The following is a 59,764-nucleotide window of genomic DNA, read 5'->3' on the forward strand; positions in this document are numbered from 1 at the left end:
GAATTTTAAAAATGAAAAATTAGAGGCAAAATTATGAGAAAACATCCAAATAATTTTTAAAGGCATAAACTTTGACCCAGAAATTTCACTTCTGATAGTCTACTTTAGGAAATAATTCAAAATACATGCTCACCTCCAATAGCCCTAGAACATCAGTTCACCTTTTTGCTTTTAGCTCAAAGTTCCTTCAGTTTATAATTATATATTTGTGTAAACATTTGATTAATGACTCCTTCCCCTTGAAGTCCAGGACCATGTTTGCTCACCATTGTATCCCCAGTCACTAGCACATGGCTGGTACCCAATAAAAATAAATAAACATGCAGTGAATGGATGAGTAGGTAAGCAGACAGTTAGATACACAGATAGGTAAAATCTTAGTCCATTTGGACTACTATAACAAAATACCATAAACTGAGTAGCTTATAAACAACAAACGTTATTTCTTACAGTTCTAGAGACTAGGAAGTCTAAGATCATGGTGCCAGGAGATTTGGTTTTGAGTGAGAGCCCACCTAGATGGCCATCTTTTCAATGTAACCTCACATGGTGGAAAAGTAGCAAGGGAGCTCTTTTACAAAGGCACTAATCTCATTCACGTGGGCTCTGCCCTCACGACCTGTTCACCTCCCAAAGGATCCACCACCTAATACCATCACCTTGGGGATAAGGATTTCAACACATGAATTTTGAGGGACACAAACATTCGATCAAATGAAGGAAGGAAGAAAAAAAGAAGGAAGGAAGGAAGGAAGGAAGGAAGGAAGGAAGGAAGGAAGGAAGGAAGGAAGGGATGAGAGAGAGAGATAGACACAGAGAGAGAGAGAATCACATCCCTGTCTGGAACCTTGTTAAATATGTAATTGATTGGTTCTTATAGCCCTTCTGGTCGAAGATAAATATAGGGGAGAAACTCTAGTCTAGCCCCTAAGCACATACATTTGACACTAAGGACAAAAGAACCATAAGCAATAAAAAGCTGCTTCCCTCAGTACATGTTGGGGCCTAAAATAATTTGCTCTGTGAGCCCTCTAACAGATATTAACACAAAAAGAGAGAGTCCTTCATCCCCATTCCCTCATTCGACCACAAAGCATCACACCCTGAGGGCTATGAGCCACGGCCTGTGGAAAAAAACTGGACTCTGGAGCACCTTCTGACTGGAGTTAGACAAATCATCAGCAAGCTGGTAGGGTTTGGGCAACATCCGCAGCAGCTACCACACCATGCCAAGGACAGACGGAAGCACCCAGTGGAGCGGCACAAGGTCGTGAAATAGTGCCAAGACCTGGAAACACTCCCTGGGGAGTCACAGGAATGCTTAGGCGAACTGTCCTGGGGCTTGCGTGCCTCCCCTGAACAGAAGGGGACTAGAGCAGAGCCACCCATGATATATGTGTTCACCAAAAGAATGTGTAAAATATTTCTATGAAGAAAATCCATACTTTTATTCCCATCCCACGTATAAGGAAATAACAGTTTTGAGAAGTCGTGTATCAGCCACATAGAAAATCCACCTTTGCACTAGGATCATGTAAAACACCTCCTCTTCTTTTTGTCAAAGACACTGTTTATCCAGATAACAAGTGAGACATAAACTAAAAGACTCTTTGTCGTGCGGGGGACCCTGCTCGCTGCGCCATTTGTCGTGCGGGGCGGCCTGCGGGGTCTCTGGTCCCAATCCCCACATAGGAACGCAAGACATGGTGAGGCCAAAAAGGAACACCCACGGAGCCATAGATGGGGGAGTCATACTGCTATATTCTCGCTGGCAGCACTATAGTCTCACTGGAGGCTGGATCCACACTGTCCACAACCCACTGTCCTAACTGCAATCTGCGCTTGCCAGCCACCATCCTCTTGCTAGCCCCCATTTTGCTGCTAGCGTAGCTACAGCAGTTATGTTAGTGGCCAATGGCTCACTGGTTACAGCTGACGGCCAACTAGTCACAGCTGATGGCCGTGCAATTACAGTTGATGGCCATTTACTACCCGAGCCAGCACCTTTCTATGTGAGGCCGAGAGCCTGGAAACTGCACTCCTGGCTCTGTCCCCACACTCTTCTTTTCAAATAATAAATAAATTAAACAGCATGCCAGACAAGATTTTCTTAATTAAAAGCAAAATGAGCATAGGAAGCATTGCACTGAATAATCCAAGGAGAAATTTCTTTATCTTATGTTATTCTCCATTTGAATTTGAGCTGTATAATCTAAGTTATCCATTACCCAGGTATTTTGGTTATGTTTGTTTTTAATAAAGCGTTAACACCTTTCATTTTTCGTTTATCTGATGTTTCAGAATATAGTTGAAACCGCCTAGAAGTGAAAGCAGACACTTAAAGCACTGATGTATGGTGGATATTTCTATTTCTCTTCCTCAGATTACCCTTGCCAGGCTCACATCTTCAACCCCCCATTTCAATACAGCCTTACTTCTCTCCAACTAATCCCCACCTCTCCTCACCTTCAAAGCTACACTTCCCAAAAGCATTGTGCACACTCTTTTCCTTCTTTTCTCACCCCTCATTCACTCCTTAACCCACTCCAACTGGCTTCCACTCCCACCAAAACCACCCTCCATTAGATAATAATTATCTCCATTTCCAACAGGCATCATTTCTCTGAAGAATTTTATATTGCACACCACTTCTCTTCCTCTTGCTTCTCTGACTCCCCCTTTTTACCTCTCTGGCCACGCCTTTCCTAGCTCAGCTCCACACCTCTCTTCATCTACCAGCCTTTAAATGTTCGACTAAGCGCTTCTCGGCCTTTTGGCTAAGATCAAGTGTAAATGTTGGACTTCCTCAACAATCAGTCATGGGTGCCCTTCTCCTCCTACCCTATGCCAGGGATTGCACACCCAGATGCCTCAGGAGCTAGGCAGGTAACCTAACACAGCAAAGCAGACTGGGAAACACCCTCATGAAGGGAAAATCTGTCATGGAAAGGGGAAACCCAGCTAATTTATTGTAACATGCAGGAAGCAACAGAAATGTTGCCCCTAGCTTCAATTACATGTAAACACCAACTTTCAATTATTTACCTTGAATGTAGGTAAACTTCTCTGCAAAACTCCAGATACATACCAGTACATTCAAATGCCTACCCAACATTTTCACTTGGATGTTTTGAGAGGATTTCACACTAAACATGTCCAAAACAGAATAAATGACCTCCTGACGTGGTTCTCCTGGGAGAGCAGACTCATTTTATTATCTGCAATAAGTGACATCATTATGGCTACTGAGAGCTAGGTGTTAAGTATAGTTGAACATCTTTCACCCAATTGTTAACAACATATTTTCAGAGTATTCAAAGTACCTGTTTTCAGAATATTTACATACAGCTGACCCTTGAATGACACGGGGGTTAGGGACACCGATGCCCACACAATCAAAAATCCACATATAACTTTTTTTAAATTTAATTTTGTTTTATTTTTAATTTTTTTATATTAGTTTCAGGTGTACAAAACAACATAATGATTAGACATTTACATCCCTCACAAAGTGATAACACCCGAAGTCTACTACCCATCTGACATCGGACACATATAACTTTTGACTTCCCAAACACTTAACTACTAATAGCCAACTGTTGACCGGAAGCCTTATTGATAATGTGAACAGTAGATTAACATATATTTTGTATGCTCTACTTGTTATATACTGTATTCTTACAATAAATTAAGCTAGAGGAAAGAAAATGTTATTAAGGAAAGCATAAGGAAGAGAAAATACATTTATAGTATTGTACATATTTATTGAAAGAAAATCTGTATATAAGTGGACCCACACAGTTCAAATCCATGTTGTCCAAAGGTCAACTGTATATGATCTATGTATATGAATATGTGTGTAAATATAAACATACATTTCAGCCTTTTGTGTATATGTTTATATATCATTTACATATATGTGAAATATATACATGTGTGTATTATAGCAATTGTTCTGGCAGAATATAGTAAAGAATTATGCTAGAAAATGTTGGTAAGACTTGGAATTGACTCCAAAGAGAGTATATTACATGACAGTCACAGTGAGGAAGACTTTCACTCAATGTAAGACAGTATTTTAGCTGAAGGGCTGATCTGGACATCTGCTTTCAGGCACACATCTCTGTTTTTATGTGTTTGTTTTTTTGTGTGTGTTTTTTTTGCTTTTTTAAAATTAAAGTTTATTGGGGTGACAATTGTTAGTAAAATTACATAGATTTCAGGTGTACAATTCTGTAATACATTATCTATATCTCACATTGTGTGTTCACGACCCAGAGTCAGTTCTCTTTCTATCACCATATATTAGACCCCGTTTACCCTCTTCTAAAGCCCCTCTCCCCCCCTTACCCTCTGGTAACCCCTAAACTATTGTCTATGTCTATGAGTTTTTGTTCCTTCATCTGTTTGTCTTGTTCTTTTGTAGTTTTCAGTTTTATGTACCATAAATCAGTGAAATCATATGGTTCTCTACTTTTTCTTTGTCGTTAATTTTTGACAGCTTCAATACAATGTGCCTTGGTGAAGGCCTGTTGGGGTTGAGGTAATTAGGTGTTCTATTTGCTTCTTGGATTCAAGGATCCAGTTTTTCCCACAAGTTTGGGAAGTTCTCATCAACTATTTGTTTGAATATACTCTCTGTTCCCTTCTCTCTTTCTTCTCCTTCTGGTATGCCCATTATTCTTATATTGCTCTTTCTGATGGAATCAGAAAGTTCTTATAGAGTTCTTTCATTTCTTTTACGTCTCAAGTCTCTTTCTTCTTCCATCTGTGTCATTTCCAGATTTCTGTCTTCGATGTCATTGATTCTTTCCTCCACATGGTCAACTCTCCTACCTAAGCTGGCTATTTCATTCCTCATTTCTTTATTGAGTTCTTAAATTCCAGAAATTCTATTTGGTTCTTTTTAAAATTTCAATCTCTTGGTAAAATGTTCATTTTGTTTTTTGATTGTTTCCCTGAGTTCATTTAACAACCTGTCTGTGTTTTCTTGCATCCCATTGAGTTTTTTAAGAACTGCAATCTTGAATTCTCTGCCATTTAAATCACATTTTCCATGTCTTTTAGTTCATTTTCTGGAGACTTTTCATTTTCTTTCTGAGCTATTTTGTTACCTTGGTTATTCATGGCTATCAATGATTTATTATTTCTTTTCCTAGACAATATAGGAGTGGGTTCTGCAACAGGTTGATAGAAAGAGGTCTTTCTTTTGTTTTCCAGTTAAGTGTTGGTAGAATCTTTCATTTTCTCTCTGACTGTAGCCTTTTATTCTCTCTCACACTCTAGTGTTATATTTTCTCTCCACTATTCTGGCTTCTCACACAATGGGGGGATTCCCTGGAATGTGAGCTTCTCCTCTGTGAACAGTTTGCCTGGGTCATAGGGCCCCGCCTCCGTGGAGGGATGTGGAGAACTTCTGAAGTTCCAAAGCTCTTCCTGCACCAGATTCAGAGCCCGGGTGTTTCAGCAATTCTGTTTACTCCTGCAGGGATCCACGCAGATAGGCGTAGTGAGTTGTGAGAAGTGGCCCAGAGCAATGACGACAACCACCACCACAGTCAGTCCTGCTTCCATGGCTTCTGCCGGAAGTAGTTGGTCTGTGAGTCTGTGTCTGCAGACCACAGTTCTCAGAACTGCAAATATTCTGTTCTTTGATCAGAAAGACATTGCTACTGTTCCACTCCTAGCACTGGGCAGGTGGGCGAGCTCTGGTACGATAAGGAGAGGGCAGCTAGTCTCAGTGCCTAAGGTTTCCATTCTCTGCTCAGCAGTGAGGGCTTAAACCTCCATTTTCAGCCTTCTTCCCTCAGTCTTTGCTCCAAGGTCTCTGCCATGAGCTCTGGGTTCAGCTGTATTATATGCTGTTCCCTCAGCCCTGTAGGCCATAAGCGGAGCCCTAGTAGTCTGAGTTCTTCCCTCTCCCGCAGCTGCGGTAGTTCCTGGATACAACGAGCTCAGAGCACCAAGCTAGGTCTGCGTCCTGCGCCCACGCATCGCGTCTCCGCACTGCTCGCTTCCCACCTACCCCATTTCTGCAATTTGCCACCTTTAGATGATTTCAGTAGTGGGCCTCTTAGTCTTGCCTGTCTGCTACACAGGGAGTCCTTTGTGGAGTTATAGTTGTTCAATTTGTTGTAAATTTCAGGGAAGATTTCAAGAGGCTCACCTCATGCTGCCATTTTATGATGTCATCTCTGCCAGATTTCTCTTGAGGAAGGAAAGACTTATTCCCCCAGTTGCAGGAGAAGATGGTCTTCAGCTTTTAACCCTCTTTGAGGATTGCCAGAGCTGAAGAAAACTGCCTTGATGTAATGACTGGCCAACAAGGGGGTATAAAATCCCAGCCCTCTATCCAAAACTCATGAGAACTCTGATGCGCCATTGCAGTCCACAGCTTGTGTGGGTTCAGCTGAAGCTTTCACCAGGACTGCATGACAGCCTGACTTCTCCCTCTGCCCAATTCTGCCTCCTTCCCTCCTTTTCGCAGGTGTTGATACCAAGGGCACTTACTAATAAATGCCCTGTACCCTAATTTCCCACTCTGTGTCTGCTTCCTGAGGAACCCAGCCTGGGACACTTGCCACATATAGAATAGCCTGCATCCTAAAGAGTATGGGCCTATCACTGGAAATATGGGACAATTATTTGTTATGTTACAGAAAAGATGCATATATTGGCTATCCTCTACTGTTCCTTTCAAATATATGATTTTATGATTCTAAGTTTTGTACAGTGGAAATCATATAATTAATCTACTTTATGTACAGAGTATTTTACAGATGATACATATTATCTCATTCAAGCCTCATAAAAACCAGATGAAGTAGAGAGAATACTAGCCCCATTTTACAGAAGAAATTGAGGATCGAAAACATTATTTAGCCCAAGGTCACATATTTATTAAATAAAGGATCTAGTGCTTGAACTGAGTTCTTTTCAGTTCTCAATCTACAACCAACGTTCCTTACACTGTATCAATTTTGAGAAGGGACTATGGGTTTCCATCAAAATACTGTATAACCAAAAATCATATTAAAATTTTAATTTGCTGTGCCATTGCCAGTATTTCAATGAGTATCTTTTTAAATTATTGAAAATGCAGCTGTATTTCCATTTGCTAAGTGTAAGTAATTCCATCCAAGAATTTTGATGGGATCTTTGAGACTTACGGGAGTCCTTATTATGTCATTTGGTTCCACATGAGGCTCTGCCTTTCGTTCAGTTGTATAGGCATGTCCTATGATATAGCTGGCAGTACACATTTCACAGCCTCTAGACTGCTAGGACCAAAGCCAGACGTCCTTGAGTAAAATTTTGCATGTTTCATAAGAACATTACAATAGCAGATGTGGGAAGCTTTGTACAAAATATTTCTGAAATTAAAAGTTAGCATGTAGACTCTATTCTAGCATCCATTAGGCTAGACAAAGCAAAACTAGCTCTTTGTGTTGTTGAAACTTAAGGTTGTGTGTAGAAAAAAAAAAATAAACAAAGGCCTGACAAATGCCATTATGATGTTGAGCGTTACACTAGATTCTCAGAATGGTTAAAGCACTTGACTACACTCTGAGGAGAGGCAATAGCATGTTTCTTTAGCTCCAGAATATGTTCTTTTAAACAACAGGATAACCCAAATTAACCTTACAAGAGCAAAACTGAGGGCAGAAGTTTTCATGGAATCTGACCCGACCATATTAGCCTTTTAATTAACGAAGACTAGTTCTTCTAACATGTTTTGTTGTCAGAAAAAATTTTTACCCCAGAAGTAGAAATGACAGTTTCAGACTTGATTATATGGAACTCTCTTGGGGGATCCCACAAGAAGAAGAGCGGGTACCCATGTTAAGCGATGACAGGGCTATATATACCCACTTCTACTTCAATTTTGTATTGGACCTTCCTATAAACTTTCACTTAAAACATGTTACACAAGTTTAGTGGGGGGCGTTTGAAACCACTCCAGTAGTGACACAAAGCTGTGGTTTCAGAACTGGTGTGCCTCCCAGGAGCTGCAAGCAGGACAGAGCCATCACCTCCTTGCTGGGAGACCTTGGAAGTCCAGCTTTCAGTCTGGCCCCAAGAGAAATTACTAAGTCCACATTGAGGGCTTTACATGTATTATTTTAAGTAATCCTAGCTACAACTTTGTGAGTTTAATATTATTACCTCCTTTATGCAAATGAAAAAAGTAAAGCTCACTCTTCCTAGGTTCACTTGACTTATAAATTTAGAGCTAGTACTGAAGCTTCTAAGAATCTGAGCTCTTAACTGATGTTTAACACTGCTTTTACTAAGACCTTTAAAATGAAAAACATCCCATTTAAAATCATCTGAAAGTTCCACACATTGTATAAAAGCAATCTGTAAGTTATGTTAAAACTGAGCAATAACTCTAGCTGAACAGAATTTTTGGGATCCTTAAAACTCTGTAAATGGCAACCTGTATCATAGATAGAAGGATACTGTCTGAAGCTCTGCTCTAAGCAGTGATTCGCCCACTGTGGACAAAGTCAAAGAAGATAGCCTAATTAACATGATTTTGAGTTTTCTTGAAAAGCAAAAGACAATGAATATTTTAAAGGGCCAAGTAGTATAACCAGGTAAAAGAGTAATGGGGATAATCAAAATGCACACTTCTAACTTTCCAGGCAAACGAGTCCAGATGCCTAGGAGAGAAGCAAGTCAGATATTAGTTACCAATAGTATTCTAAATTCATTTAATGCAAACAATTTGTCAAAGTAATATAATCTGGATATGTATAGCTTACAACCTCTTGAGGAAACCAGGCAGAAAATCCAGGAGGACTTTCCCAAAAATAAATCAAAGCTTTACCAATGATATTCATTACTGAAATGTGGGACAGAAGTACGAGGCCAAAGAGAAGGCAGAACTATGAAATGGTTTGTCAGGAGCCAGAGTCATTGTAAATAGATCTGACATTGGGAATTCAAAAACTATTACAGAAACATATGGCTTAAAATATTCCAGGGATCTAAAATTTCAACTAAAGCAGGTAAATGCTCTGTACAACACAAAATATTTCTGTAGGTGGCCTAAAAAAATGAGGTATGATCATACTACTAATTCCTTCCATTTCCACAAGCCACCACACCTCTGTAGCCTACTGTTGAGCAGAGGTTGCAGTAATTACAACTCATTGTCAGTTACCTACCCGCCCCTAAAGTCGCTGAAAACCATGACACGATTATTAGAAATACAAGAAAGAACAGAACTGATGTGTATAAGAGAGAAAGTGTTATAAACAAAAGACTAGCCCAGATTTTTAGAGAAGTGAAACTACTCAGTATAACACGATAACGGTGTATACACGTCATTATACGCTTGTCAAAACTCACAGAAGGTACATCACCGAGAATGAGCCCTAATGTAAACTATGGACTCTGGGTGACAATGATGTATCAGTGTAGGTTCAGCGATTGTAACAAGTGCACCACTCTGGTGGAGGATACCCACAGTGGGGGAGGCTGAGCATGGGGTGGGGGCGGGGATATATGGAAACTCTTTGTACTCTCCACTGAATTTTTTTTGCTATGAGCCTAAAACTGCTCTAAAACTTAGTCTCTGATAAAACAAAAGACTAGCCCATGGGTCACTGACAAACCCACAGAGTCCACAGACAACACCTTAAAGGGTGAGCAATACCAAACCGAGCTCCACCCTGCTGCATTCTAGTTATTTTCTGTTATGCTAAAATAATCACCACATATTTCCACCTGCCCACTCCTCCTACTCTCACATTGTTTTCATTGAGTTGTCTACTTTTTTTTCATTTATTTCTTCGTTCATTAAATATTTATTGAGAGCTTACGAAGAGGGGGTAGGACTCCATCTGTAATTCTCTGGGGTTAACCCTAAGAAGCCAGAAAATAGTGTTCATTAACTCTAACAAGGTTGCATTGCCAAGTTTTGCTCCTCTGGCCACTGTGTCACTGGTTAAAAGGAGTTGTCTACTTTTGAAAACATATTATGAGTGTGTCCATTTCAAAAGGAAATGTCTAAGAATAACAACTTAGTAAAATCCATTATTGAAATTTTCATTGCAAATTTAAAAGTTATTAAGTTTACCCTACAAAACTCTGTCTATAATTACTTCCCTTTTGTAGTAAAAATTAGCATAGCAAGCAGTAATTTTAGCATTTCTAGAAAAAGCTCAAAGCTATGTGATGGGTACATACATGAAGGATCATTATATTGTTATATACTTCTGTATCTGTTTGAGAAAGTGAAAGTATATACTCGCTTAATGTACGAATAAGTCTATATAAGGTTATTTGATTGCTATCAGATCATGTTATAGAAAAATATTTTATATTCAATAGTACCATTGTCATGTAGGGTGGCCTGTGGGGTCTCTGGTCCTGCTCCCCACATAAGAACGCAGGACGGATATGGTGAGGCCAAAAAGAAACACCCACAGAGCCATTAGTAGGGGAGTCATATCACTACAATCTCACTGGTGGCTGGATTGGAGACACAGGAGGCAGGAGCCACAGAATCCGCAATCCACACTCCGCCACACTCCGCTGTGCTAACTGCAATCTGCTCCTGCACGCTCAGCCACCGTCTTCTTGCTAGCCCCCACTTTCTGCTAGCGTAGCCACAGCAGTTATGTTAGTGGCCAGTGGCTCACTGGTTACAGCTGATGGCCATCCAATCACAGTTGATGGCCATTTACTACCTGAGCCAGTACCTTTCCATGTGAGGGCGAGATCCTGGAAACTGCACTCCTGGCTCTGTCCCCACAACCATCATCTGAAAATAAAACATAGTATTTAAGCATACGAATTCATAAATCAGACTTCCTGAAGTTGCAGTCCATCTACTCCACTTCTTAGCTGTTGTAACCTTGGAAAAGTTATTTATTCTGCTTAAGCTCCGATCTCCCCACCTGGCAATGGAGGTAATATTATCATAGGGTCATTGTAAAATTAAATGACATAAAATGTGTAAAGTCAGCACAGCGTCGGGCTAATAATAGGTGCTCAATAAATATTAGCCATTTTTAACATTCCAAAGTTCTCTACTAATAGTATTGCTCTAAAACTAAAGAATAATAGTAATCAAGAGTTCTACTATGCAGATGGGAAAAGAGATTTCAGAGAGTGGCAATTCAGAGATTAAGAAACTATTCTCAGGTGGGGCTGAGAGAGAAGGTGAAGGGATTAGAAAGCACAATTGGTAACCACAAGATTGCCATGGGAATACGAAAGACAGTTTGGGGACTATAATCCATAATGTTGTAAAGACTTTGTAGGGTATCCGATGGACACCTGTCTTATTAGGGAGACCGCTTCATGGACGGTGTAGGTGCCTGACCACTGCAGTGCACACCTGAAGCCGAAGCTGAATAATAATGAATGAATGTCAACTATAATTTTATATATATATATATATATATATATATATATATATATATATATATATATATATATGGCCACAGGATGTGAAATACAGCGTAGGGAATAGAGTCAGTGGAATTGTAACAGCTGTATACGATGTCAAAGGTGTAGTACATTGGGGTAGAGGAATTATCACTTTGTGAGGGGTGTAAATGTCTATTACATTGGTTTATACACCTGAAACTAATAAAAAAGAAAATTCATGGTGAGTTCCAAAAAAAGAAACTATTCTCTATTCTAGTGTATTCCTAGATTAAATATTTAGAAATTATAATTTACAAAAATAAAAGAAATTATATAATCCTATCATGACCTTTTCATCCTAATTAAATAACCTGAAAAAAAGTTTTGCCATTGAGTTAATCAATCAGTTTTCAAGACTGCCCTGGCTTTTACTTCCCAGTAGGCCTTCCCACACGCCCTCTGCACAGGCGTATACTCTCATGCTTAGCCAGGAACACGTGAGTTATGTGTGCCTTCTCCTGTCTCTCCTGAGTACATACATGGAGAGAGAGCTTATCAGAGCCCTCTGCACCTCTCATTTCACATACCTCCCTGTTAAGACCAGGCTAATCTGCTGGTCACTACTTGCCCCAACCAAGTCTGCAGCCTCAGGCTACCTGAGCCATTGGTCTTACCCATTTATTTTTCAACAAAATTGGTACTTTTACTGACAACACCACTAGATGTGAGGGGTTTCCACACTCTGCTCCAAGCCAAATGAGCTCCCCCTGACAGAAAAGCTGCTGGTTCTGCTGTTCTGCAGTGCCCTGTACATTTCTGCTCAGATCCAGGTTGGGGTGAGGGTAGCTGGGTAAAGCCCCAGGCGAAAATACCATAGACTTCCACTGTTCTCATCTGACATCCAGTGTTTTTTCATGAATAATTGCTTCTCAATGTGTTGTATGGCTTTGGTTGATTTCAAGAGTCCTGAAATAGTTGTTCTTGACAATATTGTCCAGTTTTATTGTTGCATAATGCTTTATCAGAAAACATAATCAGAAATATCAATTTCATGAAAAACAAACAAAAGGCAACAGGGCTATTCTAGATTAAAGGAGATGAAAGAAACATGCCAACCAAATGCAATATGTGGTTCTTGATTGGATCCTGTATTTAAAAAATTAAACAGCTATAAAAAATTGGGGGGAACAATTGAGAATATTTTTAATTAAAATTCTTGGGTATGATAATACTGCAGTGTTAAAGGAGAATGTCCTTGTTCTGGGAACAAACACACTTATGTACTTAGGGGTGAAGTGTCATGATATCTCCAACTTTCCCACAGTTCAGAGAAAAAGAGTGTATAGACATAGGGAAAGAAAATGTGGTGAAATGTTATTAGTTATTGAATCTAGGTGAACGATACATAGTTGTTCATATGCTGTTTTTGCTACTTTTCTCTAGGTTTAAAATTTTTTGAAATAAAAAGTTTTAAATAAATGATATATAATTATACAAAAAAAGAAAATAATCAGAACATACAATGTTTCATCACAAAAGATAAATAGTAAGGTGTATCTAACTGGTAGCTACGTATTATTATTAACATTTTGTTTTGTGGATCACAACAAATATATACAAAATTAAATGATCAGCTAATCTCAGTAAAATATTAGCCCTTTTCTATAGAATGTTTATATGTTTTCTATATTAAGTTTATATGAGGGCCCTTTTCTATAACATTTCTGTACAATATTTCTATATAATTTGTATGTGTTTATATTATCTGTTCCCACATGTTTATATCTTTCTATCTAATGTTATATGTTACATGTTCATCTAATTTCAATAAAATATTGGCCCTTTTCTATATAATGCTTATATTCCTTAATAGTTAAATTATTCAAGCTCCTCAAGAAGCAAGAATTCTGAAAGCTGGTAATAAACAATAATTCATTATTCTGAAACTCTCATTTCACAACAAATGTTTTCTAAAGGATGATTAGAATTTTTTTTTCTAAGCAGGATTTTAGAAAAGTACTTTTAGTAAGAGTGAATGATGGCTGGATAAGATAAAAAGGTCTCTATGAACATAATTATAAAAAAAACAGGTTGAGGCTCCAAAAATAAATATATTTGGCTATAGAACCCAGAGTTATCAAAAATATTTGTGGTCCACTGAAGAGACTCTCTCCTAGACAATACTGGTAAAAAGGTACTCACCGGGACTAAGTACAGTACACTCAGGGTGCACTAAACTGTAGCTCAGCCAGTCCTTTTATTTTCTGTGCCATTATCTGTCCTGATCACAGCCACACTAATCACAAGATGATCCCGCAGAATAATTAAGGCAGGCTTACATAATGGATCACCTGGACTCAACCCCATTCATTGTGAACATCTGACATAGTTACAAGCTACAGCTTTTTAAAAAAAATTATAGGATATAACTTTATTAGAACCTGAGCACAATTAGCTGAAAGGCAACTGGAAAATGTAATAAGTGTGATATTATGTTATGAACTGCTGTCATGTAATATTTCTGATCTTTGAATAAAGTAATATAATTTACATGAATGCGTTCTCATAATAATCTGCCAATAAATTGGATGACCTTAATAAAAAAAAAGGAACAACCTGTGAGGAAAAACAAAAGAGAGTGTACCATTCCTTACTGCTGTAGAAGGAAGTGAAGAAAGAAGTCAAAAGTTCCAACATCTTCACAGGAACCAAGAAAAAAAGGTAATGTATTTTAAAGTTTATATTGCACCTACATTCTCAATACAGCAAAATTGGTATTTAAAAGGTTATTGGTTTTGTTTGTTTTTAAGTAAATATAATGCAAGTTTCAGAATGAGAGAACAGATGCAGAGCAATGGAGAGAAAACGTTCTTTCGTGGAGAAAGAAAACCCCAGCACATTGCAATGAGGCCCTCTGCTGCCGCTTTTTAATATTACACCAAACAGCCTCATTTCCAGGGGTGTCTCAACGTCGTTGCAGAAAAGTCTGAGCAGAAATGAACAGGGCGCTGCAGAACAAGAAACTCAGCAGCTTCCCTGCCAGAGGGGTCTCACTTGGTTTGGAGCATAGTGTGGAAAAACCTCACATCCAGTGCTGTTGTCAATAAAAGTACCGATTTACTTAAACAAAGCTTTAAGGAAAAAATGACTTAAATCCTTTAACAAAGTTTAGTCATTGCCAAAATTTTTAAAAATTAAAGTGATTGATTCTGAGTAATGTTATTCTGAACATAGTGTCTCAGCCACATAAACCGCAGCTGAATCCCTTAGTGACAGTATTATTTATTTAAGAGCAGATTTTTACTGTTTATTTTGTATGCTATTTAAACATTTCCAAAAGGAGATTATATCCATGCCAAATAGCTTCAATGATGACAATAGTCCACCCAATGCTATAGCCAAAAAAATATTTCTGTTTTCATTATAAAGAAGCTGTTGTGTCTCAAAAGGCCTTTCCTGATAAAATATCTCCATTTCTTGAGAAAAGTTACCAAGAAGCCCAGAAAATTAACTCAAAAACTCATAGGGGACTAAAATCAATGCCCTTTAACCATTATTTTTGAATTGACAGGACCACAGATAGACTTCCTGGAAAGTGACTAAAGCCTCTGTTGGTGCTGGGAATGACCAGGAGTTATGAAATATTCTAGGTGGGGAGGAGAAGCCAGGTGACAACAGGAAGCATTTCTATGTAAGTGTTTCTGGTCCATTACCTCAAGATAGCTTAGAAAAATACCAGGAAAGGAAGCTAAACCTCCAATGCTCAAGTAAATTATCATGATTTGTTTTCCTATGCTAAATATGTCATACCTGTTTTTATATCTGTAGTTTTACTTTCTTTTCATAAAGAGAGCCCAAAAAGGTCTGTAAGCTCAAGACCCACAAAACCTGAATCTGCCTATGGGCTGTACAGTTCACCCAACGCAGTCCACCCAGAAAATATTGTTTACTTTTAATGGGATCACCTTATATAAATAGGGGGGAAAATGGTTTTGAAAGACTAAGTAGTAGCTCAAAAAGGCATTGGTGAAATACTGTATACAATTTTATAAGAGAAAGAAAGAGAATTAATATCTGCCTAACAGTGAAGCCACCTAATGTTCAGAAACCTCTAGCTCAGGGGTGTCAAAACTGCGGCCCACAGGCCAACTGTGGTCCGCAATCCATTGTTAATTGGCCCGTAGCAAATTCCAAAAATATATTTAGTTTACTTAAATAAACCAGGTGAGGCAATACGTACTTCACCTCGAGTGAGTGGCTCGGCTGTTTGTGTATTTTACCGCATATGGCCCTTGGTGAAAAATGTTGAAAAAAGTTTGGACACCCCTGCTCTAGCTCTTGGTATTGATGTGGTGGTTATCAGTACTGGCAACGGAGTCGGGCAATGCTGGATTTCAATTCCAAATCCGTCTCTCTATAGCTGTGTCACATTTGGCAAGTCAGTTGTGCCTTACAAATGGGAGGCCACCCATACTTCAAATTAGCTCCTTCTCTCGCCCCAGGTTCTTGCAGATCAAAAAATTGGGGAATAGAACATTTGATGTGAGAAAGTATGGACAGATGGAAGTACCAGCTGTCAAAGCTGCACCTCGTTCTCCTACCCCTCTCCGTTGTTCCCCAAATTCAATGTCACCGCCCCATTAGCACAGTACTTGGTTCCTATCCCATCTCCTTACCATACCTCATAAAACAAAACATTCTTGGGGTGTTTTATTTGTGATGTGAATTCCCATGAGAACATTGAAAGGGGAAAATATCTTTAAAATTATACAGCTTTTCATGCTAGAGCTTGTCTCAATTCTTCTGAGTTAATGTTCAGAAACACTTAAATCTGGTTTCCCTCTGTATTTTGGTTAAATCTTACTTGAGTTTTTTTAGGCAGAGTTTTGCCAGGACTTATGTGTGGAATCCTGTTTATACTTAAAGGATTCCATAGGGGGAAAAACACCTTAAAAAATAGCTTTAAAAAAAAGGCATTCAAATTTAACTAGCAGTTAAAAAGAAAGGCTTGACTAATCTCAGTAAGGCAGTAACCATAAAGATGGCAGAGGAAAAGCCCAAGAAATGGCACCTTGATTCTCAATAAACCAGGTAGAGATGATGGCTAGGGAAACAGGTGAGCCAACAGGCCAGAAAATGAGAAAATCTTTATTATTCAAGCCCCTAGGACTCCCATTTCTTCAAGATGAAGTTGAAAGAACATAGGCATCAGAGTTATGCAAGCCTAGGCAGCTTTGAATTCCAGCTCAGCCACAATCTCTGCACAGCCTTAGGCCAGTACCACAATTCAAGACTTACATTCCTTACCCAGTAAATGAGAAGAAATAACAATTACCTCACAGGATTGCAGTGCCTATTAAATAAACGAAGGTGAGTGGAGCACCTAACATAGCATTTGGACAACAACAGCTTCTCAAAAATTCTCATTCTTGGCCCTTTGCCATTAACTCTTCTTCTCCACATGCCGTGAACCAATCTTCAATAATCCATATGTAACTTCCCAGGTTGGGAACCTCCCACAGAGTTACAAAAGGGAGTGTAATCTACCACATAAAGACAGAAGACAATAAAACAGTTTATGTTTTAAAGGTAACAGTTTGTTTTAGTATGCACATATTTATATGTAGATACTTTTTTCTTAGTATATTTACAGCTTTACCTTGGACACAAAAAATAGCACATATCCAAAATATGTAAAAATAAAATCACACAGTTTCCAAATAAAGTCACATCAGTTCTGTAGTTATCTGACTTCCAACTTTAAAATCCCTAGGAACTAAAAAAGAAGGGGAGAGGGCCCTCACCCATAAAGAGGTCATACTGAGTAATTCCAAGGAACAGTAGAAATCCTGTACTGAACCTAAGTTCTAACTGCCAGGTTTTTAACTCCTGGCTACAGTTCCCATCTACAACTTAGAAACTTAGTTTAGGCACAGGAGCATCATAGGATTTAAAACACTTTGTCCCTCAATATGTAAAATGTTAATGAAAAATCCAGGAAAGTCATAATTTATTATAAACAAACTAGAAAACAAAACGAAATTTGCAAAATGGCAGGGAGACCTTTGTAACCAAAAATGGAAAAGAAGGAAGGATTGCTACTTTATTAATCTGTAAGTTGAATGGGCCTTCCTAGGTCCTTCACACTCATTCCCTTCTTCAGACATCTGCTACATCCATGATTCCCTACAGCCATTATGACACCTACTATAAGGATGGAACAACCAAGTGTGGTATTATTTTTCCAATCAAAGATGATAAAAAAAAGTTTGGAAAGAACAGTTTTCACCCCAGTCCACCGGTATCAGCTCCATTACCCACAACACGTGCACACATAAAAACTTGTTCATATTCACCCTGAGAAACACTTCCAAAGGCATCCTACTGCACTTTTTTTGAACACGTTTGTTGATTATTGTTCTGATAATTGACTCAAAAATTCTAGAGAGATCCACTCAAGATGGTGGAGTAGTAAATGCTATACTGGCCTCCTTCTACAACCACATCAAAATTACAACTAAACCGCAGAACAACCATCACTGAGAATCGCCTGAAGTCTAGCTGAAATGAAACCCTACTACAAAAGGCATACAGAAGAAGCCATCTTGAGAATGTTAGGGGGGCAGAGACTTGGAACCTGCTGGTCCAACACCCAAGTGTGACCATTATAACTCAGGAGGGATATCTTGGCTGTGGAGGTCCCCCTCCCAGGAGTGAGGAGTCTCAGCCCCATAAGTTCCCCAGCCCAGGATTCCAGTCCAGGGAGAGAAGTCCCCATACCTTCTGGCTGGGAAAACCAGTGGAGATTGTGGCTAAGTGAGACAAGGGATACTGGGGTCTCAGGTGCTCCTCTTAAAGGGCCCACACAGACTTACTCACTGATGGACTCACTCTGAGCTCCAGCACTGGGGCAGCAGCTCGAAAGGCACTAGGGACATACGGAGATGAACTGAATTGTCGGGCCGCGGGGCAAAAGCTGCAGGGGCAGCTTTCTCCTGAATGGAGGAGTTGGTGAAAGCCATTGTTTCTCTGTTGCGTCCTCCCTCTTCCTGGCATGCAGACACAGGCAGCTGCCATACCTGAGTCTCCATCAATCTGACTAACACCGTTCATTTGCCCTGATTCCCTGAGACCCCGCCCCACCCAAATTTTGGGACCACAAAAGCCTCTTCCAGTGGCTTTTCTGTATAAATAATTTGTCTTGACTCATGCTAGGGAATTTCCTAAAATCTCTCAAACGTTCACAAAACCCAAAGAAGCAACAGTGGGCTTAGCACGTTCCATACCTCTGGCTGAGCAGCCCTAAGCCTGCAGGAGTGACAGGTGGCTGTGGTTCACAGCTTGGCCTCTCGAGGCACCTCCAAGCCCAGAGCGGGTGGTGGCCATATACAGTTTGCTTTGTGGCTCTTTCCAGGTAGCCCTGGGCAGGGCACAGGCTGTGGCTGAACTTGGCCTGCAGTGGGGTCTCTCCCAGGAGGCTCCAGGACAGGCACACCTAATGGGCAGCTTTGGACCCAGCTGGAACATCACCTAGCTGCCTCTGGGGACAAGACACCCAAAGAGCAGACTGGACAGACACCAGAGCTCTGCTAAACCAAATCCTGCTTAATAGGGTCAGCCCCTACACAACACTTCCTCCACTGTAGTCATGACCAGGCCTAACAATCAGCCCAAGGGTCAATCCATCCCATTAACATGCAAACAGCAACCAAGGCTCAACTACAACAGGAAGGCATGCACAACCCACACAAGGGACACACCTGGAGCACCCAGCTCAGGTGACAAGGGAGATTACACCACTGGGTCCCACAGCACACTTACTACACAAGACCACTCTACTAAGACCAGGACATATAGTGGCCCTACCTAATACATAGAAACAAACACAGGCGGTAGCGAAAATGAAGAGACAAAGAAACATGTCCCAAATAAAAGAACAGAACAAAGCAGCAGAAAAAGAAATAAACAAAATGGAAACAAGCAATCTACCAGATGCAGAGTTCAAAACACTGGTTATAAGGATGCTCAGTGATCTCAGTGAAAACTTCAACAAAGAGACAGGAAACATAAAAATGGAGCTAGAAAACATAAAAAAAGAACCAGTCAAAAATGAAGATAAAATAACTGACATGAAGAATACATTAGAGGGAATCAACGGTAGATAAGATGAAGCAGAGGACTGAATCAGCGATTTAGATGAAGTACATAAAATACCCAATCAGAACCACAAAAAGAAAAGATAGTCTAAGGGGCCTCTCGGATAATATCAAGCATACCAACATTCATATCACAGGTGTAACAGAAGGAGAAGAGAGTGCAAGGAGTTAAAAACCTATTTGAAGAAATAATGATGGAAAACTTCCCTAATCTGGTGAAGTGAATAGACATACAAGCCCAGGAAGCTCAGAGTCCCAAACAAGATGAACCCAAAGAGGCCCACACCAAAACACATCCTGATTAAAGTGCCAAAAGTTAAAGACAAAGAAAGAATCTTAAAAGAAACAAGAAAAAAGCAGTTAGTTACCTACAAGGGAGCTCCAATAAGATTGTCAGCTGATATCTCAACAGAAACTTTGCAGGCCAGAAAGGATTGGCACAAAATGTTCAAAGTGATGAAAAGCAGGTACCTACAACCAAGATTACCCAGCAAAGCTATCATTTAGAATTGAAGGACAGATAAAGAACTTCACAGACAAGAAGAAGCTAAAGGAGTTCATTGCCGCCAAACCAATATTACAGGGAATATTAAAGGGATTGCTTTAAGATTACAAAGAAACATAAAAAACAAGAATAAAATGGCAATATGGACATACCTATTAACAATTACTTTCATGTAAATGGATTAAATGCTCCAATCAAAAGATAGGGTGACTAAATGGATAAGAAAACAAAACCCTTACATATGTTGCCTACAAGAGACCCACTTAAAATCAAAAGACACACACAGACTGAAAGTAAAGAATGGGCAAAAGATATTTCATGAAAATGGAAACAATAACAACAAAAAATCCGGGGTAGCAATACTTTTTTTTTAATATAATTATTTTATTCCTTTCCCCTCCTCCCTTCTTCCACCTCTCCCCCCGACTCCGGTTCAAGGCATTGTTTTTCAGTCTGATTGTGTAGTGCACAGCTCCCTGGCCCATGCTGGTATTATGAGCCTTGCACTCCCCCTGGCTGAGGTAGTCAGTCGCCGGTCATCAGTTGGCAGCTCACAGCAGCTCACGGCAGTTCTCCCCAGCTGCCGGCCACTCACACTGGCCACTGGCCACTCATGCTGGCCACCGACTGCTCCTGGCAGTACACGGTAGCCACAGCAGCACACAGCAGCTCACGCCAACTTCTAGCTGCTCACAGCAGCCCAGCCCAGGGAGAGCTGTTGTTCACAACCTTAGCTGTAGAGGGCGCAGCTCACTGGCCCATGTGAGAATCCAACTGGCCACCTCCGTGTTAGGAGCCCGGCGCTCCAACCACGTGAGTCACTGGCCTGTCCCGGGTAGCAATACTTATACCAGAGAAAATAGACTTTAAAACAAAGGCTATAACAAGACACAAAGAAGTTCCCAGTAATCCTACTTCTGGGTATTTAACCCAAAATGCTGCTTTGAGGGGACATGTGCATGCATATGTTCATTGCAGCATTGTTTACCATGACCAAGTTGTGGACACAGCCTAGGTGTCCATCAATGGATGAATGGATAGAGGAGGTGGTACATATGTACAATGGAATATTGCTTGGCCATGGAAGAAAATGGATTCTTGCTATCTGTGGTGGCATGGATGGATCTGGGGAGTATTTTGCTGAGTGGAGTATGTCAGACAGAGAAAGACAGATGCAATGTGATTTTGCTTCTATGTGGAATCTAAAGAATGAAATGAACAAACAAACAAAACAGAAACAAACTCACAGATACAGAGAATATTTTGATTTTTGTCAGATGGAGGGAGGTTGGGGAGGTGGGTGAAAAAGGGGAAGGGATTAAGAAGTACAAATTGATAGTTACAAAATAGTCTCGGTGATGTAAAGTACAGCATAGTGAATATAGCCAATAATATGGGAATAAATGTGTATACTGTCAGGTGGGTACTAGACTAGTTAGGGGGATCACAAATTATATAAATGTTTACTGTTATTCTGTACATCTGAAATTAATATAAAATATTGAATGACAACTTAATTGAAAAATTAAAGAGGGGGAGAAAATGTGAAGGGGAATAAAAGGTTCAAATTTCCAGGTATAAAAAATAAGTCATGGGGATGTGATGTCATTGTGACAGCGTGTTACAGTATCAAATGGTTGCTGGATTTATTATGGTGATTACTTCTTTAGGTATATAAATGTTGAATAAGTATGGTGTACTCCTGAAACTAATATAATGTTGCATGTTAGCTATATTTTAATAAAAATATTTTTAAAAATCTAAATAAGAGTAATTTTACCTATAAATTTCATCTTTACCTCTAAAATCCCATATGGTCAATTTCAGTTATCCCTGTTACAGAAAAAGAGAAGTACTACAACACAGAAAAATTTATCAATTCAAACACAACAAATTTCCTCTACCCTTACTAACATTTAACTTTAGACATGTTCTGATACATAGACACCTATCTGGCCAGAACTGTAGTTCTCTATACTTGGGGAAATAGTTCCAGAAATAAATAGTGAAGAGAAAAGGCCACAGTTATGTTTCAGCAGTTAACTTATACCTTCTTTTATTCATTCAACATTTCTTTATTAAGCACCTATGACATGCCAAATAATGTTCTAGTCGCTAGTAGGTTGTATTCATGAACAAATAGATGAAAACTCCTACTGTTATGGAATCTATACCCTAGAAGGGGCAAATAAATAAAATAAATAAGTAAATAAAGTTACTTAGAAGATGGTAATTGTTTTGGTGAAAAATAACACAGGAGTATTGTAAGCAGTTACAAATTCAAACAGAGTAATCAGAGAATCCCTCATTTAGAAAATGCTATTTGAGCAAAGACATGGAGTTGAAAGACCATTCAACAAGTGCAAAAGCTCTGAAGCAGCGACACACCAAGAGTATCTGAGATATGGCAAGAGGGCCAGTGAAGCTGGAGGATGAAGCAGTAGAAGATGAGGTGAGAGACCTGGAGGAGCAGCAGAGGAGACTTCATTGCGAATGCGATGAAAAACTATTACAGGGTTTTAGGCAGAGGAGTGGCATGACCTGACTCAGGTTTCAATGAATCGCTCGGACTTCTCTGGAAAGGAGACTGAAAGAAGGGTGAGAAGGTTGGAAGCAGAAAACCCAATTTGGTCTCTACCACAATAATCTTAAGTACTCAGGTGATCAAGGTTAAGATCACACTATGAAAGGACAAGAAGTTATTGGATTCTGGGTATATTTGAAAGGGGGAGCCAACAGGGGTTTTTTCTATATGTAAAAAAAAAGAGAGAAGGGCTGTCGGATGGCTCAGTTGGTTAGAGCACAAGATCTGAGCAACAGGGTTGCCAGTTTGATTCCCACACGGGCCAGTTAGCTGCACCCCCAGCAACTAAGATTGAGCTGAGCTGCCGCTGAGCTGCTGATGGGCAGCGGGATGGCTCAGTTGGTTAGAGTGCGTGCTCTTAACAATAAGGTTGCAGGTTCTACTCCAGCATGGGATGGTGGACTGCAGCCCCCACAACTAAACTGAAAACGGCAACTGGACTTAGAGCTGAGCTGCTGTTGCCACTCAGCAGCCTACCTGTCTGTCCCCTCGTACCTGCCCCTAAAGAAAGGAGAGTCTGTGAGATGGATCCTTTCAGGGACTTTGCTTCACCTTTGTGCTTACACCTTATGTCTCCCTGTTTGGCCCCAAAGGATGGCTGGTTAGTCAATGACGGGTAAGATTCCTCAAGGAAGGAACAACATAAGCCAGGCACAGTCACATGGGGGCCAACTGGAGAACTCATGGGGTTGATAAAGATGGGCACAGACCCCCATCTTCCCCGGCTAAGGAGAGCTTCTGCCTCTGTGGCTACATTCCTTGCCACATCCTGTTTGGGAAGAAGAGATTCAATGATATGATAACATCAGTTCTCCATCTATTCATATGCATAAAGGTTTTGTCCCTTGGGGAGGTACATTCATCCTGAGACTTATGGTTCCGTCTGCTTGCAGGCAAGGGTGAGTGGTTTGAACCAGTTTCCTAGTATAATGTGTGAGATTCACAGATCTTGAGATTAACAAGCTTTACTTCCTCATTTGTTAATCAATAAAAGCTATGTGTTGGTCCTATTTGGGTCTCAGTCCTTGAGGCTGGAGTCCCTTTGCCCCACTTGCACTCTATTCTTGGCTACTGTATTTCTTAACCCTGAGCCACCCTCCTTGCTTCCCACAACTTTTGTCGTGCAGGACGCAACAAGCTGTGCCCTCCACAACTAAGATTGAAGGACAACAACTTGACTTGTAGCTGATGGGTCCTGGGAAAAAGACACTGTTCCTCAATAAAGTCCTGGAAAAACATACAGGTCCCCTTCCACAATAAAATCTTTGAGAGACAGAGAGAGAGAGAGAGAGGGCAAAGAGAACTTTTTGATGTTTGGAGGAAGTTACAATAAACTGAGATGGGCCTGTTTGGGGCAGGGCAAGAGTTCAATTTGCACATGTTAAGTTTGAGATGCCTGTGAGATGTGGATGCCTAAGGAGAGACGCCTAACGGGAAAAGGTACAGTGTGCCTAACGGAGAGCAGTCAATTCTGCTGACTCTTCCTTTAAAGCTATGTGGTTTTAATGTACTTCCAAGGGGTCCTCTGATGGTCTCCTTTGCCCTTCAGCCATCCTAAATACTTCTCCCTTTTGTAGAGGATTAAGATAGCACAGATACTTCCACTGCTGATTCCATCTACGATTCAAGATTTCCTCCATGTTTTGTTTAGGTAACTATTCATCAGTACTGTGAAAGCTAAAGCATGGTAAATAACAAACAGAAAAATCTTAAAGATACTGAACTGTCCTGGAAATAATTTGGAATTTTAAAATCACATGCAAAAAAAATCTCTTGAAGTACATTGGGAAACCAGTTATGGCAGAAAAACTGCAACTATTAAGACCACTGTCCAGTGTGAGATATTTGCATAATTGGTATTTGATAATATCAAATTGTTCCCTCTATTTATTATTGAACTAATGCATTTCAGCTGTTGTATCTTGAGGTTTACAAATCATCAGGAGCTTGGGATATTCGTGGTCATGTGAAAAGCCAAAAAAAAAAAAAAAAAAAAAGGCAATGTCATTTTTCAAATTAAAAACCAATCTAATCTTGTTAGGAACAAACATAAATGTGATGAGCAAAGAAGCAAGCCAACCTAGCGTTGCCTGTAGATCTATAAAGTTTCTACCAGCGCCAAACTTGAAAAAGGAGCTATGGAAGAACACTGTTTAGATGACAATTCTAGCATTTATGTGAGTAAAGATTTATTCTAACTCTCAGTAACACTGTGGATCCTGCCTGCAAGTAATGTACATTCTAAATACGAGTGAAAATATGTGTATGTTGACGGAATTCTTGAGCACTGTCACCCCATCTAAAGACTAGAAAAAGGCCAGCTTCTCTGTACCTATTAACACTCCTTGATAAATGATAGGAAGCTACTTCTTTTTAGGTTTCTAGTAGATTCCTTCAACTCCTTTGCTCCTTTATTTGAGGAAACCCATCTGCGCAAGATTACCCACCCTTTCCATTGTGCAGTAATACCACTTAAGGCAGAACTAATTACCAGATGATGCAGTTTTTATAATTAGTCTCATGTCTTAAAAGGTAAATCTTGGAGTCTGAACAATGTGTTGCAGATTCCCAAATGATTATTATTTCCAGACAACCCCACTATTTGTGGTTAATGAGTCTATGTTTTATTCCTTCAAAATAAATGAGAATCATGACTGCCATTTTAATAGCCCTATAGTGGGGTACAGTGGCTAAGAGCGCCATTCCAGGCCTAGCTCTGCCTCTTTTGAGCTGGGGACCTTTGATAAAGTTACTTAACCTCTCTATGTCCCAGTTTCATTGTCTGTAAACTGATGACAGTAATAGGACCTGCCAAATGGCTATTGTGTGGATCAAATGATAAATGACACTTCTCATTGTGACTCACAAATAACAAATTCTGAATAAAAAGGCCCACCTCTAATATTTGTGGAATCTGGAAAGGTATATAAATGAAGTCTCTTATATTGGCAAAGAGAACCAAAGCGAGACTCTGGTCAAGGTGGTAAAGATGGATTTTACTCAAAAACTATTACAATTGGGGTAAAGAGACTTCAGTATGTAACTGAGCTCAATTCTGAGTACAAGTTGGGTAAGCAGGCATTTATAGCCAAAAACCAGAATAAGGAGATCAGCAGATGGAAAATTACTAAGAGGAGAGAGACTTCAAGGGTAGGGGAATTCTTGCTCAAACAACTTAACCTGATTCTTGCTGAAGGGAGGCCAGCATTATCATATATAAAGGGTGGGAGATTTTCCATAAACTGACTTAATAAGATTCTTGCTAAAACTGGGCTATGCAGGCCCAGCAAGGACTGGGGCACAAGAAGAAGGCTGAGGAGCCTAAAGTGTGGTCAAGAAGAGTTTTTGTCAACACCACAGGTCCAAATATTTAAAAGATATAAAACCAAGTCAATAAACTATTAAATGGACCATTTATTATTTTATCTATTGTATTTATTATCTATTTATACAGTCTTATAATGACCTAGGACTCCTTCCAGTTCCTCACTAGAATATTGGCAGTTAGGGGAAAGCCAGAACGCTTCTCCTCAGGCAACAACTGCCCTCAGGTACCCCTGGGCCCAGGTGTGTGCACACTAGCAGGGCAAACCACACTCAGGAGGATGGAGACTGGGAAGAGACCGAAAGAGGCCCCAGAGGCAGGCTCAAGAACATTTGGGCAAGGAATTCCAGGGTCACAGTTACCCACATGTCCCCTTGGCCTTATGAACTCCTTAATCCATGGAAAAGAGGGTTAAAGCAGGTCTCAAAAGCATGGTGACCACAGAAAGACCTCTCCAGGTATTATTCTGAATGAGTAAATTATTACTATCTGCTATAGAGTAACGAAGTTGTTTTAACAGCTAAAACAAAATAATCTGATAGTATGAGGTTGAATAAAATGTTTCCTACTACCCATTTAGATTTTTCTGTCCAAAACAAAAAGGTAACCATAGTATTATTTTCAAAATGACTTCATACACACACACACACACACACACACACACACACACACACATATATATTAGGGTGTGGGTATAAAAATTCATACTCATAGTACATATATGTGTACTATTACTATGTGTAGATATGGATATATATGTATCGATATGTTATATATATAAATATATATACTATGTGTAAATAAATATATGTATATATAATATATGTATGTATATATATGTGTACATATACATACATATATATATATATATATATATATATATATATAGAGAGAGAGAGAGAGAGAGAGAGAGAGAGAATTGAATTGTATCCCCCACCAAAATTTATATATTGAAGCCTTAACTCCCAATGTGCTTGTATTTGGAGATAGGGCCTTTAAAGAGGTACATTAAGGTTAATTAGATGATAAGGGTGGGACACTAATCCATTGTATTGGTGTCCTCATAGGAAGAGGAAGAGACTCCAGGGGAGATGAACAGAAAAAAGGCCAATTGAGGACATAATGAGAAGACAGCCATTTGCAAGTCAAAGACAAAGTTCTCTGGAGAAACCAAACCCATCAACATTTTCATCTTGGATTTTTAACCTCCTTCTAGCTCCAATTAAAAGAAATAGGGTAGCTGAATGGATAAGAAAAGAAGACCTGTACATAGTCATATGCTGTCTATCAAAGACCCACTTTAGATCAAAACACACAGAGACTGAAAGTAAGGGATGGAGAAAGATATTTCATTCAAATGGAAACGAAAGGAAAACTGGTATAGCAGTACTTATACCAGACAAAACAGACTTTAAAACAATGGCTATAATAAAACATAAAGTAGGACATTTAATAATGATAAAGGGACCAACCCAATAAAAGAATATAATCTTTTTAAAAATTTATGCAACCAACATAGGAGCACCTAAATACATATAGCAAATATTAATCGACATAAAGGGAGAGATTGAGAGTAATACAGTCATAGTAGGGGAATTTAACACCCCGTTGACACCAATGGACATATCTTCCAGAGAGAAAATCAACAAGGAAACAGCAACCTTAAATGACACACTAGACCAGATGGATTTAATTAATATATTTAGAGCATTTCATCCCAAAGCAGCAGAATATACATTCTTTTCAAGTACACATGAAACATTTTTCAAGACAGACCATATGTTAGGCTACAAAACAAGTCTCAATAAATTCAAGATGACTGAAATCATATCAAGCATCTTCTCTGACCACAATGTTATGAAACTAGAAATCAATTACCAAAAACAAACAAATAAACAAACCTAAAAAACACATGGAAACAAAATAACATGCTACTAAACAATAAGTGGATTAACAAAGAGATCAAATAAGAAATCAAAAGATACCTTTGAGATAATTGAAAACAAAAACACAATGATCCAAAATCTGTGGGACACAGCCAAAGCAGCCCTAAAAGAAAATCATAGCAATACAGGCCTACCTCTAGAAACAAGAAAAATTTCAAATAAACAATCTAACCATACATTTGAACCAGAAAAGAAACAGCAAACAATCTCAAAGTGAGTAGATGGAAGGAAATAATAAAGACAGAGAGGAAATAAATGAAACAGAATCTAAAAATATAATGTAAAAAAATATAAAAAAAACAAGAGCTGGTTCGTAGAAAAGATAAACAAAGCTGATAAAACTTTAACAAGACTCATCATAAAAATAAAGAGAAAAAGGACCCAAATAAATAAAATCAGAAATGAAAGAGGAGGAATGACAACTGACACCACAGAAATACAAAGGATTATATGAAAAACACTATGAATAATTATATTCCAACAAATTGGACAATCTGGAAGAAATGGATAAATTCCTAGAAATATATCTTCCAAGACTGAATCAAGAAGAAACAGAAAATCTGAACAAACTGATTATTACTAACAAAATTGAATCAGTAATCAAAAGATTCCCAACAAACAAAAGTCCTGGATCAGATGGCTTCACAAGTGAATTTTACCAAACATTCAAAGAAGAATTAACATCTGTCTTTTCAAGCTATTCCAAAAAATTCAAGAAGATGGAAAGCTCCTGACCTCATTTTACAAGGCCATCCTTACCCTGATTCTAAAGTGAGACAAAGACATTAAAAAAACAAAAACTATAGGCTGATATTCCTGATGAACATAGACACATACATTCTCAACAAAATATTAGCAAACTGAATTCAGCATTACATTAAAATCAAGCGGGATTTATTCCAGGGATGCAAGGTTGGTTCGACATCTGCAAATCAATTAATGTGGTACACCACATAAATAAAATGAAAAATAAAAATTATATGAACATATCAATAGATGCAGAAAAAACATTTGACAAAATCCAGTGTCCATTTATGATAAAAACTCTCAGCAAAATGGAAATAAAAAGAACATACCTAAACATAATAAAGGCCAGATAAGACAAACCCACAGCTAACATCATACTCAATGGTGAAAAGCTTTTTCCTTAAGATCAGTAACAAGACAAGGTTTTCCATTTGTACTACTTTTACTTAACATAGTATTGGAAATCCTACCAGCAGCAATCACACCAGGAAAAGAAATAAAAGGCATCCAAATTAGAAAGGAAGAAGTAAAACTGTCATTACTTGCAGATGACATGATACTATACAGAGAGAACCCTAAAGATTCCACCAAAAAACTATTGCAACTGATAAATGAATTCAGTAAAGTAGCAGGATACAAAATTAATATTCAGAAATCAGTTGCATTTTTATACACCAATAATGAATTATCAGAAAGAGAAATTAAGAAAACAACCCCATTTACAGTTGCAACAAAAAAAAACCTAGAAATAAATTTAATTGAGGAGGTAAAAACCTGTACTCAGAAAATTATAAGATATTGAAGAATAAAATTAAAGAACATACTAACAAATGGAAGCATATACTGTGCTCATGGATCGGAAGAGTTAACATCATTAAAATGTCCATACTACCCAAAGCAATCTATAGATTCCCTGCAATCCTTATCAAAATAGCAATGGCATTTTTCACAGAACTAGAACAAATAATCCTAAAATTTATATGGAAACACAAAAGACCCTAACTAGCCACCGCAATCTTGAGAAAAAAGAACAAAGTTGGAGGTATCACACTACTTGATATCCAACTAAATTACAAGGCTATAGTAATCAAAACAACATGGTACTGGCATAAAAACAGATACATACCGTGTTTCCCCAAAAATAAAACTTAACAGGAAAATAAGCACTAGCATGATTTTTCACGATGCTTGTAATATAAAATAAGCCTTAATGCATCTTTTGGAGCAAAAATTAATATAAGACCCTGTCTTACTTTTGGGGAAATATAATAGGGCTTATTTTATATTATGAGCATCCTGAAAAATCATGCTAGGACTTATTTTCTGGTTAGGTCTTATTTTGGGGGAAACACGGTAGATCAGTGGAACAGAATAGAGCCTGGAAATAAACCTATACCTACAAGGTGAATTAATCTATGACAAAGGCGGTAAGACTATACAGTGGGGTAAAGACAATTTATTGAATAAATGCTGTTGGGAAAACTGGACAGATACATGCAGAAAAATGAAACTAGACCACCTTCTTCCACCATGTACAAGAACAAACTCAAAATGAATTAAAGACATAAGGGTAAGACCCAAAACCACAAAACTCCTAGAAGAAAACATAGGCAGCAAACTCTATGACATTACCCTTAGTAATAATTTTTCTGCTCTATCTCGTCAGGCAAGGGGAAAAAAAGAAAAAATAAACAAGTGGAACTACATTAAACTGAAAAGATTTTGCACAGCAAAGGAAAGCATCAAAAAAATGAACAGACATCCTACTGAATGGGAGGCGGTATTCACCAATGATACATCAGATAAGGACTTAATATCCAAATTATAAGGAACTCATATAACTCAACACCAAAAAAACAAAAAAACAAAACAGCCCAATTAACAAATGGGCAGAGGACCTGAATAGACATTTCTCCAAAGAGAACATACAGATGGCCAATAAACATATGAAGAGATGCTCAACATCACTAATCATCAGAGACATGCAAATTAAAACCACAATGAGATATCACCTCAATCCTGCCAGAATGGCCATCATCAGTAAATCAACAAACAAGTGTTGGGAAGGATGTGGAGAAAAGGGAACCCTTGTGCACTGTTGGTGGAACTGCAAATTGGCGCAGCCACTATGGAAAACAGTATGGAAGATCCTCAAAAAATTAAAAATAGAACTACCTTATGGCCCAGAAATTTCACTTCTGGGTATTTATCCAAAGAAATCCAAAACACTATATTCATTGCAACATTATTTACAGCAGTCAAGATATGCAAGCTACCTAAGTATCCATCAACAGACAACTGGATAAAAATATGGTACATATATACAATGTAATATTACTGGGCCATAAAAAAGAATGAAATCTTACCATTTGCAACAACATAGATGGACGTGGAAGATATTATGCAAAGTGAAATAAGTCAGGCAGAGAAAAGCAAATACCATATAAACTCACTTATATGTGAAATCTATTGAACAAAATAAATGAACTAACAAAACAGATCACAGATACAGAGAACAAAACTGATGGTTGCCCGATGGGAGGGTGCTTGGGGGTTGGGTGAAAAAAGTGAAGCGATTAAGAAATACAAACTGGTAGTTATGAAATAGTCAAGGGGATGTAAAGTACAGCATAGGGACTATGGTCAATAATATTGTAATAACTATGTGTAGTGCCAGGTGGGTACTTAAATAATTGGAGGTACAGGGGGGAATCAGTTTGTAAATTATATAAATATCTAACCACTATGCTATACACTGAATACTAATATAAAATAATATTGAATGTCAACTGTAATTGAAAAAAAAAAAAAGTCTGGTTACATGACTATCCTCTGTGAGATACACCCTGTCAAAGTTTTCTGTTTTTTTTTTAAAGATAGTCATGTTTGAAAAAGCAGATTTTGTACTATAGCACAATTCCTAGGAACAATTTTATTATAAGAGTAAAAGGGAGAAAACTGTGTGGTATGATATTTTCACTTGATAAAAATGCTTTCTAGGTTTCATTGTTCCAATTTATTAGCTAAGTAGTACATTAAATGCTTCCATATGACAGTGACTTCATTTCTGTGAATAAACTAACCTAAATACATGCCAAGTGAGATTGCTCAGTTAAACCCATGAATGTCAGATTAGAAAATATAATTAAACTCTAGCCACAAAGAGTACAAAGTAGGAATAAAAGATGCTGCATAGAGTCCAGGTCCAATAGAAATGCAGTTAATTTCCAAATCCTCTTTAAACACTTAAAAAATAGAAAAGCAGCAATGTGCTCCTGAGGAAGTCCATCAACTAAAAGGTTTTTTCCACATTTAGATGTTTATTGCCTTTCAAGCTTACTCTGTCTAAACAAGTAGTTATTTTGAACAGCGTGTCTCAAAAACTCTTGTCAGAATTTTCACCAAAAAATGGCTAAATACGTAAATTATCCTATATGTATGAGTCAGTCAAAATCTAAAAATGGTTATTAACAGAATATTGAGACCCTGATTTATAGTCTTCTTATGACATTTATATTAACATGACATCTTCCACTTGAAACTCAGAAGAATACTAAGTGAGCTACAAAAGCTAAACTTCAGACTATGACCGATTTACAAGGTCAACAAAATGACTTGCAGATTAATCATCAGGAAAATAATTTTACATCACAGTCTATGCAGTTCAGATTATCAAGGTTCCTTTTATTAACTCAAACCTGATCTGAACTAACATGAGGACATTTATAGTCTTTGTTTGCCTACTTATTGTGAACTATTAATAAGTAGTGTTAACACCATGAAGAGGAAGCATTCTAAATTCCAAACAATCTGGCCCCAAAGGTTCTGAATGAGGCCTAGGACCTGTACCATTATTTTATAATATTGGAAATGTTGATCCGTTTCTTCATTGTGTGCAGATTTTAGAAACTAGATATTTTTTAAATTAAAGTTTATTGGGGTGACAATTATTAGTAAAGTTACATAGATTTCAGGTGTACAATTCTGTATTACATCATCTATAAATCCCATTGTGTGCTCACCACCCAGAGTCAGTTCTCCTTCCATCACCATATATTTGATCCCCTTTACCCTCATCTACCACCCCCCTCCCCCCTTACCAGCTGGTTAGAAACTAGATTTAACATCAGTGTTAGAAATAAAACAGAAAGTTCCATAAGTGATCCAATTAGCTATTTTCTCACCTCCCTCATTACTAAGTATTGCTTATAATTGACCAGCTACTTTGAATAGACCACCATGCGAGGCATTAGGGCATGAAGATGGATAAGGTATGACCCCTGTGGTTTAGATATTCACAAACTGGGACATGCATGTTTTTAAAATCCACCAAATCTGTTAGTAAAGTTTTAGAATTTCCAAGGAAAGAATGGTTGCTTAAGCCTTTAATCTCCTGGGGGCTATTTAAAGGGAGTTTTGTGCTGGATTTGGAAGAATATGGTAAGACTTACACAGAAGAGTGCATTCTAAAATAAGGGAAATGGCATAAACACAAGAATTTGGAATGTTTATGGTCAGTTCCTAGAACAATGAGATAACCAATTTAGCTAGAATGGAAGAGGTATCGTCCATTTTTTGCCACCACTCAACTGGAAACTTGAATTACAACTGATAAATAAGAGAGCATCTGCCCTCAGAGAAATATAATCTAGTAAAGATAGGTACACAAAGAATTGTCCTAAAATTTTATAGGTGTTATGATAATGTGACATGAGGATACAAAGGAAGAAATAGTCAAATCTGTGTGGGTGGCTAAGGAAAGGCTTCTTAGTGAAAATAGTGACTGAGTTGGGTCATAGAAAGTACATTAGTGCACAAAGCCAGAGGTTGTTCTAAAATGTTATCTTAAAGGGATCAATATCGTAAACTTAAAGCTCTTAAACAAGAAAATTCCACAATCTCTTTTAATACCCATTCCAACAGTCAATAGGCTGCACTCCTATAAGGTTCTCTTTACTCACCATCTTAATGCCTTTCTTTTTACAAAACTCAACATGGAATATTTTATCACTTTCAGTTTAAGTTTCCCAAGTTCCTATTAACGTTTTCTGTGTGGAACAATTAAAGTAAAAAGGTATATTGCTTAAATCCCAATACAGACAACTTTAATTCTGTAAATCTGACAAAAAAACAAAACAAAACAAGAAACCTGATTTAGCCTCAGGCTGGCAATCTATCTTTGTTGGCTTCCTTGGGCTGCTATACAAATATGGAGAACACTACAGCTTTGAGGAAAAGGATTAACTAAAATCCAGGGGCTTAAAATATTCCCCAATCCAAACATAAACACACCAGAATGTTTATCTATTAATCACTCTAAGTACCCCTCACAGGCTATTTTACGTCTCACTTTAGTTTACTCTTTATAATCCTTTCTCTTCAACATTTTCAGGAACCCTATTAAATAATAGCAAAGGTTTTCTTGCGTGTGTATGGAATTTCTGTCTTGCCATTGGCAGAATACAAACCTGCATAAATCCCTGTATAAGCTTAAGGGAATCTTTTTGCCTAAGAGCAAATCTCCCCAACCTTTTCCTTGATAAACTTAATGTATTTTTTTTAAATGCATGACCGATGAGTTCCCAGGTTTCTTAGGACACTCACATTCCTGGTTCTCATGAGCACAAAGACTTTCCCAAACTTTCCAAGGCAAATGTCATATTCTTTGTTCACATTACCATGTGAATAGATCCATTCTACAAAATACAGAATTATATCGTAGTTAATCCTTCAAGACAGAAGCCCCACTTTTCATTCTTACGTCTACAATACAATTTCTGGTACGCAGGACATCAGACAATTAAGTTCACAAACCCATCCCAGAAAAAGTGCTACATAGCTCATTGCTGAATATCACTATGGTCACCATCAAAGGACTCCCCTTGGGAAGCTATGCACCGATGCCAGCGTCTAGTCCACCCTTCAAAGAAATTTTGGAACTCTTTTTTGTAGAGGTATCCACACTAGGGCTCCAAAACATAGACGATGTCACACTGAAACACATAACATCATTTCCAAAAATCTACTCAACATCACTTGTGATCAAAATGTGCATGATGTATTTGGAGCAATTGGAGGAAATCAGTGGTGTGCTGGAATTAATTTTTATAGGCTTTTGAGAGTTTACTGCTAAATTTTCAGAAATTTTATATGCCAGACGTTAAACATAACCTCTATTAAAAATTACACTATATGAACTTGCAATTCACTAAATTATGTTAAAACAAAAGTAATATTTAAAACTCATCAGTTCCTAAATATATGATTACATTTTTCTATTACTTTGCTTTTGAGATTATTAATTTCTATTGTAATTATATGGTGTAAATACTATATAATGACGTGCTACTGCGCATCTCTTCCCAACTCTGTGTTCAGTGATGTCATGTTGATAACTTGAAATCAATCATGGTGAGAGTATTTCCATCATGAAAACTGGCAAACACTACAAATCAGGAATTGATTTGGTGCTAAAGTTGAAAAATATTTAATAAATATAAATTTGTTCAGGTGAGATATCATTTAACAGTAGATCACATATCAGATAATAAATTTATTGAGAAAGAGTTAATGGATTGAGATGTAACTCAGTTTGTCAAATTATTGTTGAATTGCAAATATAGGTCAGTAATGGATATAAGAATTTGCCCCCCCCCAAAAAAAATCAATGAAAACATTCTGTGATAATCAATTGGTATGTGAAATTACAAGACAAAGTATTGCATATTTTATTAAGTGCATACTGCACTTCCTTTTAAATACTAAACTTTATAATAACTTACATACACATCGATTTCACATTTTTTCAGAAAGTTGGTTGTTAAACATTTAGCCACACACCAGTGGTAGAGAGTTGGGGTGATAGTTCCTCTAAATATAAAGATCGTATCAACAGTTTCCAAGTCAAAATAGAGAAACTAGAGGCTCCAATGATAAAATTCTTAGAAGAAAAAAAATGTGAAAATCTTTGTGACCTTACATTAGATGGTGGTTTCTTTGATATAACACCAAAAGCTCAAGGAACACAAGAAAAAATAGATGAATTCAATATCATCAAAATTAAAATTTTTGTACTTCAAATTACTCTATCAAGAAAATGAAAAGGCAACCAACAAAATTGGTAAAAGTATTTACATATCGTATCTGATGAAGGACTAGTATCCAGAATATATAAATTACTCTTACAATTCAACAATACAAAAATAATCTAAATAAAAGACGGACAAAAATCTGGAAGAACATTTCTTCAAAGAAGACATAGAATGGCCCATAAACACACAATAATATGCTCAGCATCATCAGCCATTAGGGAAATGCACATTAAAACTACAAGGAGATACCACTGCACATCCACTAGGATAGCTGTAATCAAGACGACAAACACCCATAAGTGTTGACAAGGATTTAGAGAAATTAGATCCCCCTCATACACTGGTGGGAATGTAAAATGACACAGTCACTTTGAAAAACAGTCTGGCACTTCCTCAAAATGTTAAATATAGAGTTCCCACATGACTTACTAAGTCGACTCCTGGGTAAATACCCAAGATAAATGAAAAGATATGCACACTAAAACTTGTACACGGATGTTTATAACAGCATTAATCAATACAGTTAAAAAGTGGAAACAAACCAAATGTCCATGAACTGATGAATAAATAAAATGTGACATATCCATACAATGGAATACTGTTTAGCAATAAAAAGAAATGAGGTTGGGACTATGCAGAAGATCCAGCAAGGGAGAGTAAGTAGAAGCAACTAATAAGACAAGAAGGAAACCCAATTCTTGCAACCACCTTGGAAGTTCCAGGTCTTATTGGTCCCACTTCACACAGAGATAAACAGAAGCTCAAAGTGGTCATGTTACAAGATACCATAGTAAAGTGGTGTCAGAATCTAAACCTGGATTATCTGGGTGTGGTCCATATTCTTGCACCTCTGTAGAATTGTAACTGAAGAAAAGACACAATTCAAAAAATGTATTGTTATAATCATACTCATCTATTGTTTTGACATAAGGCTTTTAGCCAGTAATTTACTGAGTTAAGTTTTTCCTACTTGTGAAGAATACAAAAAAAAAAAAAAACACATCAGCATCCCTGATCAAAACTCTTAAAATGATTAAATCGAAAAACTTTAGACTCACAAGGCTGCCCAGCCAATAGCAAGGCGTGTTTCATACAAAGATCTAGAGAGCGCACTGGGAAACCTTCCCGACAACAGTCCCAGGGCAGAAGCACAGCTTCAGGCTCCCACTGCAGCCACAGAGATGGAAATTTACCTTACTTCCTCCTCTCTGCTACCAGTCCTTTTTCCCACGTTCTGTTTCACCGGTATTCCTGCTACTGTCCTATCTTTCCTGTTTTACCATCCAGAGTATTGTGTATAGTTAGAGGAGCATATAAACTGACAAACTTATAGAGTACAGGAAACATAATTTTAGCACAGTGATAATGGTTAAAAATGGAAAAATTATGTTGCAAACACAATATTTAACTTTTTAAAGCAACCAATATTTAACTTTTTAAAGCAAACAACATTTGTATTTAAGAGTCAAAAAACTTTATCCAGAAATTACAAATAATGGCAGTTCATTAATATAGACTTTTTTCACTGTTTTACAAAACTTGAGTCTAGATCCTTTATGAAGTACTTATTTTAAAAATAAAGTCCTGACCTCTAGTGGCTAAATTGAATTAAGTCAATATGTGAATCTACTAAAAAACATCACAAAAAGAGAGACAAACATTATAACCACCCTAAAGTAATGCAATAAGCAATATAGAGATCCACCTGTAAAATATTTGTGGGGAAAAAAATCAAATTTGAATCTGATCTAGCCTCCAGGTCTACTCTAACAACAAGGTTGGGGGAATAAAAAGGAGATAAACATGTTATGTCTATCTAGAATGCGGGAAATTCTATACCACAAAAGACCCAGTCTTTTTTTTTTCTTTTTTTTTTTAAGACACAAAGAACTTTTAAAAAGTGGTGAGAGAGAGAACTCTTAAAGATTAAACGTGTCTTAAGAGACATTAAGCAAATGCAATGTGTGGACTTCCCTTGGATACTAATTTGAACAAAAATTTTCTTTTATATTGTGAAAACTAGGGAAATGTAAACTTTGGATATCAGATGACATTATGAAATTATAGTTTACTTTTTAGGTGTGATATTGATATTATGATTACTTTTTAAGTGATCTCTTAGAGAAGCATTTACAATTAGAAATATGTGAAGTATTTACAATTGGAATTTTTAAAATATTAAAGAAGAGAATTACAAGTAGAAAAAAAACTAAATATGTGAAAGCCTTGAGGCAGAAATGTTTTTGAGAAGATAAAATCAAAAAGGCTATTGGGGGTATGGGACCTAGGGTTTTGTAGGATTTTTAATGATGTTGACCAGAGCATTTTTAGCATGAAAGTGATATAATCAAAGTTAGATATTTAAAAGGTCATTCTGTATGAAAAGAATACTCTCAACAAGCAGTGGTGAACACAGGGTAACCAGTTAGGAAGCTACTATCATAATCTAGGATAAGGAAGATGGTAGCTTGTACAGCATGGAAAGAAGTGGTATTATTTATTTATAATTCAAAAGTAGAGCTGACAGATTTACTGATGGCTAAACATGAGTGTGAAGAAAAAAAAGAGTCAAAGATGGCCATAGTTTTGTAGCCTGAACTCTTGGAAAGATAAAGTTGCCATTTGCTGAGATGGGAAAGATGGTAAAAGAGGACTTTGTGGAGAATTTGAAGTTCAGTTTTTACCATGATATTTTCCCCCAGTTTTATTGTGATATAATTGGCATATTAACATTGTACTAGTTTAAGGTGTACAACATAGGGTTTACGTATGTACATATACTGAGAAATGATCATCGCAATGTCTAATTAACATTCATCACGTCGCAGTTAGATTTTTCTTGAGATGAGAACTTTTAAGATTTACTCTCAATCAACTTTCATAAGTACAGTATTGTTAACTATGCCCACCATGCTGTGCATTGGACTTATTAGTCTTATAACATGAAGTTTGTACCTTTTGACCACTTTTGACCTCCTTTACCCATTTCCCACACCCTCAAACCCCTCTGGCAACCACCAATCTGTTCTCTATTAAATTCAGGTTTTTTATTTCATATGTAAGCGAGATCATACAGTATTTGTCTTTGTCTAGAGGACCTATTTCACCTACCAGTGTATAAGTGAAGAAAGTATAGCACACTGATTTTTGTATATTGATTCTGAATTCTGAAAATTTTTCAGATTTGATTAGTTCTAACAGTTTATTGGTGGAATCTTTAGGGTTTTCTATATATTATATCATGTCATCTGCAAGTAAAGACATTTTACTTCTTACTTTCCAATTTCAATGACATTTTTTCTTGCCTAATTTCTCTAGCTAGGACTTCCAGTACCATATTAAAGTGGCATGGGCATCCTTGTCTTGTTTCTGATCTTAGAAGAAATGCTTCCAGCTTTTCACCATTGAGTATATTAGGTGTGATCTTGTCTTATTTGGGCCTTATTTATGTTGAGGTATGTTCCCTCTAGACCCAGTTTGTTGCAAGTTTTCATCATAAATGGATATTGAATTTTGCAACATGATATTTCTGCATCAATTGAGATGATCATATGGTTCTTATGTGGTGTACCACCTTGATTTGTGGATACTGAACCATCCTTGCATCCCAGGAAAAAATCCCACTTGATCATGGTGTATGATCAAATCAGATTTATTTTAAAGTAATGTTAAATTCAGTTTGCTAGTATGTGATTGAGGATTTTTGCAGCTATATGTTCAGTAGTGATACTGACCAGTAATTTTCTTGTAGTGTCCTTGCTTGGCTTTGGTACCTGGGTAATACAGGCCTCATAAAATAAGTGGAATTGTTCTCTCCTCTTCTGTTTTTTTGGAAGAGATTGAAAAGGATTAATTCTTCTTTAAATGATTAGTAGAATATACCTGTGAAGTGAATGGTCCTGGACTTTTGTTGGGAGCTTTTTGATTACTGGTTACATAAGCTGACTAGGGATTGTTCTGTTCAGATTTTCTATTTCCTCATGATTCAGTCTTGGTAGTTGGTATGCTACTAGGAATTTATCCATTTCTTCTAGGTTGCCCAATTTATTGGTGTAAAATTGTTCACAGTAGTCTCTTATGATCCTTTGTATTTCTATGGCAACAGTTGTAGTGTATCCTCTTTCATTTCTAATTTTATTAATTTGAGTTCTCTCTCTTTCTTAGTGAGGCTAGTTAAAGGTTTGTCAACTTTATCTTTTAAAAAATAGCTTTTTATTTCATTGATCTTTTCTGTTGACTTTTAAGTCTATTTCTACTCAGATATTTATTTCCTTTCTTCTACTAACTTTGGGCTCAGTTTGCTCTTGTTTTTCTATTTCCTTGAGTTACAAAGTTGGGTTTTTTACTTGACATTTTTCTTCTTTCCTAATGTAGGTTTTTATAGCTATGAACTTCCATCTTAGAACAGCTTTTGCTATATCCCTTAAGTTAGGGTATATTGTATTTCCATTTTCATTTATTTCAAAGTATCTTTTATTTCTCTTTTAATTTCTTCTTTGACCCCTTTAATGTTCAGGAGCATGTTGTGTAATCTCCACATATTTGTGAATTTTCCAGTATTTTTCTTGTAATTGATTTCTGGTTTCATATTATTGTGGTTGGAAAAGATGCTTGATATAATTTCAATCTTCTTAAATTTATTAAAACTTATTTTGTAGCCTAACATACCATTTATCCTAGATAATGTTCTATGCATGTTTGAGAAGAATGTATATTCTGTTGCTTTTTAATGGAATGTTCTGTGTGTGTGTGTGTGTGTGTGTGTATATATATATATATATATATATATATATATATATATATATATATATGTTAAGTCCATCTGACACAGCATATAGTTTAAGTCCTGTATTTCCTTATTGGTTTTTGTTATTGTTGTCTGGATGATCTTTGCTGATAGCAGGATATTGAAGTCCTCTGGTATTAATGTATGGCTATCTAGTTCTCTCTTCAGGTCTGTTAATATTTACCATATATAATTAGGTGCTTTTATGTTGAGTGTATCTTTACAAATGTTATATCCTATATTGGATTGACCCCTTTATCGTTATATAATGACCTTATTTATCTGCTATCATGCTTTTTGGCTTAAAGCCTATTTTGTATGATATAAGTGTATCTTCCCCTGCTTTCTTTTGGTTTCCATTTGCATGGAGTATCTTTTTCCATCCTTTTACTTTCTCTGTATTTGTCTTTAAAGCTAAATTGAGTCTTTTATAGGCAGCATATACTTATTTTTCTAATCCATTTAGCCACTCTATGACTTTTGATTAGAGCATGTTAAATTTGAAATACTAAATGATGAAGAAAAGATGATGGGTCTGCAGTCCCTTGGAGTAATCTAGGCTGGAGACATAATTATAGGAGTCATTAAACTCTACCAATAACTCTCTCTTGCCTATCTTAACCTCTCCAATTTCCTCACCTTTTAGTTTGGATCTCATATAATCGCTATTTTCATAGGTCAAAACTCATAAAGTATTCACGAGGCAGTTAAAATGCTCAAATAAGATTAACACATATGTGAAAATTTACAAAGTAAATGTATTGTTATGAGTTTGTTTAGTGATAAATTAGAAGAGACATTTTCATAACTCAGAATTCATTCTCATGCAAAATACACACTGAAGATCATTTCAGGTTATCCATATGGACTCTATAGTGAGGCCCGGTGACCAGGTAAATGCACTTAGCAATGTGGAGTGCTCACTGTGTGCCAGCATGTTGTTCACCACATTTAGGCAACTGCTCTTAAACAATGTTAGGGAGATAAAGTCTACCAAAACCTCCTTTTAAAAATAATCCAGTCTATCACACACACACCCCGTCCCACAGGTAATGCCGACCTACCCTCTAGGCCTGTTCCCGACAACCCAGCAGCCTCCAATTTGTCCTACTCTGGGCCGTATGGTCACCTCCTGCCCTATACCGTGCCAGCAACCCCCGGAGATGCCTACCTGCCTTGCCAACAACCCATGGCAATCTCTTAGCCCTCTCAGCGTCAGCAGGTGACAGACCCGGAGGAGTTCCCGCTGTCCCCAGAGCCCTCGGGACGGCATCTGCAGTCCCTAACCAAAAAGCTGCACAAACCAGGGGCCATCTACTGGAGCTCTCAGCTGCATCTAAACCAGCATTTCCAGCACACGCAGTACCTGGAGCTGCGGAGAGGGCCCAGCTGGCCGAGCAGCTCAGCCTCACCCAGACCCAGGTAAAGATCTGGTTTCAGAACAAACCTTCCAAAACAAGAAGCTCCTTAAGCAGAACTCTGGGGGACAGAAAGGGGACTTCCCAATAGGCCCCTCTCCCTGATTCCCTGCTCCCCTCCCCTTCTATGTCTCTGGGATCTACCCAAGGCAGGGGCTCTGACCAGTGGGCGCTATGGCAACAGCTTTGGAGCCTGTTATCAGCATCACTCCCCAGATGTTCTGCCTCCACCTCAGATGATGTGAGCCTGGGCAAGGACAGGTCAGGCCCCCAGCCCTCCTACAAAGCTCAGGACCCTACCACCTACCTACACCCTTTCTGGGCCAAGAGGAAACCAGCTCCAGATGGGTTTTCTCAGGAGGATGAGGAGCTAGAGGAGAAAAAAGATGGGATGGACTGTGTGGACAGAGCCCCAGAGAGCAGTTTCCAGGTTCTCGGCCTCACATGGAAAGGTGCTGGCTCAGGTAGTAAATGGCCATCAACTGTGATTGGATGGCCATCAGCTGTGGCTAGTTGGCTGTCAGCTGTAACCAGTGAGCCACTGGCCAGTAATATAAGTGCCATGGCTACTCTCTTAGAAAATGGGGGCTAGCAAGAAGATGGTGGCTGAGCTAGCAAGTGGCGGAGTCAGGGTTGCGGATCATGTGGCTCCTGTTTCCTGTGTCTCACCCAGCCTCCAGCAAGAATATAGTGGTATGACTCCCCTACCTATGGCTCCGTGGGTTTTCCTTTTAGGCCTCACCATATCCTGCATTCTTATGTGGGGAGTGGGACCAGAGTGGGACCAGAGCGGGGGCCTGGCGACACCCTGTGTGACATGCAGTCCTATTCCCCTTGGCTCATAACCCAAATAGCCTAATTGAGGACTTTGGTCTTAGCCACTGCCCCTCATCACTACCATGGACTGGACACCATCCCTGTAGCTGGTCAGAGGCTCTAGAGAGAGTCATTGGCTGCAGTTCAGTGCTCACAGGACCCCTAGTCTTAGCACCCCTTCCTTGAAAGGACTGCAGTCTCACCACAGCCTGAGATCAAAACCAGCAAGAAACACTGAGTGTTTCTTCTTTGCGTGCCTTGCACCTTGCCCAACACATTTGCGAGCAAGAACAGAAGTGAAGTGCATATCCAGTGTTCAAGTCGGCCACCCACAGGTCCCACCCACCAATTGTTCCTGGAAGTCAGCCCATCACCCCATCACTGATACACCTGCTCACCCTCCTGTAGCTGGAGAGGGATGCTGAAAAAGTGGGATTTATAGACCTATTGGTAATTTATGCTCTCTTCCTTAAAAAGTCCTCTTTTCCCCATGTCTACCATTATAAGTAGATAATGGATCCAGTTATCCATATAATTCAATAGGTATTTATTAAGAACTCCCCCATACCAAACAACCCCACATGCACACTCTTGGGAACACAGCAGGGTAATACTTTGGGCAGAATGGGGACAAATAGGCTCTCTGGATGAATGTAAGTTAGAGACACCCCAAATAATGGGGTGGGACCATCAGTTCAGCTCCTCACAGCTATCTCTGTTTACACAAACTGCTTACGTTTATAACCAATCTGACTAGCATCCCTAAGCTCTTTCCACCCCTCATACCATGAGTTCCAGAAATTAAAGCTTATTTTATACATATATATATATATATATATATATATATATTCATTCATTCATTCAGTCTAGAATAATCCAACCCTGGATCAATACCCCTAATTAGCATACCAAAAAGTTGTCCAGTCTTGACCCAGGGCCTGCTGAAGTCAGTTCAAACTCCACTCAGTGCTGAGTAACCAGGTTAGACACTCTATCTAGCAGGAATATCTTAGTTTTGGTCACTTCTTTTATCTCTGTTAACTAAACTTTAGCCCCACTGTTTTCCTCACTGTCATAGAATGTGCCAAGGATTCTCCCATTCCCTCCTACTCATTTTCCCACCATTTTACTTGTTGTGGGTTCACTCTCTCACCTTCTTCAGACCTTTGCACACATGTTAATTACTCAGAGTCTTTCATTGACCATCCTTATTAAAATCAAAAGCACTCCTGTCTATCGCCACCCAGAAATCCCTTATCACCTTTGCTTGCTTTATTTTTCTTCTTCATGGTACTCGCTATCATTTGAAAAAGGAAAGTCCCTGACATATGGAAATTGGCCTGATGCTGACAGCTAGGCCGTGGCATTCTCCTGCTGCACATTAACAATCTCACAGAATGTCAGCAACAGAAGACACTGAATCATAGAATTGTGCCTGCTTTCTGAAAACATCCAATTCAGAGCAAATCTCCACTTCCTTAAAACCCTCCCAAAATTACCCAGCCAAAGCCTAATTCCTATAAAAGGCTCTAATGCTCTCTTACTGAACCTCTCCATGGTTCCCCATGGTGACAGTTCTCCCTCAACCACAACAATAAACCCAAGTTGTTCAACTTGGTGATCTCTGCCTGACGGACACAGACAAATCTAAGATGTTTCATGTTCTTCTTGTTTGTCTCTTCCACCAATGTATCTCTGTGAGGGCATGAGTTCTTCTCTATTTGGTCATTACTAACATCCCCAGCAGTTAGAGCCATGCCTGGTATATTACAGGTTCTCAATAAATAGTTGTTGAATGAATGAATAAATGAATGAACCTAAAACACTCAGGTTTCAGCAGTCATTAGCGATTCCAACATGAATCAGATCATGTCCTTGAAATGTTCAGAGTAGTGGCCAATGCCAGTTCAGTAAGTTTGCCTGAGGAATTAGAAAAAGGAGACTTTTTAATTGGAACAAAATTTTCTAAGTTCATAATAAAATTAGTATTCTACATCGAGCTTAAGGTCTTAAAATCTAAATTTACAAATTCACAATTTTAATAAACTGAATATTCATGAAAACACTGGCAATTACAGATAGTTTTTTAAGCCCAAAATCTTCCCTCATGACAATTAGCAATACAGCTGACATTTCTCAGGGTTCTTTGCAAATCCTCTTGCCTTTATGACCAACACACACTTCTCCTTTTCCTTAGTTTCAACTATCATCTTTATGGCAATTATTAAGATATTAACCATTCTGACTTAGGGAATCTCTTAAAAGTGCGGTGGGTTTCCAGACCTGGCAGGAGCTGTGGTGTTCTAGCCAGGAGTTGTCCCAGGTTGACTCCACCCCAGTAGACAAAAGCATCTTTTAGGAATAGCATTAACTCGGTACCTCTGATTGCAACAATCCTTCTTTTATGTAAACTTTAAAGAAGATATATGGGATCTGTATTTTTAAAAAGAAAACAATTTGTTCAAGAAAAATGCTAATACAGTAGTGGTTATTCCATTTGGTGCCACAAGATGTCACTGATATACAAGAAAACTCCCCATGCATAATAGAAACTATTTTAATGTTTTTCAGCAAACATGTTTGAGGCCCTAATTTGTGAGGACAACAGAACAGGCATTCTGGATGATAAAAGTATGAATATAACATGGCTCCCAACATCAAGGGGTTTAAAATATCACAGAGAAATAGATGTATGCTCAAATAGGTAAATACAGTAATAATGGTACATAGAATTAATTCAATGTCCGAAATACTAATTTTCAAAGCAACACCAAACAAAGCTAAAAATGTAAAAAAGCCTTTATTCAAGGCTATCAAAACAGGTAAGAGATCAGAACGTAGTACTATTAACTCCACTGAAACAAAGAATGGGAGAGTTGTTTGTTTTGCGTTTTTTAAATGTTTTTATTATGGTAAAATATGCATAAGATAAAATTTATCAGTTTAACCTGTTTTAAATGTACAATTCAGTGGCATTAAGTACATTCCTAATGTTGTGTAACCATCAGCGTTATCTATTTTCAGAATGTTTTCATTTTCCAAAATGGAAATTCTATACCCATTAAACAATAATTTTCCATTCCTCCTTCCCCACAGGCCCTGGTAAACTGTTCTACTTTCTGTCTCTATAAATTTGACTATTCTAGGTACCTCATTATGTGGAATCATACAATAATTATCTTTTTTGTGTTTGGCTTATTTCACTTAGTATAATGTTTTCAAGGTTCATCCCTGTTATACAGTATGTATCAGAATTTCATTTCTTTTTAAGGCTGATAAATTCTCTGTTGTATGTATATACCACAATTTGTTTATGCATTCATCTGTTGATGGACATTTCAGTTGTTATTTTGGCCTTCCGAACAAAGCTGCTGACGTCTATAGGGTTGATAGGCAATTATGCCTATGGGCAATGGGTACTTCAAACGGTGGCAAGAGTTTTCTTTGCCAGGATGTTTGGTTCTGGTGCAGTCAATGAACAAGAAAGCTTGGCTGAGTATTCAATAAAATTAAGGCATTCTTCCTTTAATAGTACTCTGATTGAAGTACAAAGTTTCAAAGCCAAAAGAGCTAAATATATAGGAGAAAAAATAATCCGTGTTCTCTAGTCATGAAAAATATATAAATTTATTACATACTGTGACTTCCATTTTTTATGAAAGTAAAAAGAAACTGTAGTTATCTTTCAAGGCAACTTGAGAAACTACTGCAAACTCATCTCAAGCACAGCTCCTGCCATCATCGCCTTCATCTTATTTTCTCATTCTGTCCAAATAGCATTCTCTTGTGTTTCAAAAAATCCTTTAAATAGGTTATTATTCAAAATACTCTTGATAAAATGACACAAATGATCATCCAGAAGATTAGAGTTATAGGAATCACCAGAGAAATCATTTAGCAGGTTATTATAAAGAATATTATAAAGGACACGGATGAACAGCCAGATAAAGAGGTACACAGGGCAAGATCAGTAAGGGCCCCAGGCACAGCAGCTTCTGCCCCCAGGAAACCTGGGTGCCTCACCCTCCAGGTATGTGGATGTTTTCAGCAACCCAGAGGTTCCTCCTTTGCCCGTTTTTCAATCTAGTTGTTTTTTTGTTGGGTTGTAGGAGTTCTTTATATACTCTATATATTAACCTCTTATCAGATGCATGATTTGCAAATATTTCTCCCATTCTGTGGGTTGCCTTTTCACTCTGTTGACTGTGGCCTTTGATGCAGAGATGTTTAGCAGGGAAGCTTTTCAAGCCGGGGTGAGGGAGATATAGGCCACCTGTGCGGACTGGCCTCCCGAAGGAAAAGTAACCTTTCCCTTATCTTCACCATGGGGGCCTTTCACAACTGTAGTTAGGCATCCACAGAACTTAGGCTCCTACTCTCCCAGCAAACAAGGGGAGATAAGGGCATATCTTCCTCGATGATTACATTTCAAAGGCATGGCTCCCAGGCCTTTAGGTTGTAAAACTGGCTAGAGGTGCTGCTTTTTTTTTTTTTTTTTTTATCTCAAAGGGGCGGAGGAAGAATTTACAATTATAAGTAAATGCCTAAGAAAAAGGGAAGCCAGGGAACTAGAGTCAGGAAGAAGCAGTCCCTTATGGTAAAAATAAAACATTTGGGGACATCACTAATTCCAACTAGGGGAATCCCAGAAACTGTCCCATAGGTGATATACCGTTTATGTGGCCTAGAAGGTGGTGTAAGATTCAGTAGACAAAATTATTGAGGGGGAAAATGCCAAGTAAGAGAGAGAGAAATGGAAGTTCAAAACAAGATAGGACAGTACAGCTAATAAGACACGTGTGTAAAAGGAATCACTGTGGAAGACTCGGTCTGGAAAACAGTTGGAATCAGACTGTGGAGAGACTTAATGTCACGCTAAGGATGCAGAGTTTTGGGGGACACTGGAGGTTCAATGGAAACATTTAACAGCGGGAATACAACATGATTTTAATTGGAGATGTATGAAAAGCAGCTAAGCGAGGGGCAACAGTCAGGAGAGGAGGACCTGCCAGTCAGGCCTTCCTGTTGCCAGTCACCCACACCTGGCAGGGCAGCTGTCCTTAAGCCAACAGATAGGTCCTCCTAGAATACAGCTGCACCCACCCTCCCCTCTCTCCTACTCCTACACTCACCCTCCCTCTTTCCTAATCCTCTGAGAAGCAGCCTGAGCCAGAAAAGAAGCTTCCACATGAGTCGCAGGGGCACCAGAGAGTCAAGCATTTGGGAAGGAGGGAGGAAACAACACTCAAAGAAACAATTTCCACTCAGAGCAGAGCCAGGCAGTCAAGCTTTCAATTCTAAAATTGAGGACGTACTAAGGTGGCGGGTGTGGGTGGGAGGAACGCAGCAGCCAGGAAAGGGCTCTGAGGCCCCAGGTGAGTGATTTGCATCACAAGAGCCAAACACAACCAGATTCGGGAGGGTCTCCAGCCCACCGCTTTTGGTCACGGTAAGGAGATAAAGAGCTTTTGTAGAAAGCAAGAGAAAAAGACTCTCAGCCTTGCAGCCTTGTGAACCTTTCAGCTAATGTGACCTGGGGTAATTTACTTAATATTTCCTTGTAGGCTTGTGGTGAATGTGAAACATAAAGCCCTTAGAACAACACACGGCATGTGCTCAATAACTGTTATTAAAGATAAAATTATTCTAAATTACTCTGACACTAGTTAGAACTGTAATGAAGGCTTTATTCAGGACTATGACGATAGGTGTGGGTGGCAAGACTCACAATAGCGGGGAGGGATGGAGCTCAACTCCAAATCCAGCAAGGAAATATGGGAATTATAGCCAAGGAGCAGGCTGGGGGGGGGGGGGGGCAGGGGTTGCTAGAAGCAGTCAGTGGATGGAAAGTTACTAAGAGGAGACATCAAAGCTAGGATTCGTGCTGGAGGCAGGCCAGGGTGATCAGATAGCAAAGGAAGGGGATTCTCTCTAAACTGACTTAGCAGGATTCTTGCTCAAACTGCTATACAAGAACCACAGGGTGGAGGTGACGGCTAGCGGGGCAAGGCCAGGGCCTAGTAGAGAAGAGGGCTCAGAGCAACCTAACTTGGATCACGGAGAGAGCCTATCGCTGTTAGGTGTTGTTTAATAACTCATGGAATTCAGGATTAAATGAAAGGACACATTTCATTTGAAGTGAGAATTGTGCTCAATAAACTTTTTTCTATGACTAGCAGTGTAACTTTAGTGATTAAGATCATTGACTCCAAAGCCAAATAGCTTGGATTCACAGCTCGGCAGGGTTAAGCTAAGAAATGTCCAAATCTGTAGAGAATTTTCGAGTTTATCTGAGTCAAATCAACAATTGCTGGGAAAATGTAAGGAGGGTTACGTGAAATCCATTGGTGGTGGTAGAGGGAAGGGGCAGGAGAAAGCAAAGGAGGGGGGGGGGTCCTCTGGCATTGGGTAAGAAATAAAACAGAGAGACACATACTTCTTTACATTGGTGGGTACAGGATAGCTAATAACTAACATTTACCACACAGAGATGGTATGCGGGGCACAAGATAACAAGGAGGGGTTCTGCCTCCTGCTCTGGTGCATGGGTTGCGCCCTGAGGGGTCTGGAAAAGGAGATGACTCTGACATTTCAAAGGTATGTTATCTTAGATGCGCAAAGACAAAGAGGCTCACTTAAGGTAGAGATTGACCTTTGTTAAGGAAGCTACAGGCCTAGGACGTGACTACAGGCCATGACTCACTTTTAGTTAGGAATTTTTATGTTCAGACCATCCTATGTGGTTACTTTTGGTTTCTGAGTTTATAACGTCCACCATGCAGGCCTCCCCTGAGCGTGTCAGGTTTAGTACATGGTCCTTTTTTCGTCCACACCAACTCTGCCATGTATTAGCCTCAGTTTTCTATCTGTAAAATGGGGATAAAAATAGTACTTCCCTTGTATGGTTCTTATGAGAGTTAAATGGATTATTTTAAAAGTAAACAATAAATGAGTATTTGCTATAATTTTGATGATTTGGAGGTTAGTGGTATGAGGTACAGTTTGTGGATGAAAAAGGGGTGTTGTAATAAATCAGAAATTCCTGTCCACTGTTTTTTTTTTTTCTTTTCTTTTTTTTAATTGGGGAAGGGGAACAGGACTTTATTGGGGAACAGTGTGTACTTCCAGGACTTCTTTCCAAGTCAAGTTGTTGTCCTTTCAATCTTAGTTGTGGAGGGTGCAGCTCAGCTCCAGGTCCAGTTGCTGTTGCCAGTTGCAGGGGGCGCAGCCCACCATCCCTTAGCGGGAGTCGAACCGGCAACCTTGTGGTTGAGAGGACACGCTCCAACCAACTGAGCCATCTGGGAGGCGGCTCAGCTCAAGGTGCTGTGTTTAATTTTAGTTGCAGAGGCGCTGCCCACCATCCCTTGTGGGACTCGAGGAATTGAACTGGCAACCTTGTGGTTGAGAGCCCACTGACCCATGTGGGAATCGAACCGGCAGCCTTCGGAGTCAGGAGCATGGAGCTCTAACCGCCTGAGCCAGCGGGCCAGCCCCTCTCCACTGTTTTTATGCATCCCAGGTTAACACACCTGTGAAATAAGAGCACATAATAATCTAATCCCTGCTTTGCGTTCTCCCACCTTCATGTAATCTTCCTTTCCTTCCCTCCATAATCTCCAATGTATAAAAGAAACTGCAAAACTTATTCTCTGGAACATTTGAGATACGTCATCAGTTTAGCTCAAAGAAACTCATAAAAATTCCTGACATGTTTCGACATTTCTTACGTCAACAAGTTTATCAATCTTTGATTAATTCGTTATTTATTAGGCAGCTAGCTTCTCAGTACCAAATACCTGCTAGATGCTGGAAATAGTTAACAAATACAGTCTTAACTTTAAAGCACTCAAGATCTAGCAAAGGAGAAAGATGGTTACATTCCAGTGGAAGTGCTGATAGAAGGAGGCATAGGAAGCCAAGAGGCCCAGAGGTAGCACACTGAAGCCAGGCATAGCAGGTGGTGGGGAAGAAGGGTTAATGATTCTAGCTATGTCACTTGAGCAGAAACATGAAAGGCAACGTAAGGTGGGGGAAGGTTGGGGGAGGTTATAAATGTATGAAAAGATGTTCACCTTCACTCATAAATAAAGAAATGTGAATCAAAACAAAATCATCAGACTGGCAAGATCAAAGAGTTTAATAATACACAGTTTTGGTGACAGAGGGAAGAAACAGACACTCATGGAAGTGTCTGTTGATGTAAATTCTTAAAGGAATATTCTACAATACTATGATCTAACAAAATTTAAAACACATATATATTTTTTGCAGCAATTCTATTTCTACTAAAAATTTCTTCTGCAGATAGTGTCACAGGGTAGCAAGAATTTGTGTGTGGTCATATACCGCATAACATTTCAGTCAACAATGGACCACATGCAGCTATGACTATGGTCCCATAAGATTATAATGCTGAAAATTTCCTATTGCCTAGTATATCGTAGCCATCTTAATGTTGTAACGCAATGTATTACTCACATATTTGTGGTGATGCTGGTGTAAACAAACCTACCACGCTGCTAGTTGTATAAAAGTATAGCACATACATTATATACAGTATATAATGATGATGATATATTTGTAAGGAAACACTATTATGTGTTTTATAGAATTTCTTATATTCTGGGTCTTGCTAGACTGCATTCCTATTATGTCATTTAACATATTCCGTTGACTTCTTTATTCTTTGTAATAATTCGTGAAATATAGAGGCATGATTGGATTTTTCGCTTTTTTTGCAAGACTCCCTCCTAAGTAATTCCATGTACAACTGTCAGGAGGAACATAATGTCTGGTTGTTTCTCTTTGTGTGATGTTTGCAACCAATCAAATGCCTAGGTGCATTATTTCACTTGGAGTTTCAAATCGTGAAATTCTGATTCTATCCATCCCTCTGCATTTATTAGCCTTTATTCTTCTTTAAAAAGAAACTTCTACTCATGTATTAATTGAATCCCTTGAGGTACAGAGAATTACAAAAATAGGATAAATGCTTAATTCTATTTCTATTTAGCAGTTTCTATTAGTATTTGTAATAGTAGGTACATATATAGGTGTGTATATATATGAGAGAGAGAGAGAGAATACTATATTAAAATAGAATAAACAAAAAAATTAAAACAATGATTTACCAACAGAGGGAGGAAATAACAGGATGACAAAACTGTAATAGAAGTTAGCATTTCTGAGTTTAACTTTATTTTGTAGATTTGATTTGTAACCATATAATTATTTTACATACTTATAAAAATAAATTATTAAACAACCAATTCCTAAAAAAGAAAAGCAAAAACAATATCTCTGTATCAAGTTGTTGACATAACCAACCAGAAAGAATTATTTTAAATGACTTTAAAAACACATAATTCATATACGCATTTCCAATAATATATATTCTAAGGACAAAAAATAGTCTTAAAAAAATCTTTAAATGCCTCAGTGAGCATGTTGTTGACGGTAGTCTTGGTGATGTTATTCTGACACGATTGCAAATATTATGTAGGATAAAGCAATTAGTCATTACTTGGCACCAGCAGTTTCAGTGTGGGAGAAAGGCTATACAGATATAAGATCAAGAGGTTAAATAAAAGCCTTATAATGCTGAATTTGAATTGGAATGGCCACATAAATTCATGATGGATGTCATCATATATTTAATTTTCATTTATACTTATATTTATTTTCTACATCTATCCCCTGGATTACTAGAAACAGTGACTAACCCACTAAGTATGAACACTGGTAGTGCCATGTTCTGATCTACTTCCCCACCAAAAGGAACCAGAGCTCCTAACAGGTGTGGAGCTTTTTTCACATAACGATATAGTCTACATAGAAATATATTCTTCATTCCCGTTTAGGGCCACAGATTACTCCATTATGTATCCCTACTGTGGTTTTATTCAAATTACCTTTTGATGGAAATTTGGTTCCTTCTAGATTTGTGCTATTATAAATAATGCCACAATGATATATTCACTTTTTTATTGCTGTATACTTTTGCATTGGTTCATGTATTCTCTGTCCAAGTTTCTTAAAAAGTTATGAGAAAAGAAAGATAACTTTAGCAACAATCTGAGCAAAACTGGGAGTGGGAGGTACAAGATGAGACAGGAAGCAAGGACAGGTAACAGGGGCCTACAGCTAACCAGGTAAGAACACAGCGAACCAGAGTGAGTGTCCTGCAAGTGACACCGCAGGAGAGGAGAGGCCAGACCGGACAGGTATTTACAAGCAGAACCAGGGACTTAAGGACCGGTGGGATGTGGGCCTAAAAGAGTTTGCTAGGCCAGACTCTTGTCTGTGGGAAGTTGACAATCACCAGCAGGGAGAACACAGAAAATCTGAAAAAAATATATGATGAATTCATTTTGGACGCTTTACTTTTGAAAGGCTTTTGGTACATCAAGTAAAAATGGTGAGTTACCAGAAATGAGTAGAACTGCAGACTTAAGAGTCCTTGGTATATGATATGGGCAGCAACCAAATCCATGACAGTGGATGAGTTTGAGCCAGAATCCTGAGAAAAATTCTATTTATATATGACATAATTGGCATATTGCATGTATGTGTGTTTAACTGTTTAGTGTGGAGATTTTCAAACATATACAAAAGTGGAGATACAATGAATTATGAATATCTTTTACTCAGTTTCAATAATTAACAGTAATTTACCATTTGCATTTCATCTAACATCTCTTTTTTTTTTTTTTTAAGGAGGGTGCAGCTCACAGTGGCCCATGCATAAAAACCAGCAACCTTGGAACCTTGGTGTTTATTAGCACCACGCTCTAACCAACTGAGCTAACCGGTCACCCCCACCTAATTTTTTTCTTAAGTATTTTAAACCAGATCCCAAAATTTATAATTTCATCTGTACAGATGTTCCTCAACTTATGACAGAGTTATGTGCCAATAAACCTATATCATAAATTAAAAATATCTTAAGTTCAAAATGCATTTAACTACACCTAACCTACCAAACACCATCGCTTAGCCTAGCCTACCTTAAATGTGCTCACAACACTTACATTAACCTACAGTTGGGCAAAATTATCTAGCACAAAACCTATTTAATAAAATATTGACTATGTCATGTAGCTTATTGAATACTGTACTTAAAGTGAAAAATAGAATGGTACTCACCATTACTGCACATAGCTGAAAGCACACTGGGCCTTAAGCGTGTCTGAAGCATTGAACTAAACAAATGCTGGCCACACAGTACACTGAGGAGCATCTATTGCTTACCCTCGTGACTACGTGGCTGACGGAGAGCTGCAGCTCGCTGCCACTGCCCGGCATGGCAGAGAGGATCATACCGCATATCGCTAGTCCAGGAAAGGATCAAAATTCAAAGGACGGTTTCTACTGAAAATGTGTATCATTTCTGCATCACCGTAAAGTAAAAGAATCATAAGTCAAACCATCGTTAAGTCAGAGACCATCTGTAAATGCTACATTTTGTATCTCTAATAGATCAGGTCCATTTTTCTTATTCTCATAACCAAAGAAATCACTAGTCCATCTCATGTTATTGTATTAGTTTGCTACGACTGCCATAACAGAATGCACACTGTGTGCTCGCATCCCTGTTGTCTCTCTGTGCATCCTCACTGCTTCTTATGAGGATACCAGTGGTCCTGGACTGGGGCCTACCCTAACAACCTCATTTAACTTCCTGACGTCTTTAAAGGCCCTGTCTCCAAACACAGTCACGGTCTGAGGTACCAGGGGTTAGAACTTCAACATATGAATTTTGGGGGGGACACATAACAGTTAACAGTAATTCCTTAATATCATGTAGCCAGTTTACATTTCGTTTTCCTACAGTATTTACATTATGTACTGGGTACATTGCATTGTCATCATCTTACTTAACATGTTTCTTTTTTAAGTAAATTGGTAGTTAGATCTAGAGACTTGATTAGATTCAGATTCAATTTCTGTTTTGTGAAACTATTTCATCAATAGTAATATGAAATACATAACATCAGAAGGCATATAATACCTGATCACCTCACTTGTAGTATCGTTAAGATTGATCAGGTATTGTCAGCCAGTAATGATTATTTGGCAACCATTAGTGATTCTTTCCTCAGCTGTGTCCTGTCTACCACTACACCCCTCAAAGGCATTCTTCATTTCTATTGCAGTGTTTTGATCTCTAGCATTTCTTTTTGGTTCTTTTTCAGGATTTTCATCTCTCTGTTTACATTGCCTATCTTTTCTTGCATACTGTCTACTTTACCCATTAGAGCCCTTAGCATATTAATCATAGTTTTAAATTCCCAATCTGATAATTCCAACTTCTATGCCATGTCTGTTTCTGACGCCCGCTCTGTCTCTTCAAACTTTATGTTTTGCTTTTAAGGATGCTTTGTAATTTTTTTTCCTAATAATTGAACATGATTGTACTGTGTAAAAGGAACTGTTGTAAATAGGCCTTTATAATGTGGTGATAATATCTGGGGGAGGGGAAGTGTTCTATAGCCCTATGATTGGGTCTCAGTCTTTATGTCAGCCTGTGTCTCTGAACTGTGACCTTCACAAGTGCTTCTCAGTCTCCCTCTACATATCCCACACATGGGGACATGTGGGACAGGATGGCTAGAGTAAGCAGGAATTGAGTATGTACTTTCCCCAGGTCAGTTAGGCTCTGGTTAGCTAGTTTACTCTGAGGGCAGTCCTTGCTACGAACTGAGTGCTCTGGTGTGTTTTTTTTTTAAATGGCTCCTTTTCCCCTCCTCCTGCCTGAAGCAAGATATTTTTTTCTGCAACATTTACTGGGAGAACCTGGTAGAGTTTTTGGAGATAAACCTTACAAAAGTATGCAGGTCACTTTATGACTGAGTGCCCCTGGAATTTTTAACTGAGCCTCCAGCAATTCATCAAGTATAGTTCAGGTTTCCCTAACCCAGGAATGCTTCCCATAGAGGTTGCTGCTCCAATAAGTTGTGATTCTATATTTACCTATCAGTCTAATGTGGGGGCAGGGGTTTACCCTGTGACCTCACTTCTCTTATGGATCTAAGAAGAGTTGTTGATTTTTCAGTTTGTTCAGCTTTTTCCTTGTTAGGATGGAATGGTGATTTTTCAAGTTCCTTACATATGGAACAAGACTGATTATTCCTAGAAGCATTATTTTCTTATGAGCTGCAAATAGTAATATTCCATTATCATTTCTCTTTCATTTATTCACTGGACTTTTTCTCTGGAATTCAGTTTGTGTAGGAAAAGCAGAATTAAAAAAAAAAATTTAACCTTTATTTATCAACTCCAGAATGAATTGGTTTCCTAGCAATCTTCAATGCAACCAGTGAATTTTTTAAAGCATTATTAAGAATTCACGTATTTTAAACATATTTGATGTATTTCAATCCTTTGCAGTCAAAAATATTTTTGATTCTCCTTGGTGCTCCAATTTATCCCTTCTTTTGCTAGGAGAAGCTCTTTTGTGGATACTATATCACTGCCTACAGAAACACACACATACAAACACACAATACACACAAAAGCAAAATATTAAGAACACGCATGCCTTCCCTTTCACTCCAAGACCCCATCTAGTTTCCTAGCCAGTGGACATATGTGACTGCTCACATTCCATTGGCCAAAGCAAGTCATATGGCAAAATGCAGTCACTAGGGCAGGGCAATATGCTCTACCGAAACTGAAGCCATGGAAATAGGAAATTTTATTTAAAAATTGTGAACTAATACTACTATCTACCACCCTGGGGGTAATGTTGGTTTTATGTGTCTACTTTGCTAGGCTATAGAACCCATTTATCTAATCAAACACTAATCTACATGTTGCTGTGAACGTACTTTGTAGATCTGTTTTTCATCTACAATTATTTGACCCTCAGTAAAGGAAATTATTCTTGATAATGTGGTAGGCCTTTTTCAATCAGGTAAAGAAGGCCTTTTGCTTTTAAGCAAAATCTGAGGTTTCTCAGAGAAGAAGATATTCTGTCTCAAGACTGAAGCATCCACCCCTACCCAAGTTTTCAGTCTACCAGCCTTCCCTACCAACTTCAGACTTGCCAGCCTCCATAATTGCATAGGAATTCCTTAAAATAAAGGAATGACTCTAACCAGAGTAATTAAACAAGGAAAAGAAAAAAAAGGCATCCAAGTCATAAGGCAGAAGTACAACTATCTCAATTAACAGATGACATGATCCTATATATAGAAACCTAAAACACACACACACACACACACACACACACACACACACACACACACACAATTAGGGCTAATAAAGAAATCCGGCAAATTTGCAGAGTATAAGATCAACACTCAAAACCAGTTGTTTTTACACACCAACAATGAATAATCCAAAACGGTAATTAAGTAACAATTCCATTTATAATTGCATTTGCTATGGAATGTACTGTGTTCCCCCAAAATTCTGTGTTGAAGCCCTAACCTCTAATGTGATTGTTTTTGGAGATGGGGCCTATAAAGAATTAAGTAAAGGTAAATGAGGCTGTAAGGGTAAAACCCTGATCTGATATGGTTGGTATCCTTACAAGAAGAGACACCAGAACTCACTCTCCCTCCCTCACTCTTCTTCCCCGATACATGAAGACATAGTGAGAAAGTAGCTGTCTACCAGCCCGAAAGACAACTCTCAGCAGAAACCAAATTAGTTAGTACCTTGATCTTGGACTTCCCAACCCCCAGTACTGTGAGAAAGAAATTTCTGTTGTTTAAGGCACCCACTCTGTGATATTTTGTTATAGCAACCCAAGCAGACTAAGACAACTTGCCAAAAATTAAAATACCTAGGAAGAAATTTACCTAAGGAGATTAAAGACTTGTGCACTGAAAATTACAAAACATTGAAGGAAATTAAAGAAGACCTAAATAAATGAAAAGACATCATGTTCATGGATTAGAGGACTTAATACTTTAAGACACCAATACTTGTAAAAGTGATCTACTGATTCAAAGCAATCCCTATCAAAATCCCCGTGGCCTTTTTTTTACAAATGGAAAAGCTGATCCTCAAACTCATATAAAATTGCAAGAGGACCTGAATAGCCAAAACAATATTGGAAAAGAACAAAACTGAAGGACTTACACTCTAAATTTTAAAACTTATGACAAAGCTACAGTAATCAAAACAGTATGCTACTGGCATAAGATAACCATCTAGACCAATGGAATAGAATTAAGAGTCCAGAAACAAACCCACACATCTATGATCAAACTGATTTTTTTGATAAGAAAGTCAAAATCATTCATTGGGGTAAGAATAGTTTCTTTAACAAATGGTTCTGGGATAACATGCAAAAGAATGAAATGGAACCCCTATCATTCCTATATATTAACTGAAAATGGATGAGTGATGTAAATATAAGAGATAAAACCATACAACTCTTAGAAGAAAGCATAGGGTGAACATTGTAGAACCAAAACTAAAATGGAGTCTCTTCTGTTGGGGACAAAATGGAGTTGGCAAACATTAACACATTAAAGAAAAATGAAACTTAGCCTTCCCTAAGTTTCAGGAATTTACAGCTCTTCTCAGAAATCAGAACAGGATGCCAGCCAATCCCCACCCATCAAGTCTGTTTACGCCATCTTTGGACTTTCTTGTTCTTCTGTCTCAGCTACCCTGGTACAGATAAGGACGAAAACCACTAAGCAATCAATAAGCTGAAAAAGCCAAATAAATTCCACATTTACCCACATAAAAACCCTTCAGTCTGTGAGCAACTTGAAACTCATTGCTTCTTAGTCTTGAGATTCCAGGAATGCAATAAACTCATCTTTCTGCTTTGTTTTACTCAGTCTGCAGAGTTTATTTTTTGACAATCCTTAGAAACTTGGATTTGGCAATGGATTCTTAAGTATGACACCAAAAGCACAAGCCACAAGAAAAAAAATAAATTAGACCACCAGAAATTTAAAAGTTTCTATATCAAAGGGCATTGGCAAGAAAATGAAAAGACAACCTATGCAACAGGAGATAATATTTGCAAATCATATATCTGATAAAGGCCTAGTATCTGTAATATAAAGAGAATTCATAACTTAACAAAAAGACAAACAACTCAATTAAAAAATGGGCAAAGGAGTAGACAGTTCTCCAAAGAAGATGTACAAAAGGCCAACAAGGACATGAAAATATGTGCGACATAACTAGCCATTAAGGAAATGCAAATCAAAAGCACAATGAGATACCATTTCATATCTACTGGGATTGTTATAATTAAAAGAAAAAAACAGAAAAAAGTGTTGGGAATGATGTAGAGATATTGGAACCACCGTACATTGCTATATATATGTAAAATGTCTCAGCCACTATGGAAAAGAGTTTATTGCTTCCTCAAATATTTAAGCATAAGAATTACCCTATGACCCAGCAATTCCATTCCTAGGTATGTACTGGCCAAGACTTTCTCCTTCACTAAACTTTAGCCAGGCTTCTCTAAGCCCTCTAAGCTTCTACATTAGCATCTTGTGACCTGCATCAACCAGTTGTAGTAAGAATCCTGCTAAGTCACTTTAGAGAGAATTCCTACCTGGATATGTAATCACCTTTAATACCTAGCTGATCGAATTCTTCGTCCCCCATCCTTGGAATCTGATCACCCTGATCTGCTTTCAATCAGAATTCTGTCAAGTAGGTTTAGCAAGAATTTCCCCCCTCACCTCTGCTATTTCCTTTTAGGCACTTTCCATTCACTGACCCCATCCATCTGTCTTCTAGGCTGTAAATCCCCACTTGCCCATTCTGTATTTGGAATTGAGCCCATTCTATACTGAGGTCTCTTTTTCCCTATTGCGATAGTTCCTGAATAAAATTAAAAGTTTTTATCACTTGGAGTACTGCCAGACTCTGATTTTCTTTAATAGTATATACCCAAAAGAACTGAAACCATGGACTCAAATACTTTCACGTAAATATTCACAGCAGCACTATTCAGAGCAGCTCAAAGGTGAAAACATTCCAAATGTCCATCAATGGATGGATGGATAAAACTGCG

General features: G+C 38.2%; 1 pseudogene; it reads left to right on the top strand.

The window, feature by feature from the left end:
• The first annotated feature begins 22,450 nt into the window (after positions 1–22,450).
• On the top strand, positions 22,451–42,188 carry LOC109449809 (homeobox protein DLX-4; annotated as a pseudogene).
• Positions 42,189–59,764: the final 17,576 nt, after the last annotated feature.

Source organism: Rhinolophus sinicus, linkage group LG04 (genome assembly GCF_036562045.2).
Source record: "Rhinolophus sinicus isolate RSC01 linkage group LG04, ASM3656204v1, whole genome shotgun sequence".
Classification (NCBI taxonomy): Eukaryota; Metazoa; Chordata; class Mammalia; order Chiroptera; family Rhinolophidae; genus Rhinolophus; species Rhinolophus sinicus.